Source organism: Malus domestica, chromosome 17, assembly GCF_042453785.1.
Source record: "Malus domestica chromosome 17, GDT2T_hap1".
Classification (NCBI taxonomy): domain Eukaryota; kingdom Viridiplantae; phylum Streptophyta; class Magnoliopsida; order Rosales; family Rosaceae; genus Malus; species Malus domestica.
The window spans coordinates 26,166,101-26,236,197 of NC_091677.1; the positions used below are offsets into that span (position 1 = coordinate 26,166,101).

General features: G+C 37.3%; 8 protein-coding genes across 9 annotated transcripts; 2 read left to right on the plus strand and 6 right to left on the minus strand.

Annotated features, from left to right (window-relative positions):
- Positions 1–24,459: 24,459 nt before the first annotated feature.
- Positions 24,460–27,369, minus strand: LOC139193433 (uncharacterized). Its single transcript, XM_070816454.1, has 2 exons — positions 27,057–27,369; positions 24,460–24,644 (listed from the first exon to the last, which is right to left on the minus strand). Exons 1-2 carry the CDS (start codon positions 27,367–27,369, stop codon positions 24,460–24,462), a joined length of 498 nt encoding a protein of 165 aa, XP_070672555.1.
- Positions 27,370–29,598: 2,229 nt separating this feature from the next.
- Positions 29,599–31,037, minus strand: LOC103437272 (pseudo histidine-containing phosphotransfer protein 6). The gene is made up of 6 exons (XM_070817097.1): positions 30,850–31,037; positions 30,596–30,726; positions 30,332–30,475; positions 30,009–30,081; positions 29,844–29,906; positions 29,599–29,757 (listed from the first exon to the last, which is right to left on the minus strand). The coding sequence occupies exons 1-5, from the start codon at positions 30,916–30,918 to the stop codon at positions 29,850–29,852; spliced, it is 474 nt and encodes a 157-aa protein (XP_070673198.1). The 5' UTR covers positions 30,919–31,037; the 3' UTR covers positions 29,599–29,757; positions 29,844–29,849.
- A 6,265-nt stretch (positions 31,038–37,302) lies between these two features.
- LOC103437270 (palmitoyl-monogalactosyldiacylglycerol delta-7 desaturase, chloroplastic) lies at positions 37,303–40,327 on the minus strand. Of its 2 annotated transcripts, none has more exons than XM_008375743.4 (5): positions 39,407–40,327; positions 39,016–39,156; positions 38,418–38,558; positions 38,203–38,309; positions 37,303–37,846 (listed from the first exon to the last, which is right to left on the minus strand). In XM_008375743.4, exons 1-5 carry the CDS (start codon positions 40,004–40,006, stop codon positions 37,651–37,653), a joined length of 1,185 nt encoding a protein of 394 aa, XP_008373965.1. In that variant the 5' UTR covers positions 40,007–40,327; the 3' UTR covers positions 37,303–37,650. The 2 variants fall into 2 exon arrangements, with proteins under 2 accessions (XP_008373965.1, XP_070673199.1); XM_070817098.1 differs by having other exon boundaries at positions 37,303–38,066; positions 38,139–38,309.
- LOC103437271 (protein POST-ILLUMINATION CHLOROPHYLL FLUORESCENCE INCREASE, chloroplastic) lies at positions 39,676–43,974 on the plus strand. The gene is made up of 9 exons (XM_008375744.4): positions 39,676–39,797; positions 40,369–40,628; positions 41,461–41,587; positions 41,859–41,943; positions 42,027–42,105; positions 43,003–43,116; positions 43,201–43,313; positions 43,488–43,598; positions 43,688–43,974. Exons 2-9 carry the CDS (start codon positions 40,520–40,522, stop codon positions 43,796–43,798), a joined length of 849 nt encoding a protein of 282 aa, XP_008373966.3. The 5' UTR covers positions 39,676–39,797; positions 40,369–40,519; the 3' UTR covers positions 43,799–43,974.
- Positions 43,975–47,042: 3,068 nt separating this feature from the next.
- Positions 47,043–49,023, minus strand: LOC103437269 (phosphatidylcholine:diacylglycerol cholinephosphotransferase 1-like). Its single transcript, XM_008375742.4, has 3 exons — positions 48,262–49,023; positions 47,640–47,777; positions 47,043–47,557 (listed from the first exon to the last, which is right to left on the minus strand). The coding sequence occupies exons 1-3, from the start codon at positions 48,646–48,648 to the stop codon at positions 47,255–47,257; spliced, it is 828 nt and encodes a 275-aa protein (XP_008373964.1). The 5' UTR covers positions 48,649–49,023; the 3' UTR covers positions 47,043–47,254.
- A 2,143-nt stretch (positions 49,024–51,166) lies between these two features.
- Positions 51,167–53,189, minus strand: LOC103437311 (SNF1-related protein kinase regulatory subunit gamma-like PV42a). Its single transcript, XM_008375787.4, has 3 exons — positions 52,678–53,189; positions 52,028–52,391; positions 51,167–51,757 (listed from the first exon to the last, which is right to left on the minus strand). The coding sequence occupies exons 1-3, from the start codon at positions 53,154–53,156 to the stop codon at positions 51,410–51,412; spliced, it is 1,191 nt and encodes a 396-aa protein (XP_008374009.1). The 5' UTR covers positions 53,157–53,189; the 3' UTR covers positions 51,167–51,409.
- A 6,163-nt stretch (positions 53,190–59,352) lies between these two features.
- Positions 59,353–60,879, plus strand: LOC103437275 (protein TOO MANY MOUTHS). The gene has a single exon (XM_008375749.4). The coding sequence runs from the start codon at positions 59,384–59,386 to the stop codon at positions 60,710–60,712; it is 1,329 nt and encodes a 442-aa protein (XP_008373971.1). The 5' UTR covers positions 59,353–59,383; the 3' UTR covers positions 60,713–60,879.
- A 7,152-nt stretch (positions 60,880–68,031) lies between these two features.
- LOC103437313 (histone deacetylase 19-like) lies at positions 68,032–69,004 on the minus strand. The gene is made up of 2 exons (XM_008375789.1): positions 68,945–69,004; positions 68,032–68,532 (listed from the first exon to the last, which is right to left on the minus strand). Exons 1-2 carry the CDS (start codon positions 69,002–69,004, stop codon positions 68,032–68,034), a joined length of 561 nt encoding a protein of 186 aa, XP_008374011.1.
- Between the last annotated feature and the right edge of the window lie 1,093 nt (positions 69,005–70,097).

A 70,097-nucleotide genomic window follows, 5' to 3' on the forward strand; every position in this document is an offset into this window, starting at 1 on the left:
GGTACCAAGTAGAAAATGCTTTGAATCGTTTTTATTCTTCTCAATGAGAGGTATTTATACAAGGTGTACAACCCTGATGTAATAGGAAGAAAACTATTTACACGAGATTACAGGAGATTACACGGAATTGATATCAATTAGGAATCCTATCTAAAATACAAAGTCAACAATAACATTTCCAAGTAAATTCATACTTAATTCGTTTAAAAATAAACAAAAATTTAAGCAAACAGGGCTAAAACACTGCAATTGCTCAAAGTTGAAAAAGTGGGGAAAAGGCAGTCACCTCAGCTTAACATACAAATGTTTAATAACTAATCACCCTAATGAAACCCACATAGGTTCAGGTTAAGTTAAACAATCTTACTAATCCACACAGAGCGTTAACCCTTATCAACCAAAACTAATTCGACATGATTCCATTCCATCGTCCCACAACGTCAAGTTTTTAGCTTACTATGATGAAATTTACAAAACGATAATGACCTTGATTTCCTAAATTAAAATGCATCTTCAATTCACTGAAAATTATAACATAGCTCACTCTCTAGAGTATAAAATTACAGAAACTAATTCAAAAATAAAGAAAATCTCTTGCTTAATGATAAGGAATGAACCAATACTACAAGGGGTGTGCTATCCACACACCTCATTTTACTTCTCACACACCCTTTGATAATTTCTATCCGTTGATCTTCTTCAATTCATCTGATCTGACGGTCGAAAATTAAAAAGGTATGTGAGAAGTAAAATGGGGTGTGTAGATATCACACCCCATACTACAATTCCCAAGCCTCACTGCATTACTCTTCCTATCATTTTGTTAGAACTTTTTTGTAAGAAAAATTACGTAGTACTTATCTAACAATTATTTTCTATTTCTACATAAACACAAACAAATTAATCACCCAATTACATTTCATTTCTTTGCAACTGCTACAGCAATATATAAAGTCTTCATTCAATTAGATTTCAAAATAAATAACTCTATTTACAGCAACTACTCTAGTTGAATCAAAACAACCCAAAAAGCCTTATACTTGACCATATTTCACCAAAAATCCCTCCCCCCCCCCCCGGCGAAAACAAATAGAATCCAGAAACCATTTTCCATTAAAACAACCAAAAACTGTAAATTCACATAAATTGAATGAGAGTCAAATGGTAAAGAAGAACCTTCCAAGAACAGAAGCGGGAGTGTTGAAACCACAACTTCCCTCTCTCCCTCTATCTGCCTCACCTATCAAACCAAACCAATAATCAATTTTGGAGTTATCAAATTTAATCAGCACAGAAAATTATTATCAAACCCAAACTATGATTTCAATAAAATCAAACAACAAAAAACCAAATTCAAGTCGAATATAATAAAAAAACCAAACAAAACTCTATATCAAAAGAATTTTGAAACTGCTCACCTTAAATACAGAGTGCTTTGTACAATGCAAAGAAAAGTCCCAAATCTGAAAAACCACGACCTCCTAAAGCTGAATACGAACCCACAAACAAAATCCTCAAAATCAAAACCAAAAAATTTAAACAAAAAACCCATTTATAAATCCAAATTTACACTCCCAAGCACTTAACAACAAACTAAAGAAAAACAAGTGCAAAACGCACCAGAACCACCATCGAAGCAAATAAAAAAAAAACTAACACTCTTTCTGGAAAAAAAAAAAACCAAAATATAAAACTGTTTTTGGAAAAGCATAACATTGTTTCTGGAAAAATCAAAACATAACGCTATTTTTGAAAACAAAAAAAAATAACATTGTTTCTGGAAAAAAAAATCAGATACAATGTTTGTGCAAAGACTAACACTGTTTCTGGAATACTAAAAATATTTATGGAAAAAAAATCAGAACCACTATTGGAACAAACCGGCAAAAAACTAACAGTTTCTGGAAAAAAAAAAAAAAAAAAAAAAAAAAAAAAAAAAAACCAACACTGTCTCTCGAAAAAAAAACCAAAATATAAAACTATTTCTAGAAAAACAAAAAAATAACACTGTTTCTGGTAAAAACTAACATTGTCTTTGAAAAAAAAAACCAAACTATAAAACTGCTTCTGGAAAAACAAAAAAATGACACTGCTTCTGGAAAAAACTAACAATCTCTAGAAAAAAACAAACCAAAACATAAAACTGTTTCTAGAAAAACCAAAACATAATATTGTTTCTGGAAAAATAATCTGATACAGAGTTTGTTTTGTTTGTGTACAAACAAACACTGTATCTGGAAAAAAAAACCAAAATATAATATTGTTTCTGGAAAACAAAAAAATAACACTGTTTCTAGAAAAAAAAATGTTGGCAAAACTGTATCTAGAAAAAAAAAATACAAAAAAAAACTGAACAAAAAGCTAACATATCTCAAATTTATTTTTTGGAGAAACAAACGATGAACTCCACTGAAGAAGAAAAATTGAAAAACAATATCTTGAATACATTATGAAAAATTGAAAGGTTAATAATCAGATGAATGAGGAGGGAAGGGCAGAAATTCACCTTTGGCTTTTTTGCTGATGTCGGTGAAAGTGCAAATCCCTTGCTCGTCTTTACAGAGAGAAAGAGAGAAATTTTGGGAGGGAAGGAGAGAGAGAGTGACAAAATCATACTGTTTTGCTCGTAAGATCGTTTTCGATTTTCACAGAGATTGAGAGACTGCTCAAAATTAGGTTTGGGGTCGAAGCTGTGGTTTTTACGTAGTGATAGAAATGGAGTTGCTATGCGAGATTAGAAAGAAAAATGGAAGGTTTTGAATGTCAAGAAAATGGGGGAGAGAATATGAGAGAGATCCATAATGAAGAGAGACTTACGGACAAAAGCTTGCCGTTAGGGATAAAATCATAAACTCAATATTTGGGCTATTTTAATTAGTCTGATTTAGTATTGGGCTTTATCCTAACTATTAAATAAAGTTATTACATGGTTTTTTGTTAAAACTCAAAGTTTTCAAGTCATTTTCATTAGTTTTCCTTAAAAAAAAATTCAACACAAAAAGGAAAGATCAGTACTTATGATTCGAGTTCACATTGCTCAAGGTCACCGACGCTGTTAAGGTTATTCATCATTGCTCGATCACTTTTGTTTATTTTATTTTTTTTCGTTTCGTTTTGTTTCAGCTTTTATTTAACAGCGTAGGCACACAAAATTCATTCACCTCTCTCTCTCTGTGAGCTTTCGAATTCTCTAGCTTTTGGTTTCTCTAGCCTTTCTTCTCTGCCTTATCTAGTTTGTCTTTGTGTACATGCATAGATTATCTATCTAGCTAGTTAGCACTTTCTGGTAATTTGGGAATATATAACTTTTTGACCCAAATGACTGAATCTGTGTGTGTCCGTCTCTCTCTTTCTGGGGAACAGAGAAGTTATCAAGTAAAAAGTTGAAATTGTTAACCTAGAGCACAGAGGGCTTCCTACGAACAATTGTTAAGATTTGTGTTTGATCTACATACATGTCAAGAATAAAATTAAAAAGTTTATCATAAAAATACATAAGCAACCAAGAATTGCAAAAATAATCTATCAATAGAGGAGCAAAACAATAACTAAAGCAGCCTTCTAACACCCTTATCACACAAATACAGAAGCAACAAAGTATGGAGAAACAATCTAGCAACAGAGAGATATTCAAAGGATGTGAAGCAGAAAAGGAACCTCAATTTGATTTGTTGAGAAGGAAACAGCAGCAAAGCATGAAGAAACGCATAAATGAGCACAGTACAACCTCCAAAGTTATAAAGACACAAACCTGACTCTAACCGTGTACGAAACAGTGCACTCAACAGACTAATCTTCCTAACACCCAACTAAACAGCCTATAAACATCCATTACAATTTTATTGAAACAACAAAATATCAATCACAGTTTTAACAAAGCAAATAGCAAACCAAACAAAAAACAATGATTTCCAAACAATGTTTTACCTGTTGAATCAGAGGACAAAACTGAAAACCCACTCTCTCCCATACCTCCCTCAGCCATCCTCTCCTCACCAACCCCGTTGGGTAACCCGTTAGCCCCAAAAAATCCTTTCTGCCCTCTCTCATTCTCCCTGTCCATCCTTCTCTCAAAAAGTGGACAAAACCGCTAAATATCTCTCCCACTCAGTCGAAACCATGCTTTCTGCCCTCTAAATATCTCTCCCATTTTAAGTTTGAAGGGGACTCTTTACCTTCTTGGGGGAATATCAGGATACCCACGCCCCTGTGAAGAAACACACCCATAAAAATAATAAAAGTTGTTGCAAGGATCCAAGAGAGTTAATATGGACAAAGCAAAAGGTGTATGCTTACAGTGCTAACGATGCAATGGTTTTTGTTGCAAACCTGGTCATTTGCCAATCGTTGAAAAACTGTACAAAATATATAAACAAATGATGGTTTGTTGATAGAAGCACGCATCAAAATCAAGCTCTATCATGCTAAAGCGTCAGAGCTACAAAAAAAAAATAGTATACCTGATTCTTTCTCCACAAGAAGTATGTACCCAGCTACACTGACAATATCTGCATGTTAGAATTAAAGGTTTGAGTTTTCTTTCTTTGGACACTTAGGGTTGGTCTATAAGGATTAGCAATGCGTTTATAACATTTACATTATCAAAATTGAATAACATTGTTTCTAAACACGGAAATTTAATTATTCTCTCTTAATCATCTGGATACCTTTGACCTCTTCAACATGAATAGGGACAGGGAAGGCCTGTGTGTGAACCAGATGCAAAGTTTTAAGTTCAGACACAGTAAGGTGACAATGAAGAAGATATCATCAAATCGTCTAAAAAAAATCAAATTAGATCCATTCTTACTGTGTTTGGCCTATTTATGCAATCAAATACATTTCCAGCTTCTGAGAACCTTAACCAGCCCATTACCAACCTATAAAGCAAGTCAATTAACATTCTGGTTTGACAATATGTGAATTGTTATCATTGTTATCAACGCAATGAAAATCTAATGCTACCACAGGGAGGAAGTTGATCAACTCAAGATTAACAAAGTATTCAATAAAACCAGGAATGCACGCATTTAAATGTGAATGGCATTAGTCATTTTCATACAAAATCAAACAGGAAAGTATACCATTATTTTGAGAAGATCACCTGCCTTGCCGGCAAGTAGTCGATCATCCTGATCTTGATCTTCTCCCTCGTCATTTTCTCCAATTCTTCCTACCCCCTTCAGAAACAATAATTCAAGTAAAATAAAATAAACCAACCACCTCGAATTTCCACATATATAAATGTCCACGAACTCAAAAACTACCTTGTATTCTCTAGGTTTCTGATAATTTTAAGAAGGGTAAATCTCAGTTTACTACCTCAAGTTTCGTGGTTTTCAACATTTAGTACATGAAGTTTTTTTCGTCTCAGAGTCATACCTAAAGTTAACTTTGGGACAGTCTCGTACATCCGTTAGTCTGGCTGTTAAGTCTTCCGTTAACTGATGACGTGGCACCCATGTGGACAATGACTGAGCACCAAATGTCATTAAGGGTCCACGTGGAAATTAAAATTTCAAAAAAAATTTGGGTTAAATCTCAATCCCGCCCCTCACCCACCCCACCTTCCCCTTCCCTGATACCCACCCGCTAACATCCAATTTCATATTTCCCACTCGTAGCTTCATGTGGTAATGGAGTCTGCAGCAGCTTGGGTGGACGCCCAAGAGTAGAAGGTCTGCAACGACGACAACTTCATCTTCAAGCGGAGGAAGCAGCGCAGAGTCGACCCAAATGTCAACTCGTTGGTCCCGACTCCACCGTCCTCGTTCATCGTGGATCTACAAGAGGATATCTTTCATCTTCCTTGTCTCTTCTTTTTCTGTTCTTTTTTTTTCTCGTACCATGTGCACCTACTTCCTCTAAAACAACACAATAAGAGTGAGATCGACTCCGGTGACACAGAGAACTACGATTAGGCGTACACATTGGTATTAACACCTACTGAAGAGCTCAAATCCACGATCTGAACTTGCTTCTGCACCATTTGTGGGCCGGCCGGGAACCTCTCGGTCACAATCGCAGCCAAACAACCCTTATTTCAAAATTTCAATTTTTATTTAAAAATACCAGAAGGTTGATGTGGTGTTGTTGTGATAGGATTTAGTTGTTATCCCCAGTACTTCTGGAGAGAGCGGAGGAGGAAGTTTCTTCTCAAACTCAGAGCTAAGTACCAGGCGGAGATCGAGTAGTGGGAACTTTTGTTGAGCACGAAAATGGGAGGATACGCGCAACGGAAGAAAGGGCGCAGCAGCTTCAGCGGAACCATAGAAGGAGCAGCAGCATAGAATGGAAGACCGAAAATGGGAGGATACGACGTTGTTGGATGCGTCTGGGTGTTAGAGATTCAGGGGACAAAGTCCTGTTGTGGGTCGTTGGTGGATGAGCTTCTGTTGCAGGTGAATTGGGGGTTTCTTTCTTTTTGTTTTGGGATTGTTTGGTTTGTGGAAATTTTTTTGAAAATTGAAAGATTTTGGGGATTAGGGTTTTTGCAAAGGTCGGAAATTTGAGAAACTCTGATCGAGAAATTGTGCTAGCTTTCATCCAGATCGAGAAACTCTGTCGTCTTCTCCAGAGATTCAACCCTTTTGTTCTATTTTTTGAATTTTTTTTCAATTTTTAATTTTCACGTGGACCCCTTAATTACACGTGGCGTCTAGTCATTATCCACATGGGCACCATGTCATCAATTAAAGAGAGACTTAATAGCCAGACTAACAGATGTATGAGACTATCCCAAAATTAATACTTTAGGTATGACTCTGGGACGAAAAGAACTTCATATACCAAATGTTGAAAACCACGAAACTTGAGGGTAATAAACTGAGACTTATGCTTTTAAGAATTATTGACCACAAACCCTAGCATTTCAAATCTAAATAAGTAAAACAAAACCTAGATCAACCCACCAACCACAATCAACTATCCAATATTTTGTATTTACCATAAGTAGAAGAAGAAAAAAAGGAAAATGGGGTGGTTTCAGGTCTGAAGTTTTGTTCCGACCAAGAAATTTGTAGAGTAGTGAAAGCTAGCAATTTTGGAAAGAGAGAGATAGAAAGTTGGGCGCTGCTGGTTGTTCGGAGAGCAAGGCAAGGAGAGGGTTTGAGAGAAACAAAAGGGTTTCTGAAACAGAAACACTGGAAATCAGCCTACCCCATACTTCTCCCTTACTATTTCTCCCTAAACCCATACCTCCCCGATAAAAAATCCTCTCCTCTCTCCCCTAAATCCCAGCGAACCTCTCCCTCCAACCCGTTAACCCTTCTATCCCCATTCCCTCTCTCTCCTCGACTCAAAGTCCAAATCTAGCCCAAACACTAAAACATCGTTCTTAAGCCCAGTGGCAATCTTGTAAATAAAGCAAAATTTGGGCTAAAATCAACCCGGTGGAAATTTTGTAAATAAATTGAAATTCACTTAAAATTGCACAGTGCCACCTCCCCTGACTTTTGACTAAAGTAATGATGATGGTTGGTAATGGGTTGTCTTCCATAAACCCATTCATTTACGTGTCAAAGACTTATACTGGTACAAATTTCGGGTCATGCCATGAATTATCACCCTACTCACCATATACTAAAACCAAATTGAATGATTTGGTCAATTTTCTATCTCCTCCCAATTAATCCATTTTATGCAATGCAACTTCTTGAAAAGTATTGTAGATATAACTAAAAACTAACTCATTTTAGGCCTTTTACTAAATCGTAAAACCTCGTTGCCCCCAGAAGATGCACTATCATTTGACAAAGTCTGCCAAGCCTTAGAAATTAGGTTCAACAAGTTTGCGTTACAATATTACCCATAAATTGCACAAGCTAGCAATTATTCATGCTAAAAACGAAGGGAAAAAAAAAAAATTTGTGGATACAAATTTCTGCATTCTTCTTCTTAGATGAAAATGCACTTGCAAAACAATTAACACCTAAGATCAAGGCTAAGAGCCTCACGCGCCCACGATGATTGGGAGGCTTTGGCCAAAGAATCTCTGCTCCCAAAGTTAGAATTTGAGGGAAAAGTGTTTAGAGAAATTTAGAGAATTTTAGAAAAGAATTGGACTTAGGTTTTGGAGAAAATGAGTGGCTATGTATAGGGGTGTGGCCGCTCCTATTAAAATTGCACAGTGCCACCTCCCCCGACTTTTGACTAAAGTAATGATGATGGTTGGTAATGGGTTGTCTTCCATAAACCCATTCATTTACGTGTCAAAGACTTATACTGGTACAAATTTCGGGTCATGCCATGAATTATCACCCTACTCACCATATACTAAAACCAAATTGAATGATTTGGTCAATTTTCTATCTCCTCCCAATTAATCCATTTTATGCGATGCAACTTCTTGAAAAGTATTGTAGATATAACTAAAAACTAACTCATTTTAGGCCTTTTACTAAATCGTAAAACCTCGTTGCCCCAAGAAGATGCACTATCATTTGACAAAGTCTGCCAAGCCTTAGAAATTAGGTTCAACAAGTTTGCGTTACAATATTACCCATAAATTGCACAAGCTAGCAATTATTCATGCTAAAAACGAAGGGAAAAAAAAAAGAAATTTGTGGATACAAATTTCCGCATTCTTCTTCTTAGACGAAAATGCACTTGCAAAACAATTAACACCTAAGATCAAGGCTAAGAGCCTCACGCGCCCACGATGATTGGGAGGCTTTGGCCAAAGAATCTCTGCTCCCAAAGTTAGAATTTGAGGGAAAAGTGTTTAGAGAAATTTAGAGAATTTTAGAAGAGAATTGGACTTAGGTTTTGGAGAAAATGAGTGGCTATGTATAGGGGTGTGGCCGCTCCTATTAGGAGAATTGGGACCAGCCACATTTGGTTGATTTATGGGGATTGATTGCAACGTATTATGTAAAATAATATCTTGCAATTAATTTGGAAATTAATCAATTAATTTTGGCAATTAATCCCAATTTGAAATGAATAATTGGGAGTTACCTTGTGGGTGAAGATTTAATGAGGAATGATGATAGAGTTTAAAAGAATACCATTTTGATCACCTTTGACCTCGATTGAGTCGTTATTGTCTATTGTATGTGCATAGGAGTCCCGGTGTGCCTGAAGGGTAATTTTTTTCTTTTTTACCCAAAAGTCCATGTGTCGCCTCCATAATTTTCTTGATTAGTTATGGCTCCATAAATGCCCTCACACCTGCTAGGCAGCTCACAGGAAAAGGCAGCAGGTGTAGAGATCTCCAACTTTGATGCAAATTCCCACTTGGACTTGTAATTAGATTCTTCTAGGAAAGGGAAACAAATCGCCTCCAAAGCCTATTTAAGTATACCTTAAGTATAGGGTTAAATCAACTTCGGAGGGTAATTATTTATCCCTACAAGAAAAAGAGAGGATACTTGTTCCTTTTCCCCTAGCACTCTTCTTTGCTTGCTCGTGCAAAGAATCGTCTTCTGTTGATTTCTTTGTCTTCTCCGCGCTACACCAATGTAAGAAAAACTTAATTTTCCTTGTCTTCTTCTTGGGTGGTGCTGCCATGAGGTAGCCGTCGGGATGGTGCAGTACGTCAGTTGGCAGGGGCCAAAAGTTGGCTTGGCATGGGCTGATAAGGTGGTGTGGCAAAAGCCACTGCTTGTGCTGCTCGACTTGACTAAAGCTAAGGGCTGGCTGGGCATGGGCTGAGGAAGTGGCATGGCATGGGCCACGGTTTGGACTGCCACGTCTAGGCTATTTGCTAAATATGATGAAACTACTTGAGTTTGATTTCTCCGTTGGCATAGATGAAGCAACCAAGGATGGAACTGCCAAGATCGGAGCTACTAAAGATGAAGTGTCGAATAAGAGAATTGTTGAGTGCAAAATGGCTGCTACCCCTTAACCATTTGCTGCTTAACTGATCTTTAAGTATTCGATCTTTTGAGCTGTGTGGCCTTCTCGTACTCGAGAGCCTACCCAGATGGGTGTCAAGGAATTGGTTTATCCTCTCACGCTAGAGAGCTTACGCAAATGGGTATCAGGGAATTAGTTTAGCGTCCTGCACTGGAGAGCAATTAGTTTAACCTTTCGCACTAACAAGTAGAACCATGTGAATGTCGGGGAATTAGTTTACCATCTAGCACTGAAAAGTAATAGTTTATCATCTCGCACTTGAAAGCAAACCCAGATGGGTGTCAGGGAATTAGTTTACCCTCTCGCATTAAAGAGAAATTAGTTTATCCTCTCGCACTGAAGAGCAAATCCATATAGGTGTCAGGGAATTGGTTTACCTTCTCGCACTGGTGACAATTAGTTTATCTTCTCGCACTAGAGAGCAGACCCATATAGGTGTCGAGGAATTGGTTTACCCTCTCGCACTAGAGATCAATTAGTTTACCCTCTCGCACTGGAAAGCTTGGAAGTCATTATCGTAAGTATAGCTGAAGAAAGCTGGATTGCTGGACAACTGAAATAATCATCAGCCTACGAGGTCTTGTTTGGCGATCTGCTTAAAACTTCGAACTATTTGTGGAACCCGCGTAAAGGTGTAAGTGGGAAACACATCAAGTTGCTCCCAAACTTTCTTCAAGTATTGTGCCTTCGTTAGATGTTTCATCATGTACCCTCCTAAGGCTTGGTTGGTGATCAGCTGAGAATCTGAATGGATTGTAAAGTTCTTCAATGTTGAGTTTTTCGCTAGCAGTGGCTGCTAATAAAGCCTTGTCTTTTGCTTCATCGTTGGATGCTTTGAAGTTTGAAGTGTCATGGGCTTGGTCGACGCAGATAGGAGCTGCAAGGTGGCATGACTGGGAGTCGTGGTACAAGATCGGCACAGCTGAAAGCCATGGTGACAAATCAAGGGCGGCCGGAAGCCGTGGAATAGGTAGTCACGACTTTAAGCTCAAAGTTGTGATGAAAACAAGACATGCCCCTAGTTCTTGGTGGTTAGGCTGATGTGTCCTTCTAGTACTCGTCTACCTTCGGCGTGCGATTAGGCTGAGTTACTGCTTCTATCGGAACAAGTGTAATCATTGTATCCTTTATTGTATGTGGGATGGTTATGTCTACTCGATATTGTCAATGAAAAGTTACATGTTTATGTCATGTCTCATCAGAGCGCTTTGTTACGTTGGAAATCACGCAATCGTGTTATCAAGACCCTCTCAACTTCTTCCTGAATTTTCCTCCAGTCATGACTTTAAGCTGCCCTTCTCTATGCTCGGCTCATCTATGATGCGGCTGCAGTGCATGTAGTACACTCCTAGCAGGTGAGCGAATTACTCGCAAACTGCCAGTTGAATTTGAGCCGGATTGAGTGACTACTTCTCTCCATCCGTCATGTTCCCTACTCCGATATGAGGTAGAGGATGCTCCTTGCAGGCTTAGTCGCGGATGAACACTTCGCTTGGAAGGTTGCTCATGTTGATTATTGGAGTGTGGCCCCAATCGTGAATGTATGCTTGTCTGTGGGCCTAACTGAGAGTGGACGCTTATCCACACGCTAAGACCAGAGTATACGTTATCTTGGGGGGCCAGTCGGGAATGTACACTGCCAGAACACTCAATTCGTGACTAGTCAAGTGGTTGCTTATTAGGACACTGCTAGAGAGGTTCCTCGTCTATCCTTGTCCTACTTCGGGACACCTAGTCAGGGGCACGTTGCATCTTGGTACGCTGCAAAAGCTGAATCACCAAGGTCGTCTGTTGTGCAAGGGCGCTTGTCAACTCTATGACTTGTCGAGACAAGTGTTATTCTTCATTTGGGTTGGAAGAGCTTAGATGAAATACGTCTCCTTGACTAGTGGAAGTGTGGTAGACTCCGAGCACGCAATTTGAGTTGGGAAATGTCAAATCTGAGGAGAAATGTGGTGAAAATGCTCCCGGTTCAATCGTTGGCCCAGAAATTTAGAGCCGGAATAGTTGAACCGATCTTGGACTAGTTTGGGACTCTACTGAAATGGGCTAGAGCGAGTCGGATCACTGGCATGGGCTAGGCCACGTGTGGTGAACGTGGGCGCTGAGCCTGCCCTCTCCTTGGTATGGCTTGGGTCAGCAGCTGTGCGTCGAGCCTGGCCTTGGCGTTGCTCCGTGGCATGGGTATGGGGGTGCCAGGCTTCTGTTGCTGTTATCTAGGCCTAGGCTCCCTCCTGGGCCTGGACTGCTGAAGTGGCAGCGAGTTAGGCTGCCTTCAAGGGTTATGCCTTTTGGGCCGTGGCCTGCTCGATCTAGGCTGGTTGCCTTATGACACGAGCTTAGGCATGTTGCTGCGAAGTGGCCTGCTTACCGTGGATGTGGATCTCGTCGTGGGTGGCCACGGTGGTTTCTGTCGTGGTGGCTGCTGCGATGGTGCCTCGTGGTGGTGCCACTTCATTTGTTGTCACGTCGAGCCTCGTGGATTGTCCTGGTCCCAATTCTTGAACGTTGGAATTTCCGTTTGTCGTGATTTCCAAATTTCTTGTCATTGTACTTTTCTTTTACATTGATTCAAAGAATTTTCATAAAAAATTCTAGGAATGAGAACGTACAAAAAATCTACAAATGAACAAGAAAACGAAAAACCTTAAATGCGAGAGTATTTTTTCGAGCATTTGAATCAAGGCTCTCAATGAAAGCACCCATTTGTGGATGCAAAATTCCGCCTTCTTCTTCTTGGATGAAAATGCACATGCAAAACAATTAACACATAAGATCAAGGCCATAAGGCTCATGCTCCCACGATGAATTGGGATGGGGGGCTTTGGTCGAAGAATCTCCGATGCCAAAGTTAGAATTTGAGGGAAAAGTGTTTAGAGAAATTTAGAGAATTTTAGAAGAGAATTGGACTAAGGTTTTGGAGAAAATGAGTGGCTATATATAGGAGTGTGGCCGACCCTATTAGGAGAATTGGGACCGGCCATATTTGGTTGATTTGTGGGATTGATTGCAAGATATTATGTAAAATAATATCTTACAATTAATTTGGAAATTAATCAATTAAATGGGTAATTAATCAATTAATTTTGGCAATTAATCCCAATTTGAAAAGAATAATTGGGAGTTACCTTATGGGTGAAGATTTGATAAGGAGTGATGAGAGGGTTTAAAAGAATACCATTTTGATCACCTTTGACCTCGATTGAGCCATTATTGTCCGTTGTATGTGCGTGGGAGTCCCCGTGTGCCTCAAGGGTAATTTTATCTTTTTAACCCAAAAGTCCACGTATCGCCTCAGTAATTTTCTTGATTATTTTTTGCCCCACAAAATGTGATTGATCATGTGCAGGATTAATCCAACTTCTAATATATCCATTGTTTGTTTAGGGTATTGAGAGACAATAAGGACATGATTCCATCTTTTTAAAGCCAAATTTCTTTAGTCCAAGAACTTCGACCTCTAGTCCTACAGCTTGGACCTATCACTTATGTAAACTTGCCTTGTTGCTTTTTATTTTCCTTAAATTTTTTGTTCATCGCCATGTGGCTTCTTGATCTAATCATACATTTTCATGTAGAAAAAAACTTGTACACAGTAATGCATTATTGGACAAAAACAGCAACGCGGCATTGAACCCGTTTCAAATACATTATTCTCCTTAATGGTTGGACAATATTTTTTAGAGAAAACATTGGTTGGGCTCAAATCCAAATAGTAGAAAGCTTCAAATAAATCGTTTTTGCAAATCAACCACCGGCCTTCCTCCTAACCAGATGGAAGGTGCACAAGCATGATCCTCGTAGGGTCTGGGTTCGAAGGCTAGTATCATGTGAATTTGATGTTCTTCATCATGCCCCCTCAGAGGAAACATATATATCAACAATATGAGGTATTACAAAATACCTCTGTTTTCTTAATATACATATTGTTTTTCACTCCTCTATTTTATTTTATTTTTCACTTAATACTATGATCTAGTGGTATTTCTCTTCACTTATAAGTAAGATGTTTTAGGTTCGATTCTCATCAAAAACAAATTTGAACCACAATATTGCTAGCCCATTGGGAGGTTAAGCACACCCCTCCCCCTTAGAGTATATAATATCATTTGTTCAAAAAAAATATAACGCCAACCATACCAAAATTCCATCGAGATAAAGGAATACAAAGCTTAGTTATATGCAATCTATATGAATTAGAAGAGACATCATTTTATAGGTATGATTAAAGGACTTTTGTGTTGAGGAAATCCATTTCTCTGTTTCCCGACCTATGTCCGTACAAATTACGAGTCGTGTAAAAATTGTCGCCCTACTCCCCATATACTAAAAACAATTTTAATGATTCGGTCAATTTTGGCCTACTCCTAAATAAACCATTTTATACTTATATTTTTATTCAATGGTATAACTTATTATTGTATTTAGTATCAACAACTTTACATTCTTATTTAATAACCATTTTATTTTTAATTTTACTCCTACTAGAGATAGAGAAGAAATATATTGAAGACAAAGATATATAAATGGTAGAAGAAGAAAGCTTGGAGGGATGTTGAGCAAATGTAGTGGAATGATATACAAATTCAAAAATACAAACAAAAATCTGGAAACAATTCTAAATTGCTTCACTTTCAACTTTTTATTTCATATATTTTCTTACTTCGCCCTCCTTCTCAAAACGATGGATAGATCCAAGTAGAAGCCACAAGAACCGATGTATGTTTCAGTGAGACATACAAAATAAGAGTAAAAAACATGACAACAAAAATAGTATCTCATTCCAAATAATTTAAAAAGTAGAATAAAAGCGTAAGAGTTTTTTTTTTTTTATTTCATCCCATATACGTACACAGGAAAACTTATTCACCAAATATGGCCACAAAGGTCAAATTAAAAATGGAATATAAATAGAGATAAAATTGGCTGGGCCCAAATGCCAATGGTAAGGACTAAGTTCATTTTTCGCATGTGTTTGCACCGGCCTTCTTCTTAGCCTAGTGGTTAATGGCACTGGCAATAATTCCTCAAGGTTATGGATTCGAAGGCAGGTACCGGCGATGTGAATGATCATGAACTGATGATTGGATTATTACTATCAAGAGAAATGTTAAGGGACTCTTTAGGACAGAAAGGAACTTAAATCAAATGAGGTATTCTAAAATACCTCTGTTTTTCTACATTTTCAAGCTCGTGAAGCATGAGCAGAAACCTAATACTCTATGTCTTATTTCTCATTATTTCATCAAGCTCAATGCCTAATCCCAAGTCCTAACAAGCCAATTGACTTGACCCTTCATTCAAACAATCCTATTGCCTCATTTACATATATCCACAAATTCGAGAAATGTTTATGTACGTCCGGAATACAAGTGTATCGCGTGTTATAATATAAGTAGTACACCGCCCCCATCACCCTCCCAAATCATCCACGATGGGCCGATGACTATCAAGTGCCCAATCATCCATCACCCCCCCTGCCACAAACACCACCCCATCTCTCTTTGAATTCTGGTACTACCACCTCGACCCTCATAGACGAACAGCGACGACAACCTATATTTCCAAATCGAAAAATACCCATTTCCAATTGGAATAGAAATCCATTTGGAGCAATTTGCCTTTGTATTAGATCAATCTCCCCCATATTTCTCTCTTTCTCCCCCTTCCGTTTCTCACTCTTTAAGGAGATGTCGCCAAGCAGGTGTCAAAGGTTTTGGTTTTTTATGGGTGGTGGGAGGAGATTCTACCATTCTGGTGTGGGATAGGGTAGGCAATTAAGGAAGCATGCTGGTTTTCTTTAAAAACATATTAATATTATTCTTTGAAAAAAAAAATACATTAGAGGTTATTTTAGGAATAATGATGGGTGGAGAAATAACATTTTAATTCTTTATTATTATTTTTTCTGGTGGGTGATATTATAATGTAGGTATAGAAATACGACAATGGGATTGGCCTATCAGCACTATTTTTATTCAATGGTATCTTATTATTGTATTTAGCGTCAAAATAACTTCACATTGTCATTTAATAGCCATTTTGTTTTTAGTTTTAGTATTACTAGAAATAGAAAAGAAATACATTGAAGACAGATATATAAATGGTAGAAGAAGGAAGCTTGAGAGATGTTGAGGAAGTGTAATGGAATGATATACAAATTCAAACTTGAAAATTAAAATCTAGAAACAGTTCTAAATTGTTTTCACTTTTAACTTTTTGGTTCGTATATTCTCCTTCAGTTTTCCTTCTTTTCCCCCACCACTCTCGCTTCATTCTTCTTCATGAACCAATGGACAAATCCAAGTAGAGGCCATAAAGATTGACGTATATTCTAGTGAGACATAAAATAGTATCTCATTCTAAATAATTTTAAAAAGCAGAACAATAGCGTATGAGCTTTTAGTTTTTTGATCTCGTATACATATACATAGGGAAACTTATTCACCAAATGTAGGTACAAATGCCAAATTGAAAATGACATATGTGGAGAGAAAAAATTGGCTGGGCGCAAACTCAAATGGTAGACTAAGTTCATTTTTTAGCACACGTTTGCGCCGGCTTTCTCCTTAGCCTAGTGGTTAATTGCGCTAACATGATTCCATAAGGTTCTAGCTTCGAAGGTAATGGCTTTGGTGATTATGATGAACCCGAGTAATACTCAGGTGACTAAATTTGTAGATAATTATTTATTAAGGGTGGTGCTACCTACACTATCATTATCAAACAGGTCCATAAACCAAATGAGGTATTCTCAAATACCTTTGTTTTTATTTAGTTTCCCGAAAACAATATGAAGACAAAGTGAAATCCATTGACAAGCGTAGCCCTTATTTCCCTTAGTTTTAAAATATTCATTATTAAGGGGAAGGGAAGTGGTCTAAACTTTATTTTAATTTTAAGGAGGAGAAATTTCAAACCCGGACCACTTGAGTGAAAACCTAATACCATATTCCTTATTTCTTCTTGTTTCATCAAGTTCAACGCCTAATCCTAATTCCTAACAAGTCAATTGACTTGATCCTTCATTGAACCAATCATATACCCTCATTCGCATATATCCACAAATTCAAGAAATTTTTATGTATACCTGAAATATATAATGGTACACCGCGTGTTATAATATAAATAAACATTAAAATTAATGTGTCCAATTTTAAGATATATTTTCAAATGATCCAAAAATTTAATGACCCAATAGATCTCTCAATAAATAAATAAAAATCAATTCACATGAAAAATTGTGATATTATTCCCCGATATTTACCCCAAATGGAACCATGCTTCCACAATCAATTCATAGATTGGCATGCCTCATTTTAAGATAGATTTTCATTTTTGTCTCACATTTTTTCTTGCATTTTTATCCTTGTGGTTTCAATCTGTTTTCACTTTAGAATTGATTCGTGCGGCTCTATTGTGTTTTTCGAGTGGTAACTTTTCCTCTTTGGTTTCCTATTTTCTCAATATTGGGTATCTCACCGTTTTATATTGTGGCTTCATCCTTTGTTCCAGTCATTTGGAGGTTGCTAATGGCTAGATGGCTCAAGGCTGATTGGTCTTGTGTCAACGAACGGACTAGATTTGGGGGGATTTTTCGCTCATCGAAGCATGGAGCATTTGGTGCTTTTGCATGAAACATAAAATTTGTAAGTTGAGTTGCGGCAAAAATTCTTGCTTTCATTGAGGTCATACGTATAGCTTAGGTTAGAGATTGGAAACATTTGTAGATTGAAACAAACCCCACGTTGGTTATTCACTATCTTTTTAAGGCTTCTAATGTGGTCATGTGATTTCTATTGGTGGATTGGAAGAATTGTCTCTGGCGACTTCGTCAAACGTGATTTATGTGTACCTCCATTCTTCCTTCCTCCACCACTATCATGAGCCTCTCTAGTCGACATCTCTCTCATCTCACCCCTTTCTTTTCTCTCTTCTCCTTAAGCCGAAGTCGCCTGCTGATTTTTCGAGATTTGAGAAAGATGAGAGTTAATCTGAAAGACAGTTAAGATTGGATGTACTGTGTTTGTCTTCCTTTTGGTGTGTTGGTTTATAGGTCTGCTTCAAATTGCCCAAATTGCCAATTGTACCGAAACTCTTTATATTGTACCGAAATCGAACTGGTACCGAAGGGTTCGGTACACCTTCAGTTCCAACATCATACTGACCCCCGCACGTGTGGCCGATTTTCAAGTTTACACGTGGACAACAAATGAGTGACGCGTGAGCACGTGTGGCCCTTAGGCTTTCACACGTAGGACAACATGCTCTGATATCATAATGAAATTGGGGTTCCACCATAAAACCAATTGGCAATATGGGAAGTAGCCCAAGACCATATAAGCACATAGCAAACCTTTTGTATTAAAACCTCAGACCTAACGGATTGAGCAGGTGGCCAAGTGGGGACAGTATTGGTGTTGTTGGAGTGGGCCCATAGCCCATCTACCTGAAATTTAAAATGGTATCAGAGCTAGGGGACGGGCTGCCATGTGATTGGGTGGGTCCCCTTTGGCCCCGCACGATGGGTGAGTCCCAACATGGCTCCACGTAGGCCAAAGATGCCATATGATTAGGTGGATCCCCGTTTGGCCCCATGCGATGGGTGACCCCCAACTTGGCTCCACGTGGTTGCCGATGTGTGGATCTCTACGTGTGACCCATAAAATGGGGTCTCATGTGCAGGGGAGTGTTGGAACTCATTGTCCCACATCGGCCAGAGGGCCAAAGAGAAAGCATTTTAAATAGAAATACCCCTCTCTAACTAACACCAAGGTCTTTTGTATTGAAACCCCACACCTGACGAATTGAGTAGGTGGCCAAGTGGGAACAGTATCAGTGTTGTTGGAGTGGGCCCATGGCCCGTCTACCTAAAATTTAAGATGGTATCAGAGCAGGTTGTCCCACGTGTGAAAGCCTAAGAGCCACACGTGCTCACACGTCACCCATTTGTTGTCCATATGTAGGCTTGAAAATCGGCCTTACGTGTGGGGACGTGTTGAGAGTTGAAATGTGAGAGATAATTTGTCCCACATCGATAAGTTGTCAACTTAGCTATGGGCTTATATGGTTTTGGGTAACTCCCCATATTGCCAATTAGTTTTATGGTGGAACCCCAATTTCATCATGGTACCAGAGCGGGTTGTCCTCGTGTGAAACCAAACGGCCACACGCGCTCCACATCACCCAGTTGTTGTCCATGTGTAGGCTTGAAAATCCGCCACACATGCGATGATGTGTTGAAAGTTGTCCCACATCGATGAAGGACAAGGTTTGTTATGTGCTTATATGGTCTTGGGCTACTCCTCATATTGTCAATTGGTTTTATGGTGGAACCTCAATTTCATCACATATTGTACCGTACCAGTACCAAAATTTTGTTTTAGGTTCAGTTTCAGTTCCACCCCTATCCCGAACAATACTGTGCCCACCCTTAGTTTCTGTGTTTGATGGTCCTCACCCCTTTGGTACCTCGTACGCGATCATAGTCGATGAGCTAATCTCACCTATTCTCCATTTAAAATTTAAAATTAAAAAAATCAACTTTTTTGTTTCATAAACTCTCTTTCGATTTACCTTCCCTTCCCCCACCACTATTGCTTCGCCCTTCTTCATGAATCGATGGATAGATAGAGACCACAAAGATCCATGTATGCTTTAATGAGACATACAAATGAGGTGAGATTTTTGAGTTCAGAATGCATGAGTAGAATCTCAACACCCTATCTTATTTCTCGTTGTATCAACAAACTCAATGCCTAATCCTAAATCCTAACAAGCCAATTGACTTGATCCTTCATTGAACCAATCCTATAGCCTCATTTGCGTACCACAAATTCAAGAAATTTTAATATATCTTCGGAACGCGATATGGTACACTACATATTATAATATAAGTGGACGATAAGGTTAATATGTTCCATTTTAAGATATATTCTTCAATGACTCTCCACATATTTAGTGACCCAGTAAATGTGTCAACAAATAAAATAAAATCAATCCACATGACAAATTATGCTACTGTTAATCTCCAATTTTCACTCGAAATGGAATCATGCTTCCACAATCAATCTATAAGTTGGTATGTCCCATTTTAATATATAGTTTCATTTTTGTCTTTGCCTTTTTTTCTTGTATTTTTATCCATGTAGTTTCAATCTGTTTTCACTTTAGTCTTGTCAACTAAGTTAATTTTTCCTTCTATTTTGTGCACATCTTTTCATTTGACGGCTTGGACTAACGATGTAGAATGAACGTTCGAGAACAGAAGTGCAACCAAACAAAAGTGAAAACATGAATAAACTACGAAAACAATTGTGAAGATAGTTGAATCACACGTAAAAATTAAGCATACTCTTTTTTTTTCTGAAAAATTAAGTAGTTGAATCACACGTAAAAAGCAAGCATTCTCTTTGTTTTGTTTGGTTGAAAAATTAAGCAAACTTTATTATATTAGTCATGGTCAGTGGCTGTATATAATACATTTATATACGTCATTAACATATTGAGTGGTATTTCTATTCATTTATAAGTGGAAAAAAAAATCATAATTGATTTTCATGAGTTGCAAGTTTGATACTCAATTATAACTGATTCATTGTGTAGTTTAGCTCAAAAAATTTAGTCTCTTGAAAGCTAAGTTCCTTTCTCTCTGCTTGAGAGTTTTTCTCATTGTTTGTATGAGTTATTCAATTTCGTTCAGAACTAGTGGCCCTAACCCTAGCTTTAGCTTGGGCTGGTGGCCGTTCTCCCCTTCCTCTCTTTGTCTCCTCTTTTCCTCCCTTCGATTGCTTTTTCCCTACTCTCTATACCGATTTGCCATTTTCTTCTTATCCAACTAGCGTCCCTCTTCCTTGTTCATCCATGCTCCGATCTACAGTCATGCTTGACTAAGATGGTCTGTAGAGCTTCGATGCTTGCACCAGCTCGGGTGTTCCCAACACCACCACATTTTCTCTGTCTACCTTTGCTGGCAGTGTTGCTCGTGGATTTCCACGAACTTCTTTCTTTTGGCAGAGTGGTACTTGAGGTTGGATGCTATGATCAACGAGTCAACATGAGGTTGGAGGCGTGGAATTGGGCAAATCGAGATGTATTGATGCGGCAACAGTTGCAGCCGACTTTTCAACTTTCTTTAGTTTCTTCCGTGTTGGGCCTAAGTTGTTGGTTGAGCTCTGGTTTAATTTGTTTGGCTAGTCCATTTTGCTTGTTTATATTTTTTTAGTCTATGGGCCTTTGGTTTGTACAGCTAGTAAGTTTGCTTGTTTCTGGTTCGTAATAATATTACCTTTATACCCACAAAATACTGCACCATAAAGGATTGATCGTGCTCAAATCCAAATGGTTGATGCCTTATATATATATATATATATGGTTCGTAATAATATTACCTTTATACCCACAAAATAATGGTTGGATAATATTTTCCAAACCATAAAAGATTGACTGGGCTCAAATCCAAATGGTTGATGCCTTATATATATATATATATATATATATATATATATATATATATATATATATATATATATATATATATATAAGGTAAAATTATCCAACCTTTTCTTTTATGGTCTGGAAAATATTATCCAATCATTATTTTGTGGTATAAAGGTAATATTATTACGAACCATATATATATATATATATATATATATATATATATATATATAATCCCTATTTTCTGAAAGCACTCACATTAAACATCAAAACTTCAGGATACCAAGTCCTCGAAGGAACATAGCCCTTGGCATTAATATATCAAGTTTACTACAAAGTCACTAGTACAAATATGAATTTCCAAGTTTTAACCAAAAGTCCTAGAGATCATACACTTTTAATCCAAACAAATCAAGAAAATGCAAACATCAAAGTTCCCAAAACCATTAGGTGGTCATATATCAGTCTACCTTCATATTGGTGTTTGATCAATGAAAGTAAACCAGTAGCCATCCAAAATAGTCTAGTCAATCTAGACAACATAGAATAATATTTTGACAGAACTGTTAAAATCAACTTTGACCGTCCAACCAAAAAATCTTATGAGTCCACTCAATCACATAGATCATTTGCTCCTAGCAAAAATTCTTTTTCTGGATCCATACCAATCGATAGGATAGGTCAAGATCAAGAGTTAATCAATTCATTAGCCAACAGGAAATTAAAAGCGGTAGACACTAGTTCATCCGTCAACCAACAAGAATTAATTACTGATTTAATTAATATCAAATTAAAATCAATATAAACAACCTCTCAAGTCACACATCTGAGATACCAATCTCATACCCAAGATCAAGGAGAACAAACTTCTCCAACAGAATCTGACTTCGAAGCAGGTCAGGTTTATCATCAACTTTTAGTTCTAAACAAACCTTTCAAATGGAACAAGAAAAGGCTCAATGCTGATATTGAAGCCACAGAGAATATTCCCAAAAAGAACATTTTCAGAAACAAATATACCAAAGAACAAAAATTGGAAATTTACAAAGAATGGACCAATTTTATGGAAACCCACATATTTGAATTTTATGGAAACCCACAGATTTGAAGTATTTTTCTTCGATTATGTTGAAAAGTACTATGAGTATGCAAATAAATTAAAGGTAATAACAAAATAAAATTGGCTTAAAGAAGACAAAATCATTGTCTCTTCTAGCCACCCCTCACAAGAAACAATCCTCATCACAACTGCCAATACACATATTCCAACTACTCCTTTTAACCTTCCCAAGGAAGAGGCAGGAGTTAAACCAATTATTAAACAAAATAATTTCACCAACCAGAGTCTTCATACCATGGGAAAACAGTTATATAAAATAAAATAGATAAACTTTCTCAACCAAAACCAATACACAAAGAAAAACTATTAATTAACTTCCCATAGTCTTCTTTCGGCACAATCGCTTTAAAGACAATGTCTACAAGTAAAAAAAATAAAACATATATATATATATATATATATATATATATATATATATATATATATATATATGGGCTCAAATCCAAATGGTTGATGCACCATAAAAGATTGATTGGGCTCAAATCCAAATAGTTGATGCCATATATATATATATATATATGGGCTCAAATCCAAATCGCTGTGTGTATATATATATATAAAACTTTTGCAAACGTTTTCACTGGCTTTCTTCCTAGCCTGGTGGATAATTGCATAAGCATGATTCCATCTGGTTTCAGGTTCGAATGCTAGTATCGACTGAGATGGCGAGTGGCTGAATGATGATGATCATCAAGCATGCATGCATCAGTATGCCCTGTGTGTCTCCGTGTGTGTGTGTGTGTGTACGTACATATATATGGAAATGGATCCTCTCCGGATCACCAAAATGAGGTATTTCAAAATACCTCTGTTTTTTCAATACATTAGGCATTTATGAACACATTTTTTTTAGAAAATGAGAAGAAAAGAGAGAACGTTTTTTGTTTTTTGGGGGGGGGGGGGGGGGTGGGCCGGGGGGAAGGTTTTTGTTTTTGATATTTTTTTGGGGGGCGGCAGGGGGGGCGATATGAGAGATATTTTAACATCACATGTAGGTGAGGCTTCAATAAAAAACATTAAAATTTAGACATATGAAATTACATTGTTGCCCATCACCTTTTTTGTGTGATAGAAGACTAAATTGTCTTTTCACCCTCTTTTGGTTGACAAAGAGGGTTTCATTAATTAATAGAGATTTTACTCCCTTTTTTATTTTATTTTATTTCATTTAATAGATTAACATCAATCATGTCACTTGTCGAATGATATTCTTCTCTACTTGTAACTTAATGTTTTAAGTAACTTAGTCCAAATCCTTCACCGCACCGTGTAAACATATCATTGTTTTCAAAACACCAATCATAAGATAAAACATTAAAAAAAGCTTAGCTATGTGCATTTTACATTTGTTGAAAATAGTTAATTGCAGTAATAGTTCCTGAATTTTAGTTTAATTGGAGCTTTGGTCCATGAGCTAAAACTATAAGGAAAACTAATAAAAATGACTGAAAACTTTGAGTTTTAACAACAAGGACAAAATAAAAGGTAAAGTGAATAATATCAGGATTGACTTTTTAGTGTAAAATTTTGGTTTTTCGTTAAAGTGAACAGTTCCGGGAATTTTTCGTTAAAGTTCCCAAAAATCTATGAGTCCCTTAACTTCCTACAGTACGTGATAATGGTCTCTTTGATAACTCCAGTAGAATTTTTAGTTCATATTTGCTCTTGAAATGCTTTATTTCGGATAAAATATCTACCAGCGTTAATCAAAAGGACTCTCCAATTTTTTTTCTAATGACAACAAAAACTAAACAATGTTAGATGCTCATTTTCAAATTTTCATATGCCTATTTTGTTATCTATAACCTCCTCTGCTATATCTTTTTTGGTCGAATTTCTCCTACTACTATATATTAAACATAGTAATAATACTTCTTTTTTAACTATTTAGGTTTTAGCTCGACTATACGGTACCATTTGGTACGTGGGACCGGACGGAACGGAGTGGGATGAGACGTTCAGTCCCACGTTTGGTGCCCTTAAAATGGATGGAACGTGCTGTTCCACGGGACGAATTTTGGGTGAATTTTCGTTCTGCCTCATCCCCCTGGAACAACTCGTTCCACATCGTGAAACACAAAATTATAACCTCTCATTCTTCTTCTTCTTCCTCCTTGTTTCCATCTGAGGGCATCTTTGCTCCCTCTCTGCTCCATCCCGTCCCGTCCTGTCCCGTCCCATCCCATTCCGTTTCGTCCCGTCCCGTATGCATACCAAACGATACCTACAAGAACATGAGTTCCAACCATAGTATTGGACTACTCTCTGTCATTTGTATTTACCAAAATATATAATGATGGGTGGTACTAGGTTGTGTTTAGAAAACTTATTTATCATCGTGTTGAGATTTATATTCATGCAGATTTCGAGTCGTTAGAAATTATCACCTAAATCAACGTATGCTAACACCAATTTGAATAATTTGGTCAATTTTGTGTCCACTCCTAATAAAACCATTGTATACTTATATTTTTATGCATTGCATACTTTAATTCTTTGAAATATAGCTCAACTCAAGATTTTCTTAGAATGCTGGTATGAGATGAAAACATATATATTGAGAACAATTGTGAGTCTAAAATTACTATCAAATCAATATCCATATATTGAGGACAATTGGACTACTGTGAAATCTTTTCTTTTCATCCTAATTTGTGTGTTTAGGGACTCAAATTGTCAAATTAAATATTTGTAGCCAAGATTTGACAAAATATATATAGTAGCCCAGATGAACTCAAACAAGAGGGGATATTTAAGGGGTCTTCCTGCGGGTGGGCCCACATCCAAATGGTTGAAATGGAAGTACAAATCGCACAAGTTAATTTCCTTTCACGGAAGTATTCACTGGTCTTCTTCCAGCCTTGTGGTAAAGTGCGTTAGCATTTGACCCTCATGGTTTCGGGTTCGAAGGCTGGTATAGCTGAGAAAGAAAATGATAATCCAACCAAAACCCTAGTTGCCACCAAATGAGGTATTCTGAAAAATACCTCTGTTTTTATGTCAAATTACGTTGTTAATAAACAAGCATATGCATTTTTTTTAATATCGAACGATATTGTAAGACCTCTATAAAGTTATAATTTTTTATAATTTTAAACTAATTATTACTTAATAGAGGTGTAGTTAAAAAATATTATTTATTAACTTATTTATCCTTTATGAATGTTGTATTTACTAAATAGGATTCATGAGGATGTCGTATGGAAATTTCAATTTCATGCCAAAAAGCTGTAAATATGTTTGAGAAGTTAAAAACATTTTAGCTTCAACAAGAAGATGTTCATGTAAACGAAATATTACGTACTCAAAAGCTCAAAGATGTGGAATAAATTCTAAAAGCTAAAGCACTGTCCCAAATAACAAAAGCATCTGAATTTCTAGTAATTATATTCTCATATGCATATAGATCGGCAAACTTATACATCAAATAAATGCCATGTTACAAAGGGTCAAATTAAAACAATGAATAAATAATATTGGTAATTGGTTACGCCCCCAAACCATTAAATTCTATTATTTGCATAAATTTGCACCGGCCTTCTTCCTGGCCTGGTGGATGAGAGCAGAAGATGGCTTTCGTTAGGTCTCGGGTTCGAAGGCTGGTATCAGTTGAGATGGCGAGTTTGATGATTTATGGTGCTAGAGAGTTTAAGGAGAGTCCACTTTTCAAAGAGTTTTCCTTAGCATTTCTCGTATATATCTATCCATTGAAACAAAATGAGGTATTTCAAAATACCTCTGTTTTTTTAATATTTTTTTTATATAGTTTTCTTCCCTCTGTTTTATTTTATTGGATTAATCTCAGTTTATTTCCTTGTAGTTTCTTGGATTTTAACATTTGATATATCAAGTTTTTTTCATCCCAATTTGGTACCTAAAATCATAATTTTAAAATACTTTCATACATTCGTTAAGTTTTCAGTTAGATCATCTGTTAACTAATGATGTGGTACCTATGTGGATAATAACTAAGTGTCACGTATCAATATGGCCCTACATGAATATTAATAATTAAAAATTGAAAAAAAAACCTATAAAGTCTCGAAGACTCCTCTCACCCCCAAGCCTCCACATTTTTCAAGGCCTCTCACCTCTCTGGGATTTCTTCTAACCCTCTCACCCTCTCTCTCGAAGCTCTTCTCTCTCTGTCTCCATTCTAAAAATCTCCCATCTTCGACTTCCATCCCCAAATCCAATCAATTTCAACCATCCAAACTTATTAAACCCACCCCAAGTTTTGAAAAAGTTTTAAAAAAAAAAACCCAAATTTAAAGGATAGGAGGAAGAAGAAGATGAAGAAATTTGGTGGGACATGTTAAATGTGACAAAAGCATCCAATTTCGGTTAATGTAAAGGTGATTGGTAAATTTTCAGCTGTGTGTATGCAAAGCATATTGCCATATCTTCACCAACCAAAGCTATTCTTAAACTGATATGTTATTATAGGATACAAAAAGTATCAATTTCAAACACGACACATGTTTCACGATGTGTATTTAATTAACACGTTTCAAAGCGATTAACACTGTTCAACTAATATATATTATTAAGATGATAACCTTTCACATTTATCATAAATATTTACCATAAGCACCTTGCTATGCACTTGGACAATTTTTCCAAGTCCAGTGCATACAGTCGATGCTTTCAATCATCCCAGGAAAACCTCGCATCTCGCCCTTTTTCAGAAGCCTTTGCAACTCCATCTCAGTAGGTCTCCGGAGGTACTCTGCAGTGTAGATAGATTCAATTGCTCCGCAAAACCTCATCAGGGACTCAAGAATGATTGATTTTCCCATCCTTGCTATCTCATCCACTTGGTCTGCAGATGCTCTATATACAAGCATTCGCAAGGCAGCAGTAATTTTTTGCTTAGGAAAGAGACTCATAACACCAAAAGCATCCTTCTTTTGCACAAAGTAAGAATCATGGTTGCAAACATCAATCATGATTTTGTTGAACAAATGTTGTTTCATTCTAAAACAACTTCTAAAGTACGTATCAAGGAATGCACTATTACAAACAAAATAATCATTCAAGAGATCCGTACCTCGTCTTTGATTGCTTCAATCAAGGTTTGCAGAACGGTTGGGCCTATAGATATGAGCCACAGCTTGGATGACTCGACGGGAATGTGAGGCTCTGGCCATTCTTGCTTCGTCATCTTTCCTTCTACGCTCCTCATCCTCTTCCATCTCATTTTGGGCCACCTGGAGATTGAACATTCCTTCTGATTGGTTAAACAATTATTCCTCTTGCTGATCGATTTCCCACATCATCCTTGAAGAAGAAGACATTGTAAGAAGGAAGCATAAACTATGAATAATGATAGAGATCTTGAGAAAATTGGTGTGAGATTTTTTAGGATAGATGGTGGATTATATGGATGATTCATAAAGGATTAGGTTGTAGATAATGTCACATGGCATGCCGTCATTCGTTAAAAATATGATCAAAATCTATCCTCAAATATTGTAAACAGATTGTGATATGTGGCGCAACGTGATTGGTTAAAAATCTTATCGGAAATCTATCCTCAACAATTCTAAAAAGGTAACAACACGTAGCACGACGACATTGGATAAAAATCTTATTGAAATCCATCACCAATAATTGTTTTTTCGGATAATGACACGTGGTACAACGAGAACGATTAAAAATCTTATCCGAAATTACAAACAAAATTATTTTGTATTATTTTATAAATAAATAAAATACTAATATTTTATTGTCTATTGTCAGGGCTATTCAATGTAAGAATTGAAGATATAAAATGCAGTTACTGTTTATTAAGAACAATTATTGTTCACTGTGTGGATTAAATAGTGAATAGCCCTAGAGGACCTTAGCAATGATGAAATTGCTCTAAAGATATGCAGTGGGCCTCGGGCACCCTTTTGATCGTCAAACATTCAAATAGTTAAATGAGAAAACTTCCCCTCGCAATAAGCTCCTCAGATTGATTGATTCACTGAGATATAGAGACTGAACAATCTAATCATATCATTTGACAAAAAATTAAAAATTAAAAAAAAAAAAACAATCTAATCAGATCATATTAAGTAGAGTCCTGATTCCTGGGATAATTTTTAGTTGTGACGGGAATACGAATGGTACACCACGTGTTTTTATGCAAGTAGTGGAAATTTTTAATTTTTAAGTTATTAACCTTTTAACACAGGGACACGTGGTGTACCACTTCGTATGACGGGAACATTGAAAAATCTCTCCTTACTGCTGATAGTTCTGAGCATATTTTTGGTACAAGAGAAATGCTAAGGATACTTAATATTATAAAATACTGTATCTTTTTTTTTTTTCTGAAAGAAAATATTGTATCTTTTTTTAGTATCTTTTTAGCATTTTACTTCGGTACAAAATTGTAGACTATAGCAATTGGGCAATGAATTACAATTAATCAAAATGGTTGTGAAACTTGACAGATCAAGATGAGAATTTGTATTATATTTCTTATATTAATGCGACGAGATATTCAAATTCAAGACAATCTATAATAAGTTAGGTTAGCGAGACCAAATTTGTAAATTAAATAATATAAAGGTTGATGATTGGATGACTCTTTAAATGTTAATTAACGTGCTTATTTTCTATTAGTTACACATCATTTGATTTAAAAACGTAGTCTTCCTGATATTATCCTTCTTAATACTTGGAAAAAAATTACTAGATTAAACCATTTGAAAACATTTTTGTAAGAAATAATTTGCTTATGAGTGTCTTTGTTAGAATCACTTTCAAGTGTTTTCATAAAAAAGCACTAACAAATGCTTTTATGTTTCAAAAATGTTTTTTTTACAAAGTGCAATCAGAAACGTCGTTGATTATCTAAAAATGCCTTTCAGCATTCAAAAATTACTTCAATAACAAGGAACCAGTTGTTGAGCATTCATAGATTACTTCAAAAACAAGGAACTAGTTGGTGGAGAGTCAATATTCAGAGAGATTTAATCTATAATTTATTTTCATTTATTTGATTTATGAGACTCAGAACAACTAGCCATGCATACGCATGGAATCATAAGTAGAATTCATTTTCATTTAAAGTTACAATTAGTTGGGGAGAAGAACTTATATGAAATGAGTTCACCGTTATATAGCATTCCTTATCCATTGATACATTTAACGTACAAGTTTTCCTCCACATGATCACAATGTACTTTTGGATTGAAACACCACGTGGCAGTGGACCATTCCATATATAAGCTGTTCTCCTATACAAAGGCAGGCAGGTAGATCGACTAACAGTGAAATAAAATCACAGCATTTTCTCGATGTCTAGTTTTCTTCTTCTCAAATGCACAACTAGCTACTCCCAACTGGTACAGTCGCAGTGGGTCAAATTAGCTTGGTTTTGAGTAAAACTTTGAAACACTAACAAGGTAGCCGTACACAAAGAACACACATTTCTTTAATTGTTTTGCATTGGGTACCTAACCCCAGCTGCCAAGACTCGTTGCTGCTGTATCTGCAGTGCCATACAGAAGAATAACCAATGGTTTGGCTCAAGATAGATACGGTATCATCAATATTAAAGGAGCAGTTAGGTGGTAGGTTTAATTATGATTACCTGGAATAATTCATGTAGTTTGTTCTTAAGGTAACAATATTCATGTTCCAGCAGCTCTAAGGCTCTCAAGCACCTGAATAATACATAGGCAATACGATTCATGTTTCTTTCCCAAAATGTGGAACATAATATAGCGAGAACATGACGAGTACTATTATTTGTACCGTTTCATAAAATGAATCCAATACAAATAAGGTCCACGTTTATTAGAGAAATTATAAGACGGTTGAGAGTTGAGACGGTGATTTATTGAAGAATAAATGAAATATGTGAACGCGCGACTACTGAGGAGAGAAAAATGAGGAAGAGAGTAACTGACTGACCCAGCACGGTTATTGTGTTCAGAAGCAGCGCGAAAAGCGACGCAGACGTTTCTGATTCTCTTGGCACCAATGCTTGAGCTGCTTCCCATAAACTGATTCAAATGTGTTCCCATTTTCTTGTAGTCCGAGAACTCCCTATCCATCCTGTTGTTTACATGTTCATTTCAGTTCAGTTCAATGTTTCACCAACCACCAAACCGACAACCAAAAATTAACCAATTAAATCGCTCAGTGAGAGAGAGAAATAGAGAGAGAGAGACTCACAACAATCCTCTGAGATTTCTCAACAGCTTCTCGGACTCATGAAAATATATGTTCACAACTTCAGAAACAAAGTTTGGGGAGCTCTCGTCCTGGAGTTGTTGAAGCTGCAAGAATTGCTCATCCAATACTCCCTATACATTTAACAACAACAAAATACCGATAAACACCAATTAACTGCGTTCATAAACATTAATCTTCAATAGTAATGAAGAACATTAAAATAAAGCGAAACAAGTTATTTTATCAGCAGTTACCTGGTGAAAGAGCATCGCGAGCAAACGATTCATGTCTGCTCGCAACTGATCGACACCCAACCCCAACATCCACACTGGCAGACCCGTCTTGGCTAAACACTTGGTTCACCCACAGAACAAGAATTTGATAATATTAATAGTGAGAGGTTTTACCTGCTTCACACCAGCACCTCTAGGGTTTAGGTTCTGTGTTTACAATTTTGTTGTGCTTCTGCTCTTTCACTTGTTCTATATATAGAAGCGGGAAGGCCACCTGGGATTCAAAGCAATGTACCGATTGAATTGGACCCCACTGTTTGCCTAAATTAATTAAATAAAGTTGTATTAATATAAATTAATTTTCAAACCCTAAACCTCGAGCATGCATTGTGTAACATATCGAGGCGAATGTGGGGTATCAACCGGACCAGCCTATACACCACAGGCCTCAGCTCTCAACATCCCAACCCTAATATTTGATAAAGGGTTATTTGATTGGCACCCCATATTTTGTTGATTACATCATATATCTACTTTTTAAATTAAAAAAATATCTTAATACATCCCATATTCTTTCTCAAGCTACCCTCACACCCTAAATTCTTCACATACACCCCACATCAAACCCGCGTATTCGTCTTCACAAACTTGTTTCCTCCAGATTTCTTTTCAATTTTCATATCAGTAACCTATATAATTCTTCAATCTTTCCTTTAGTCGAAATGAGTTTTCATTAAAGTAAAGATAAAAGGACACAAACCTCACCCAAACTGACTCGAGGGCAAAAGGGTTTAAGTCTTGCAGTTGTATGTATATATATTGAAGTGATGGAGTTTCACATTGAGTTTTCAAACTTCTACGGAAAACCTGTTCATTCTTTTCTGGAAAAATAGTCATATTGCTAATGTGAGAGCATAGAAGTAAATTTTAGGCATGCCTCAAAGAAAGAATTTGGGGTGTATTTAGAATCTTCTTTTTTATTTTTAGAACATTTTAGGGCTTAAATAGTCGTTTTATGAACAATTTAATATTAAGTTATTATATGGGATGTAATCGACAAAATATGAGGTGTTAATAAAAAAAACCCTTTGATAAAATAAATTAAGATTGAGTGACTGATGAATGAGTGAAAAAGTGAGGTGAGGGAGGTGGTGACCTGCTGTCCCCGTAGCCAGTGAGCTCGCGTGCTGTCTGTTATGGCAGGTTGGTGCGGCGGTGAAGCCTCATTTTCACCCGACAACTGCCTGCACCCGGTTACTTGTCAGTCACTCACTCCAATATTCCCCACACACAAACCCCCACAGTTTACTTAAACAAGAAAGAGAAGAAACTAAACCATATCATTTGAATGAACCTCCACTACACTTTAGAATTTTCAACATATTTTATGGTTTTGCTTCACTTTTTTCCCTACTTTTTCTTTGTCACTTTCTTGAAAAAATGTTGGCTGGTTGTTGTTACCTTCTTTTTTGGCTCACTGAGTTGCAGAGAATTGAAGCCTGCTGCTAAGAAAGAAATAAGCAGACACTTTTGGTTCTGGGAAACTGGGATCTGAGAAAGAGCTATCTTTCTAGCACCCCTGATAAACAAGGCTCGCAGAGCAAACACACCTGGACCTCACGGTGGTGACAAACACTGATCTAGGTGGTCACGTCACAAAATGGATTTTCATTGTTTAATCTATGTGTAGGTGTATGTATAAAGAAAAGGGGTTCGTTACAGGATGAGGATGAGGAGAAACATTTTATAATGTCCGGTATTTAAACAGATATTTAACGTGGTATAAAATAAGTAGAAAAATACAAAAACATATATCACATCATTCACTTATATTATATGTAGTGTATTACTTGAATACCGGCTATTTAAAAAAAAAGGTCTCACATAAACATATGAATATGATGAAGGGACTTTTCAAAAGGGCGTGATGGGCATTGGAACCTGCTCAGTCAGGTTAACATTTCAACAAAAACAAGCACACAATTTTATAGGCCATCATTTCAATTTATTCTTAGTTTCTTATCGTTTGAGAAAAAGAGAAAAGAGAAGCAAACATTTTCTATATTATTAGAGTGGTGACGTTCAACCTTGAAGTTGTTGCCCTTTCCCATTTCTCTTCTCTTCATTAGCTACTAATGAGTAATGAATTACATAACTTTGTAGCAAATTTTGGATCAAAAAGGTTTATATGATGGCTCTTTTCTTTTTTTGGACCCATATATACATAATGACTGCAAAAGTTTAGTAATAATTAATGTTAGATATGGTGGCTATTTTAATTTCAAAATTTTGGATCCCGCCCTAAGTATAATTTCATGAACTTCAAATTTTTTTTTCTTTCGAAACCTGTATTGCACCAGGAAAATTTTTACGAGGAGTTTATCATGATGTTTTTGGAGTGTTGATACCTTTTTATGTAAAGAAACTAAATAAACTCTCAAATTCCAGGTTGTAACGTTTGTAGCAACTCAAATTTTTTGTTTCCAGCTGAGAAGAGGTGGCCTCTCTTCTCTGCTGCTCCGGCATGAATTTCTGCCTAAGTAATTACTAAATTGATTGAATGAAAGAGGGTTTGTGAACTAAAACTAAATTAAAATTTTGAATTACAAATGAGTAACCAAGTAACAGAAAATTGCAGCAAAGCCATCTATGTTCATTGTTCACCCTTTTTCTTCCATTGTGCATTCTAAAGAGTGAAATTTTTTTAGTGTGTCTGAAACACAATCCGGTACCCCAAATGTCCTTATACAATTTATTGAAGAAAAAAAATCAATTTAAAACCAATTATATTATTACATTTAGTATACCGGACTATGTTACGAAAAGAGTCTCCTAAAAAGCTAATTGGTTCCGATCAAAGTTACCTTAACACAAGAGCTTTATTCATTCAATGAAAGAATTATCAAACTGAAATGCTTGAAAATGCAACTATCACAAGGTAGCTCAGTGGTTAGAGTCGAATTTTAGGCCCATATCCCACATGATATGTAGTGGACTCAAATTCTGACGTTAATAAGTCACATGATAATGACCACGGATAAGCTGAAAAGCCTAAGTTAGTCTTCATGATCTCCGAAAGGATGGACTGCTGCATCTACAATTTTTTTTTAATAAAAAAATTGCTTAAACATGCAGTGATAACATTACTTTATGTGGCATATGTGTCTCTGGAAATGGAAGACATATTTTTTACTTTGACAGTAGTACAAAGTGCGCACGAACCATCCTAGCCTATGTGATGGGTTTAAGTGTAGTAAAACTTAATTTTATATGTGAAGCATGTTACTTAATTAATTTGCTAATAACTACCTCGACTTGCATGCTCACATAAAAAGCGTGCCTTGACGTAAGCAAACTCTTATCAGTATTGTTTAATATGAGAAATTTTTCAATGTGACCAGTACACGGAGTAGTACATCACGTGTCATTATACAAATGGTGGGATATGTGTGTTAAAAAGTTAATAACTTAAAAAATAAAATTTTCCACCACTTATATAAAAACACGTGATGTACCTTTCGTATTCCGGTCACAATGAAAAATTTCTTATTTAATACAATGATTTTTCCTTTTGTTACATATAATACAAACGGAATTCAATAAGAAAACCACTTAGTACTACGATCTAGGACTCTAATGGTATTTTTTTCACTTGTAAATGAAAGGTCATAGATTCGATTCTCACCAAAAGCGAATTTGAACCACATTATTATAGCCCACTCATTATGAGGCTTAGTCCACTACCCAACCACCTATTTGTATTGATAATATCGTTTGTTCATAAAAAAAATGGGGGGCATCGAGTGGGTTGGTCTAGTAGGATTTCAATCCATTGGCCAACCCAACATGCTCGGGTTGGAATTGTTCAGACCCATTTCCGTCTAAGAAAATAGGCAAACCAACTCACCCAAACCATTCTTAAGAGGGTTGGATTGGGCGAGTTTCATTAGTTGTACTTAATTAATTTCTTTCTTATTTCTAATGAGTATGAGCGACAAAATAACCAATGCTTACGTCAAATTATGCCTAAATCATGAGGATTGTTTGATGTTGTTATATCACTACAAATTACTAATACATAAATTTCAGTATTCAAATCAATAATTAATAAACAAGTGCATAAATCATGTGCGTTAGGAACAAAAAATGTTTCTTTATAGAAATACTTTTTATGGCAATTATTTTGATGCTCCATGAAAACATGAGGTACTTTTGCATATATAAAATGCAAAATTATACCTAGACTTCCTAAATCATAACCATGCTTCTTGAGCTCCCGTGCTTATTCACTCTGAATTTTATCCATTCAAGACACGTTCTTCTTTTTTGTCCTACTACTAAAACTTTTCACACTCGCAGCTTTGAAGTTCCAAATTATGGTACAAAGATTCCTAATTCTTTAGAGATTAGACCCTAAAGTTAATACGAAGCAACATATAACCTAGTGTGTAAAGAGCACCCATGCACTCCATCAGAAAGCTATGGAATGTGATCATTAAGGGACATTTTTATACTACAGTAGAGTTGGAAACTCATTGCTCGAGATAGTAAAAAATTTCAATCCATTCAATCCATTTACTACCCAAAGTTGTGACAAATGACAAGAAAATATGGACAAAAAGACATCAATGTATGTATCACTTAAATATAAAAAGTAGGGAACATTTTTAAAATATCATATGAACTTAAGAAGCCTTTAAGGAAAGGGATTTCTATTTTTTTATTATATAAAAATAGGGATTAGTTGTAGGCAATAGCGGATCCATAATTTCAACCTTGGGTGGTTCTAGTATAAAATGTTCAACAATTTTGTAGATGGAAATAGTGCGAAATGCAAAAAAGATTCTTCTCTATTTTTTAAATGAAAGATTTTGTCGAGCATTTTTTGTATATATGAGCGGCCTTGTTTTATTCTTTGGAGATTAAAAGTCTTGTTAAAATTTTTAGTGTCAATTTTTCTTGATATCTAATAATTTGAAAAGTCTTTCTTGAGAACAGATAAATTAAAGGTTTTTTTTTTTTTTTAAGATACTCTCAACTTGAAAGGGGTTCTTTCTTTTGAGATATTAATAATTAAGAGGTGAAGTCATACTAGTAATTTAAAAGGTTAAAAAACATATTTAGCATTCAATACTTCTGCAGGGATAGAAAAAAAGGGTGACTGGCAAAATTGGGATAGAAAAAAAAAATATTTAAATAGAACATGGTGGGTTCAAATTAGAAAAAGGGGTGGAAATTACGCAAAACGACAACGTTCTTAAAAGTAAAAAAGCACATTCAAAAGCACCACCCTTCTTCTTCATATTGCGGGTTCTGCAACTCAAGCTTTTATACTCCGGCGAATAAAACCCAGCGACTGGTGGCTCTTATATATCTACTATGTTGTCCTATTAATTCACTATAATTTATCCTATCGATTCCTTCATAGAGCTCCGCCTAGGGTTTAGGGTGATCCTCCGAGGTTCTTCACAAGCGTTTCTTTGATATTTGGAGGGTCCCGGGACCATCCCGGTCCCTATATAGATCTACCCCTAATTGTGGGGTCCACACCACATCGAACTTTAATAATCTGAATAATCCGTTTTTCAAGTTGTACCTCATAGATCATCCTCACAAAATATTAGTCAAATCAGAAATATTTAAGACATCTTATTGGGTTCAAAGAAATGAACGAATACTTTGTTATGTAAGAAACAATGAAATTTGATCTTGATAATTAAATAGGCAAATAGTTTCGAATTGAATTGAATTTTTGCAAGGATGATCTATGAATCGAGACTAACAAAATAGACCGTCCGGATCGTTGAAATTAGATGTGGAGTGGGCCCCACACCTAATTCTCATTATTTAAAAAAAAAATAGGGATCCCTTTGCATAAAGGGCCTGATAAACTTATACACTTTATCAATTTGTCATATGAACAAAAATTTTAAGCAAATTGTCATATCAACTTTCTGAAAATATTAATTTGTGATTTCATCCTAACACCATTAGGTTTTCTATCCAAAATAAGTGATGTGTCTTGCACATGACTTGTGTTTAGGGCTATATAGAAAATTCTCCACTCCCCTTCTAAAAAGTTATCTTCGACAAAACAAAAATCCAAGATTTCCATAAACAAAAATGAAACTTAGTTCTCTTTAACAATATAGTCCTCAAAACATACATACACACATATATATATATATATAACATATTCTTTGAAGTATAGTTGTCCTCTAAAATAATAGTAAATATCAAATTTAACGGTGTTAGGATGAAATGACAAATGAATGATTTCGGAAAGTTGATATGACAAATCGTTTACAACTTTAGTTATATGACAAATTGAAAAAAGTGTGTAAGCTCATCTGACATTTCAAAACTTTCCTAAACCCTATACTATTACGTGACTAATGACGTTCACAATGGGTAGAAAAATTGAATGTGATACCCATAATATAGGAATCAAATTTCTACTGTGGACAAAAAATATGAGTAAAATGAGAGTGATTCTTATTTTTTTAGTTCAATACAATGAGCTTCGCATCCGTATTATACAAAATAAAGATTCCGGTACATATAGAAGTTATAAGGAACTCCTTTCTTTGTATGTATCATACATGGAGTTTACTTAACCAACACAAGTCTCTAGGAAAAAGACAACTCAATACTCAAAGCCCCTTTGACCATAGGAGAAAAAAAAACACTCAAAACGCCATCTTGTATTTTGAGAGGCAGTCAAAACACCATGTTTTACATGAAATTCGGGTGAGTAATAACTCTATATGCATGGTTATAACCAAAAGCACACCATTTGAAATAACGTGGTCAAAGCTTTCTTTAGTTCAAAGCCATCTTTTGTTTGTGGGCCTCAGTTGGTAGCTTCACATCAGTTGCCAATCCAATAGCTTGGAGAAATCTTACGACGTACCATGTCATGTCAAGCTGCCACCATTTCAGGCCATGCCTAGCCGAGTACTCAAATGCATGGTGATTGTTGTGCCAACCCTCTCCAAACGCTAGTATTGCCACCCACCTGAACAAATTCACATTTCCCTTTGAATTTTCCATCTAAAACTGAACAAGGCAATCAGCCCAATAGTGCTTTAACCCAGCCCACATTGTCATACAGAAGTTTCTAACCAATTTAGGTTGAGAAATGTAAAAGAACTACCAGAGAAAAACTTGGTGGGAACTTCCTTACCATGTGGCGTATGTTGAGTATGAGACATTGTCTAGTTAAAAGTTAACACGTTCTATAACTTTTATAAAATATTAGAATAAACGTGATGCTTCAACTGAATAGTGTCTAGCTCTCAATTTGTTACGTGACACGGAAGTTCCACCCAATTATTTTCTCTAGATGATGGGGTTGTGGAGAAATAGTAGTACCAATTGTTCCTAGACAAGTCACCAGTATTCCATGCTCTGTTTCCCCAAACGTGGCAAGCTGAGTTAACAAGCCAAGTAATGTGGTATACCCATATAGTCCTCACACCCTGCAATATTAAAATTGAAGCACATTTATGTCCAAGAAATGGGAATCGTCCCACTGCATTTAGTAGGAGTTCAAGAGCAAATAATGAAAGGCCCTCAATTCATCTTACCATTCCCCACACAAGGAATGGGAATCCTCCCATTGCATATAGTACAAGTCCAAGAGCAATAGGGTGAGCAATGTAAGTTTTATGCAGGAGCTGATAGAAGGGCTGCTTCTCTAGATCTCCAGCATTATTTGATCCCCCACACTGCAAATGTTAAAGGCATAAAATATATATTTTCATTAGAAGGAAGAAAAAACAATGAATAAGTTTTGATATGTATACAAAAGGCTTTTTAGCCACAATAGTCCTGAATGTTCACTTAACTCCTCATTTTAGTCATTGACAAAGAAAATCGATAAAAGTGGCCATGACTTTGTTCATCATAAACCATTTTGGTCCTTTCGGGAAAATCATTCAATATTCTCATTAAATTGTCATGTGACCACTTTTACAAGGGTATTTTTGTCAAACAAACCCCTCCACTTAACAAGAGTATTGACAGATTTTTTATGAAACAATCAAAATGATTTACGCTGAACAAACTCAAAGACCACTTCTATCGATTCTTAGTATCAATGATCAAAATAAAGAGTTATTATAATCTCAGAAATCATTTTAGTTAAAAAGTCCATGTAGAACTAAAGGAAAAAGAAACTCATACCCTTTCATTCACAGAATTGGTATCAAAGAGCCAACTCATGTGACTGTACCAGAAACCTTCAATTGGGCTATGTGGGTCTTTCTCAGAATCACAGAACTGGTGGTGGTACCTATGCACACTCACCCAATCAATTGGGCTCCCCTACAAACCCAAAAAAACACAATCAATTGAACGCACAAAAGAAAAAAAGAACCATTAAAAATAGGTAAAAATATTTGGAGGTAGGCATTCCAAAAAATCTAACTTTCCTGCTAATAACAGTTTGACACATATAATAAAAAAAAAATGTTATGGGTTAATAGTGCAACCGTGTCAAACTGTAAATTGTAGAAAAAAAGTGACCACCGAAAATGTTTTGAAACACAACCAAATTCAAATTAGAAATCCTCACCTGAAGTGCTTGGGATCCACAATAAGCAAATAAGTACTCAAGAAACTTGGGGAGCTTGAAACTCTTGTGTGAGAGATTCCTATGAAAAGAAAGAGTGATTCCAAATAGACCAGTCACAACATAAAGTGCCATTGCCACCCAAAAAGCTCCCCAATTGAATTGAAAAGGTGCAAAAAGGCTGAGCAAATGCATTGCCACTACCACACCAGCTGTGGCCACGTCCATTGGAATCCACTTTCTCCCCATAAACACATTCTTCGGCCTCTTCACAATCACATCAGAAAGTAGAATTCTCTTAAACTTGTACTCTCCTGTCTCTGTTAGTTCTGGTTCCAGGGCTTCAGACAATTCTGCATTGGTGCTTATTGCTGATGCTTTTCTATTAGAATTGGTAAGAAAAAGGCTGAAAAGCTTTCTGCTTGTTAAAAACTTATTGGGTTGCGATTGTTTTGAGTTGCAATGATCAAAAGTGAGGAGCTTGGAGCTCTGGGGCAATGGCCTGAGACCCAAAACTGGTCTTCCCGGCCGGAGAAACGTGCGGCGGAGATGAAAACAATGGTGGGTTTTGGGATTGGACTGTGGTGATGTGATCAAATCCATGGAAGAGGAGGAGGGAGGAGGGTGGAGGATGAGGGCGTCTTAGAGTTTGATACAAAATTGGGTTTTTCACAAAACCATAAAAAAGTTTAAATAATCCGCCGAATTAGTTGGAGTGTTTTGGTGGGGCAGAGTGTTTGTGACTTTGTGGTGGAGTACTCATTGCAAGATTTGTTAGATTTTTTTCAAGTTGTGGACTGAAAGGGAGAGAAGGAGACAAGAAAGATGGAGATAAGGCGGCGTTTGGGTTTTTGGGCCGTTTGGGTTGTAGAAACTAGAATGTATAGGATCCAGTTATATTTTATCCTAATTTTTCATTTTTTCTTAAAATAATTTTTGTGACATTTGTTCTTATTGGTTAAAAGGGCAGAGAGATATTTGTGTAAAATTTGTGTCTGTGATTGCTCGTCTGCTTATTTGTCATCATCTCCCTCAAAGAAGTATCTATTTCTGGTCTTCTTCATAGTACACTTGCCCCATCTGATGAGCTAGAAAGAAAGAAGGAAAGAGTCGTAAATGGCTGCAGCAACAAAATCTTCGATCTTTGCGGCGTCCACACAACATCTTCCTACCATACCGTCCATTTTTGGTAGCAAAGCAAGCCCACCTGTTTCAAACACTCTTGGTATGCTTCTCCTTAATCGGTTTCCTTTACTTGCAACCTGTGTGGGATTCGAGATTGAAATATAAGGAACTGGCTATTGTACTTGCAAGTACCATCACCGATAGATAGCACCTTGGAATCTTGGATGTCATTACGGTATATCTAACCGTCAGATGGTGATAATACTAAGTACTTGCAAGTATTGTAGCCAAATCCGAAATATAGATGCAGATGTGGATTTTTTTCAGTTGGCCAGTGAGTCCGGCCCTTGCACTCAAGTTCGAATCTCCAACCCTGTCTATTAGAGGAATTTAGAATATCTTGTTGTGAAAAGAGAAAACAAATATGGATATTATAGTTACCATAATTGTTCATTGGTTAGTTATAAAAGCTTTTAATATGCCACAAAAAAAAGGGAATTTTGGAAGATTGTTTCTACTTCAGTTGGAAATTTGGAACTCATACCTTAAAGGGCTGGCAATTAGAACGGTTCTATGAAGTGTGTCCATGTCTATGCTGTTTACGTGGCTTTTAAATGATATTATCTTAATCACTTAGTTAGATACCACTATAAATGTATCCAACATCAGCTAAAGCAGGCAAGGTGTAATTCAATATGCTAAAATGCTAAAGCCATCAGAGAGTATGGCTAAATTTGAGCAGGTTTGATTATGCATTCATTTTTTTGGTGTTTGTGAAGAAATATTTTCATAATTTTGAAAGTGTTTCTGTGATTACATGTTCGATTTTAACTTCCATAGTTCGCCGCAAAGTATCTATGTTTTCTGCTCATAACATCGGATCATAAGACTTTTTAAGACCAAATGGATAACACTTGAGCAATGTAATGCAGCTAGCAGTTTTCGGGGTTCATCGTTGGCGAGGTGTCCTTCGATAAGGAAGAAAGTTGTGAAGGGCAATGCGAAAGTCAGTGCTGCTGCAACGACTTTTGCACCAACTCCTGTAGAGGAACCCAAAGAGTATGAGCGTTCAACTCCCTCTTACTGCAATTGCATTAATACATTTACTTACTATCGCTAAATCTTTACTTTAGTATCATTTTTCGGGATTTCTAGTCGTTCTTTGAGCAAAAAATAAAAAAAACTAATGAAATTAAACATCACCTCCATGAAAGTGTCGTACAAGCAGAATTCTTTCATTGAAATAAGATTTGTCAACACTTATTTTCTCCTCTTTGAAAAGCTAAAATTAACCTTGGTAAAGTTAAAATTGTAAATTTCGTCTTTTCAGGTTCTCACTACCCTCATGGGCTATGTTTGAACTTGGGAGAGCTCCTGTGTATTGGAAAACCATGAACGGTCTTCCTCCTACCGCTGTAAGTATGGCATTGTGGTAAAACTAGTCGGGTTTTCTTAATCGTCGTTTTCTTAAAATAAACTCATTCGCAAAATCTGGCAGGGAGAAAAGCTAAGGATTTTCTACAACCCAGCTGCAAATAAAATTGTCCCAAATGAAGAATATGGGATTGCATTTAATGGTACTTGAACAAAATGTCCTATTATTTATTGTTAACCTTGTGCGTTGTTGGCCTCTTCATGTGCTATGTGATGCTACTTCGAATGAGGGTGTTGGCTTGACATACATTGTTGTCGGGATTCCTAACAACTTGATTTTTTTTTTTGGTTAACCGCAACGGTAGTCTAAACTACTAACCCCTTCATAAGTTTTTCTCCCCGACTTCCAGCATTGACAATCCTCTTGACTTTACTTAATAGCCATGAGGAATTTGTAACAATGCTCAAATGAATGATCTGGAGATTGTCTTGGTTCCTTGTGCTGCATCTACCGGCTTTGGAGCTTCGAAATTCTCCCCACATTTTATCTACTGAATTCGTATTTTCTCTAGATTACTTATAAGCATGTGCAAGGTCCCTCCTCCCATCAATGTAGGATTCATTCTCAAAATTACTCCTCCCAGATTCCTTGAGAGCTAAAATTTTTATGTGCAATGGTAGTTTCATAACATTTACATAAGTCCCATTATATTTCTAACAGCATTGTTGTTTGCCTCTTGACTTCGCATATAAGCCATTAGGGATATGGAACAATGCTGAAACGAACAGTTTGGAGTATGTCTTGGCTCCTTGTGCTACTTCTATGCCATTGGAGCTTCGAAATCCTCCCACATTTCATTTACCTCATTCATTTTTCTCTTCTAGTTCCTCTCCCCTTCCCTTCATATATTTCGTTTCGTAAATCCAAATTCCAGGATTGCATGCCTATCCAAATTCCAGGATTGCATGCCTATGTTATAACTCATTGATCGGAAATGTCCTACTTTTGTGGCTGAAAAATCAGCTGAATATGCCTTTGCCTTTTCAATTCTTGGTCACGGTTGCATTTTATTTACTTGGTTGTATTCTTGTCTTCACAGGAGGTTTTAATCAGCCTATAATGTGTGGCGCTGAGCCAAGGGCAATGCTTAGTATTAGCCGAGGCAAAGCCGATTCCCCAATGTATTCCATCCAAATATGTATTCCCCGGCACGGTTAGTATCATTCAGTTAAGTTCATCTTTCATTTCTTGGCCATATAACGTTGTTTTTCCTAACCAAATGTTCTAAATTCTCCAGCCCTGAACTTAATCTTTTCGTTTACAAACGGAGTTGATTGGGATGGTCCTTACCGACTACAATTTCAAGTTCCCAACGGTTTGAAGAACAAACCGATTGAATTCTTTAACGAGGTAAAACTCATCTTGTCAAAGTTCAAATCGGGACTATATATGGTGCTCAAAGAATCTATGAAATACTAATGATATCAGCTATCAGAATTGTTGAATCAGTTCTAACAAGTTTATTCTGTACACCTGTAACCGAAAATTTTGCATCGTTGTATTTGGATGATGCGTTCATGGCAGGGACTAGCAGAAGAGTTGAGTAAAGACGGTGCGTGTGAGAGAGCAATCTTTCCTGATACGTTTGTTGTGGTAACAAGATGCAATATAATTGGGAATTTGACGGTTGAAGGAGTAAGAAAATTGTTCAAATTCATAACTTCATTCTTTCTCAAGTGAAAGTGCCAAAATGACTTGTAAATCTAATTGTCCCGCCCTTGCAGGGCGATCGTTGCAACCTTAATCTCGTACCAGGATGCACAGATCCCAGTTCACCCTCCTACGACCCGCTTGCCAATGTGGATGATGGATCATGCCCAATTGAGCTAGAGTAGCATCGTGCAGTCAGTAATACCTGCCCATCTTACTCGTAAATATGTCACGGTGTGTAGTACATACATGGTATCGGTCTAGAAAATGCCTGTCGTATTGAGGAAACTACACTGAGATTGTTGGTTTCATAGAGTTTATACAAGTCATAGTTGCAATCTCATCCAAAGTATTCAAGCCACTTTTGCTGATTTCCTTAAGAAATTCGGGTAGTCGGTGCTTCCGAACATTTTCTAGCTGCATAGCTTAGACATTTTTTGTGTCCTTTGAAAAAGGAAACTTAAACAGATTCATGCAAATCACATTGAACATGTGGATTTGATGCCTTCCGTTTTTCATGATGGATTCTTTGAAGACGGAAGAATTCTTTACGAAAGGCCAACCGACGCGGATTTTGATCGCTTTACGGCAAGGAATTAGGCATGTGAATGTCGTGGGGCCATTTGTTTTGCGTTTTTGTTCCGAAAGGTATGGGTGGGAAGGTAAAATTCACAGGAGGAGATTTGAATGGGAATAGGTCGGGGTGGGTTCGGTTCGGAACCTAACCGAAATGCGCGGTCCAAAAACCAAATCAGACCAAACAGTTGGAGAAGGTCAAATCAACTTTCTTACATGAGTAAAAAACCGAAACCGAATTGATTATTTTGGTTTTCCGATATTCGGTAATACTGAAATGGTTTTTGTTTTTTCAATTGTTGGGGCATAGATTACGGATTGAAGTGAGAACAATTACAATTAAAAGACGTAAAATCTATATTATATGTAGGGGTGCAATTTTGGTTGGGTCAATCCAAATTCGTCCGAACCTAATCTAACTTTGACCCCGAACAAGCGGGTATTTTTTTTAGTTATAACCAGTCCTAATCCAACCCGATTTGAACCCGTTTATTAATTGTGTTGAATTGAGTTGATTATTTACCCGCCCGAACCCAACCCGAACCAAAACCCATATCCTTTCTAATATACATTTTTTTTAATAAATTACCCCTCTAAACGGAGGCATATGCTTCTCAATTGCCTCATACCACCGCTCCGTTCCAGATTGACATGATGTGGGTTCATCTATTGTATTTTCTGAGTTCTCGGGTTCATACAATGGCGCCGATGAAACTTTCTTCATCCTTACGCAGTCCGAAATAAATGGAGCATCAAGTAATTTATCATCTAAAGGGTCTTGAGTTGGGTGTTAGCTTTGGACAATGAAGTGTTCCTTTTTTTTTTTTTTTTTTTTTCTTTTTTGGTACTAGCTTTGGTATTGTTTGTATTTTAATTCAAACTTTGCATGAACCCGATTAAATCTTGAAAAAGTTGGGCAACCCAAATCCAACCTAAGTAAATTCGAACCTGATTAAACCTAAGCCCGAATGAACCCAATCAAAACTCAACCCAAACTCGAACCCGAATTGTAAAAGTTGGGTTAGGGTTGGGTTGACCTTCCAACCCGCCCGAGTTGCATCCCTAATTATATGTACAGATTTGGATTCATTTTTTATGTAGGAAAGTTGACCAGGCCTTAACGATCCCCGCAATTAATCCTTAATTTTATAAAAAAAAATGAGGATTCATTCCCTTAACTGCTTCCTATGTATATATATATACACACACACTACGGTCTAGTGGTATTCCTCTTAACTTGAAAGTGAGAGGTCTTAGGTTCGAATCTCGTAGATAGTGAATTCGATACCAAATTAGGCTACTCATTATATGGCTTAGCCAAACTCCGAATTGCCCCTCCCCTTAGTGTAAAAATATTGATGTACTAAAAAAAATTTCCATTCAGTTCAGTCTTACCAAAGTAACCTATGTGTTGATAACCAAATCAAATGTGTAGGAGAAATCACAGATGTATGAAGAAAATCGCAATGATGATGAACAAAGGAAGCAAGAAACTAAGAACTCTGGAGAGAGAAACGAGCGGAATATGAAAGAGTAATTGTATTGAATGAATCCAAATGTAACAGATTACATCAGTTATATCCCAACAGTTCTAACTAACTTGCTTATGTGGCAATCCTCTACATCTCTCCTTATTTATCCTTATCATGCTCTAACCATTCAATGATTGCCACTTGAACATTTCAGTTATTTCCCCTCCCCCCCCCTTCAATCTCAGCTAGGATGTCCAAGATTGAGATTGATACAATGCTATACAAATGTTCGACTGTGTAATCCTTTACTAACTTGCTTATGTGGCAATCCTCTACATCTCTCCTTATTTCTCCTTATCATGCTCTAACCATTCAATGATTGCCACTTGTACATTTCAATTATTATGTGTCATACCAATACCTGACTAAAATTTTCAATTTCAATTACCGAGTTTTTCAGTATTTTCGGTTCAGTATTGATATGGATTAGGTCCGGTTTAATTTTTTCGATTTTTCTTTTCCACAGGGGGAATGGGTTTTGAAGGGAATTAGGTTAACCCTCCACTATGGATTTGTTCACGATATCAATAAGAATTCATGAGGCACCAAATTATTTAGAATGCCCCAACCATCATATCACTGCCAAGTACCTACTAATTGACCACAAATTGTTTTTAAACAAAAATACTATGAAACTATTAAAAAACATTGATTGGAAGTGGTTAGTAGCCAAACCCCATCATCCCTTTTCCCAAATCCTCACTTTGTTAGGTCTAAAACTCGTTTTCTCCTTTATTCATTGGCAATTAGTCATTATATTTTAACCAAATCAAGGATTTAGGAGTGTTATTAATTACCATTTTATTTCCTTTTGTGGTTGGAAGTCAACAAGAAGAATCATATAAACTCACTTTTTGAAAAGAAAACAAATTAATTGTGAAAAAATTACTTCTAATTCTAACCCCAAAAAACACTCTTCGATATCTAACCTCAGACAAAATTATGGACCCGGCTTCTCTGCCCTATACACTCTCATCCCCTCTTATTTTGTGCGGTCACGGTTAAGCCACGTCAACATTTTATATTGATTTTTTATAGAGATAATAAGACAAAAAACAATAATGATGTAAAATGTTGACGTGGCTTAACCGTGACCGCACAAATATAAGAGGATGAGAGTGTATGAGAACTGGGAGGGCAGAGAAGCCAAGTCTCAAAATTATACCCACCCCCTATCAGTTTTAAGTATGTTAAATACTTGCTCATTTCTTTGGAAAAGGCAGAACTTTCTCCATGTTTATGATGGATTATTTCTGCTTATGCGTCAAACTGCGTTTTATGGTGAAGAGCAATGTGTTAATGATGGTTACGTTTGCACATATATCAAACTGCGGTTTAAAATTGGAGAGTTTTGTTAGAACCCAAAAAGAAATACATTCTAGAAGAAATTAAACAACAAATGGTCCCCAAACAATTGAGCTCGTTAAGCTCTGTTTCTGACTCTATACAAGTTCATACACCTACTTTCATTTTCTTACCCAAAAACATACTCAAATTCCTACCCCAAAACTACCTGCCTACATTCCCATCTGTTCAAGGAAACAGAGCCTCTTTGGTAGAAGTTGATCTCTTGCTTTCCTCGTACTTTCCGGCCAGAGAATCAAACAGAAAACCAGCTCCAACCCCCACGGCCAAGTCTATCGTGTAGTGCCCTCTTGTCCCCAGCAGTCTCACCGATTGCAGGACATTGAGTGCATCGAATGTCCACGCCATTTCCCACCTCTGCATTCTTCTCATATCCAAGGATGCAATCACAGACCCGGCTACATGCCCCGAGAAGAAGAGGAAAAACGACACATTCCCGACTGGGAAGTCCGCTCCTGACCCCAAAAACCCCTGTCAAAACATGGATTATTACACAATGCGCAAAATGTGAGGTTTATTTATGCGCGATGCATAACGATTGTGTGGCTATTACCTGAGGCAATGGAAGTTGGGTGGCGTAGCCGAGGATGCCCCGGCACGTGAACATGAAGACGGCCGCGATTGTGGGTCTTGGGCGGCCCTCTACTAGCCATGCCCATAGTATATACGTGGTCTGCATTGCCACAAACACCTGGAGTACCAGGAACCAATTCAACACTAAACAAGACATAAAAATGCCTTTCAATTTTGAACTACTTGGTAGCACATCAAATGTCCCCAAAAACCCAAAACTTCAATCACATCAATGACGGATAAATAAATAAATAAATAAACAGAAATATTTTTTTGTCAGACTGTCAATCTGGTCCACCGACGAAGTAAGATTTTTCATTTTCCCTAAATGTGGTGTCTAAATTCAAAAGGTGATAAGCTTACCCAAAACATAAGTGGAAATGCACGCTCTGTCAGAAATGCCATTTTGTTCTTAATATGACAAAATACCCCAATTGCCCAAAAAATGCCAAATTTATTCGATTAAATTCACAAAAATATACAACTGTAAACATATCAGGACAAAATTAACCAAACCCAGAACAAAAAAACGACGGAGAAAAATACAGACTACAACACAAACCCAGAAAATTAAAACGCAATTAGAGTTAGCAATTTAGTACCGTGTTAAGACCAGCGAGCAAGGTGTTAAGCTTGGGCTTGGAAGCCAGGAGGAGGTGGAGGGAGCGGGTGGTGACGAACCCGATATCGAACGGCGGCGACGACGACGGCACCATCCGGAGCGTGTACTCCACGCCCATGAAGAAGAGGACCCCCATTGCGAAGAGGCAGGGTATCCAATGGTGTTTGGCCACGTGGACGGCGTCATGCAGCCTCCACGTCATGAAGGAGGCCTTGCCACCGCCGTTGAGGTTGATCTTCTTGGCCTTGGAAGAAGAATACATCGCCTCCTCCTTGTGGTCTGCGGGCGAAGGGGAAACGACGCGAATGGGCTTGCCGTTTGGGACCCTTTTGCGCCTAGGCTTGAGGGATGAAACGGCGCCGTTCATTGTGAGTGGGGTTGGGGTTAAAGAGGCTTTTGGGGCAAGCGAGATTGCGGGATGTGGTGATCTATATATAACTAGAGGTTTAGATATTTCTCTAAACAGGATTAGAATTGTTAATTGGAAATTAGATTAATTTAAATGGATTGTTAAGTGACGGGGAGAGCGGAGCATCCAATGTGGAAAAGGGTTGGAACTTGGAAGTTGAGAGAAGGTGAGATCTGAAAATCTGTAGGTGGCAGACTAAAGGAAAGGGTACGAGCGTGTTGGTGAAGGGGACACGTGGTCATCAAGCGTTGTAATATGCGACTCGTGACTTGTGAAATAGGGAGACTAACATGGTCCAGAACATCGTCACCATGATATTATATGTCAATAAAGAAGTATGTATAAGTTTTTGTTCTTATGTTTTTATTTTATTAGCATGTACTATCACGTGGTGGTATATTTGTAATAAGCAAATTGTTTTTGTGAAAAAAAAAAAATTGTTTTTGTGAAATAAGGAATCAATTTATGTGAGACGAGTTAATTATCATTGGACCTGAAAATTTTACTCATTGAACCTGAAAATTTTACTCATAAGGAATCAATTTATTTGTCTCATCTCTTTAATAGATATGAGACCCTACATGCATTGACGAACCCTACCTTTATTAGAGAGATGATATAAATTATAATAAAGTAGGTGGTAAGTGTAACATTACTCCTTGAAAAATGTATTTTTCCTGTTGATAAGCGTTGTGGCATTGTTAAGGTGTTTTAGACTTTAGCATTTAGGGATGATGATGGTGTGTCATGTGTTTTAGCCTTTTGTAATAGTAATTTAAAAATATTTTTGCGCACCATTCTAAAGTGACGGTGATGCTCATCAATTTAGTAATTACTGTTAGATAAATTTGATTTATCAAATCTACTAAACAAATCTCGAAACTTAAACTTATCAACTGGAAAATTCATCATTGGTAAAGTCACCAATCCAACCGAGTCCATTATGATGAAAGAAATACGGTTTCGGAATATGCGTGGAGAAAAGAATATGAAACCTTAAGTCTTTCATCCCAATTAATACCACCTACCGTGGAGAAAAGAATATGAAACCTTAATCCTTTCATCCCAATTAATACCACTTGATCCTTTCATCCCAATTAATACCACCTACCGTGGAGAAAAGAATATGAAACCTGAATTCTTTCATCCCAATTAATACCACCTACCTATCACCATCCACCAGACCTTAGAGAAAAAGACTTTCCTTCAAAAGCATTCGTCTAAAACAACAAAGCACTAACTACAGTTTAACAACGAAAACAAAATAGAACACTGAAACACATGCAATCAATTTCTTACGATAAAGTCTCGCTGATGAAGATTACGGACTTAGTAGGTACGTATAGCTTTCCCCGTCGTACTCTTCGGGCCGTTTAGTGGGTTGGAAAGGATAAGCTCGCATTTAAGATTGGTTAGGCTAAGGTTGGAAACTGTTGTTTGGTGTAAAGTAACAACCCATTGCTCCAACGGACCTACGACGCCCTTCCGATGACCCCACGAGGCAAGGGCTTTTGACGACGAATCTGGAGAAAGACGAGATCGCTGCTCATGACGAGTGAGGTCTGGAGATCGCTGCTCGCGCATATGGGATTTGCATCCCGTGTGTGAAGTTGAATTAGATAATCCACTTTATTTTAGATTCATAACCTATCATGTCTCTTCCTGTTCAAAATATATTTTGACAGAGCAAATTACAGAGGCGTGGGGACGTAGTGTTTCTTAGCATCTCAATTTACCAGATTTGTGCATGGCGGTTTCACAAAGATTGGTAATTGAAAAACGTAGTGTTATACCTGGGAAAGCTAATTAAAGTACAGTAGCTAATCAAAGCATGTTAGTTTTGCAGGGACGGTGTATGCTCTCACCATATTATGAAGAAATGAACACGCATAACACTAAGTAATGATTAATTAGTAAAGAGAACTGCACACAATTCTAATATTGATCAATTAATAAGTAAATAATAAAAAACTTCACACATGATGGGTTCCATGCAGTGCATGCACATAAGAAATTAAACTGAAACTGAAGACGACCAATCCTGTATGTTTTACAGCTGCCTCTCCTCTCGGTGAAACAATTCACAGTTTACACAAATTATCAGGCTAATAGTAATTCATATACGGGAAAGCGTAGCGGAATATTCTAAAACCAACTTTGGTTGCCGTCAATAAAAGTCGAAGCAGATCAAGTTGTTTGACAAGCAAAGTATTTGGAAATAATACCTCTAGCAATCTTTTTCAAAAGAAATATTATAGTGTCTTAATCGCTAGAAATGAGAAATAGGGCAATGATTTCACCATTGCTTTCTTCTTCTTATTTCGCCTTAAATTCCTTTGTGTCGTTTGGGTTCTTCTCCATGTCGATTGGATTCAATAAATCAAACAAAATTATGAACAGAGTCTTAAATTTGTTTCATAAAAAATAAAAGAAATTTTTCCTAAGAAATAAATGAAAATCAGAATACACAAAGATATAAAGATATAAAAACTACAGACTGGTCATTCACAAAGTACTTGAAATTAACATATATTCTTACAGGCAGACGTAAAGGAAAAGACATTTGGAGCACGGACTGTATAGGATTGAAAGTTAACAGGAACAACTTGAAAACCATGTAAATAAGCACAACCTATTTATACCCCAACATATACAAAAACTCCAAAATATTACACAAAATATTAACCTCTCCAAATGGCTATAGAATTAGTTAATTCTTTCAGGGGTTTGGTTCAGCTACTATTGCAAACCTCGTCACTCGGATTATGTCCGTAAGAGAAATGAGGCCCTTGAGCAAGCCTTGTTGATCCACAACCCAAACTCGGTGCACTTGTTTGGTGACCACCTTGTCAATCACTTGACCTAAGGGCGTATCGGATTGACATACCACCAGTTCCCTCGACGTTGGACCCGCTGTGTTCGATGCTATTGATGCCAATAGAGGGTTTGCAAAGACAGTCTCCGTATAGTCCAGGGCACTCATCGGCAGCCATGTTTTCAGTGTCGCAAAGTGGCAACCCCTCAAATCCGTTGCCGAAAATGTTCCTATAACCTCCCTACCAAAGCCCTGCGGTCAAAGGCATAAGAAAAATCATTGCCACTAAACTTATACTCCCACGTGTTAGTTGTAGACATTTAATGACCACGTTATTGACAACTTCTCTAATAGTGGTGACCCCAAGTATTAGAGTATACGTGGTCAAATATCCTCGACAAAACATCATTCGTACTTGTATTACACCAAAGTAGGATTAGCCACTTGCAATATGAACCAATCATTTCAAATAGTACATGTCGCAAACAGAAAAAGAGAAAATTAAAGTTCAATGAGACGTACATTTACAAGCTGCTTGTGATCTTCTTCATTGTCGGCGTCTGAGGATCTGACAATCGGAACAGCATTCAGCAAAGCTATCCGCATGCACTTGATGGCATCTATAACCTTTGTGCGGTCAGTAATGGCGAAAACTCGTTCAGTTACCACTCCCAAATCAGACACCGTCCGTGATAGAATGCCATCGAGTTCGGATCCGGAGCTGGCATGTTCCTTGAGGAACTTCAACACATCCATTTGGGTGAGCATCCGGTAGCTGGAAGCGGATTCCACAAGTTCAACTCCAGCGACGTTGTCCATGTGGCTGTCTACGGGTACCAAAGCACGGTGTATTCCCTTGCTAAACACTTCCATACAGTCTACGATGCTAAAGATGGAAAGTGGTTATAGTTATAATTCAGAGATTGTGAGCAATATCCCACAATTGCATTAACCCCAATTTTTTGTCATTTCAAAAATAACTCATTGTGGCTGACCTAGTAGAACTGACTGTAAATCTAATCCACACAACTCTGAGCCTAGGAGAGATGGTAACATAACATGTTTTACAAGAGAAAAATTGATGTATAATAACATGCATGCTCTTAATGAAATGGGTACAAAAGGATCATGTGACATTTGCTAAAATTCAAAATTAAAAAGAAATTAGTCACCTTGTGTTGGGGTTTAGTGTCCACAAGCTTAAACCCTCAAGGCATTGCCCTATGATCGTAGACACCGGAACTGACATCTTCTGATCAAGATCAAACCCATCATTAACTCCTTCATCCATCAGCTGATCTTCAGTCCCTGCAATATGAGCCAAGATATCAAGCATGGTCGCCAATCCTATATAGTGCTTCCGCACAGTCCCGGTCTGCTTGTCAGCTTCCACGATCATAGAACCACCGGCTCCAATCCACTGGCCCGGCGGTGCCGCCACAGGCACGGCCAGCACCTTGTTCGCCACCAAAGCGTTCATGGTATGGGCAAGAGTCGCCGTGTACGGCACCTCCACGAGCCTCCGCTTGTTAACCATCAGGTCCCCGACCTTCTTGTCTCTTAGCCGCTGAGTTTTACTCTGATCAGCCTCATGAGAAGGTTGCTTGGCGGTGGCGGTGCCGGTGTTGTACTGCTCCTTTGTTTGCTGCATTTTGTTTATTTTTTGTACTGAATTTTGTGCAAGGAAAGTGGAAGATAAGGAGGTGGTGTTATTGATATTTATCTGTAAGATGGGTGCTTCGGACATGGTGGTACGTGTCGAAGTCAGAGCTGCGGCTGTTGCATGGCTGTGTTTGTGTAGCCACGTTAAGGGAAAGTATAGGACTCAGTGGCATAACACCTGTCACGGTCACAAATTATATATGATGCTAGAAAAGTGTAGAACAAGATTATACCTATATTTGGAAGCTCAATGGTTGTCGGAGATGGCCGGAAAATAATCTGAAAAGTGACTGGCTTGCGGGAAAACTAGAAAACTTGCCGAAAACTGGGTAAAATTTAAACGTTCATAACTTCTTCAATACTCAAAGATATCGAGTGATTCAAAAACGAAAATCATACTTCTTACCGAGACGAAGAGAATGGTACATTTCTAGATGGCTAATTCGCCGTGGTTTGGCCGGAAAACTGTTTGAAAGTGGCTAACTCGAGACCAAGATAGCCACTTTCGAGCCGTTTTCCGGCCAAACCACGGCAATTTAGCCATCGAGAAAGATACCATTCTCTTTGTCTCGTCGAGAAGTATGATTTTCGTTTTGAATCAATCTATTTCGTTGAGTATTGAAGAAGTTATGAACGTTTAAAGTTTACCCAGTTTCCAACGAGTTTTCCAGTTTTCCCGTGAACCAGTCACCTTTTAGGCTATTTTCCGACCATCTCTAGAAACCATTGGGCTTCCGAATAGGTATAATCTTGTTCTACATTTTCCTATCTTCATTTTGATATATTATGGGTCAAATTTGATTAAGAAATGATTGAGTTACGAAGCTTTGAAAATTGTCCAAACTTTCAGCTAAGAGCTCAAGGACACTTGAGTTTTTAATAGAAGTACCAAAATAATGGATGGTGGACAATCTCAGGGACCATTTATATTGATTTTCAATCTCAAGGACCAAAATGATGTGTTATGCAAATTTCAAGACCATTTTGGCTAAAAAGCCTTTTATTTTTACATTATGTATCATCTTAATTTCTTGTTGTGGATTACAAGTTGTATTTTATCATCTTAGCTTCTGATTCCGAGACAAAATGTTTCAAAATATTCTGCCCAATTTAAATCCGAAATCGAAATTCGAAAACTTGCCTAACTCTATATAAGAATTGGAAAATGTCAAATCCGATATGAAAATTTTCCAAAACTTGCCTATTACATACACTCACTCATGCATTATAGGATATGTTTCAATTGTTATTGCTATACAACGTCCTTAAATATGATTTTATTTTCTCATTTACAATTCTCATGAGTATATAACATACCTGAAATGAGAACAACAAAAAAGTATATTATCATATGTAAAGAGAGTCATGGAAATGAAATACTTTTGAGCTTGATATATAGATAAAGAGTAATGCTAGAGAGATTATTTGTAAACAAAATTTTGAAAACTAAAGGACGTGGAAGTTGATGGTGGGTTGGATAGGTTTTACTCCTCCTAGGATAATGGGCTACAAGTTTCAGGTGGTGGAGTCAGTCGCTACTAAGCAATCTGCTGAGAAAAAAAAATAGGGCCGCTAAAACCTAAGAATTTTGCGTCCTTGCACCACTACATGTGGTGGTTTATTAAGGAGGTTCTTGGGTGAGTTTTGTAGATAGAAGTAAGGAATTTAATTCTAGGTAAATGGTGTCTATCGATTCCGCCAGACATGGCTGGAATTCAAGTCGAAAGTCCTGAAGGAAATGGGCTAGTGAGAAATTTAACCCTAAACCTTAAACACTCAATTTTGACGCTCGAAACTTCTTCGTTCTAACTCGGAATCAAGCACCGTTTATGCCTATGCACTCGTGGAATCTATCTATTCATTTTAAACCACTTCCAAAATAATAAAATAAATAATAAATTTCGGGAGGGGATATTTAGTTTCAAGTAGCTATATGTAGCATGAATATGCATGGACTTTGTTATTATCCTAGGGGCCATTTGATAACCCTTTTTTTTTTTTTTAATTTTTGGTTTTCATTTTTCACTTTTTTTGAAAATTGAAATCTTGTTTGATAATTACTTTCACTTTTCAAAAAATATGAAAAATGACAATAAAAAGGTGAAAACTCAAGGCCAATTTTGAAAACTTAAGAAAACAGTTTTCAATTTGTGGTTTTCAGTGATAACCTTTTTTTTTTTTTTGAAAACTGAAAGTAGTTACCAAACAAGATTTCAGTTTTCAAAAAAGTTTAAACAAAAACTAAAAATATAATGGTTATCAAACGCCTCCTTAGTTAACGTAGAGTAGAATCTAGTGTAATCAAACAGATAGACTAATTTATCTGAACTTTCCCACAAACACATATAAGAAAAAGGAAAAAAAGGCCATAGGGATCAACTTAAAACTACAACTTGAGGATACTACAAATTCGGAGAAGAAAATTGAGGGATGCCTCAACAATGTTTGACGAGTGGTTGGCCACTGAAGTGCCAATTGCCCATTCTTCAAACGTGTCTCAGATGGCGTAACTGGGGTTGGCAAGGGCTATATAATAGCTTGTTTGTGTGGCCCTGTGGTGCATAACAAGTGCAAAAGAGAATGCCCCAAGTGAAGTGTTTCGACAACACGACACTTTGGAATGCCCGAAGTTGATAGCATGAGCAAAAGAGAATGCGAAAGCGGAGTTGATCTTGTTTATCTAATGACACAATCCTGCTGAGCTGAGGATTGGGATGTATGAATGTTGCAACTGCTGTGTTGTTTAAGGATGTCATTTAATGGCGGTTGTTTAATTTCCTCTTTATTTTCTTGATTTTGACCACATATGTCATGTCTGTCTTGGAATAAGCTAGCAAGCTCCGTCGTCATTCATGGCTAGCGGTGGTGGATAGATACAAATATCCGAAGAGTTTATAGTGGGGATTTCTAAGCATGTTGGGTTCACAATTATGTAAAATATATGCCAAAGGTTGTTTGCATATATCAGCTAGTGTTTAGTTAATGGGGAATAAGTAAATGTCGCAATGATGTAATTGTTTTGCAAAAATCAATGTTTTAAAGTATGTTGAGGCAAAACTGACGACTGGGAAGAGATGATTGCTCCTGCTAAGTGGGGTAAGCCGGCGATGGGATTTGTGAAGCACTGAAGGACGGAGGTGAATTGTGACGGCGCATGGATTTCTTCTTTATATCACAGGGAGGATTTGGTTAGGTTGCACGATCGCTGGTTAGCTGCTTCGTTGCTGTTGGTGGGCTAGAGGTTTCCCATGTTGTTCTAGCATTATGGCGGAGATGGACGCTATTAGGGCTGGTCTTACAGAGTAGAGTGTGTGGAACAAGGATGGCTAAAACTGGAGACAAAGACGAACGCGAAAGTAACTATGGACGTTTACCAAATAAAAAAAAATGTAACTATGGACATGCCAATGATGGATGAAATCTTGGATACGTCAATGGAAGGAATGGTCCATAACATCAAATTCTTGGCTTCACATTTATATACTATAGTTTTTAAGTTTGCTTTTCAGCTGCGTTTGCTGTTTGAGAAAACGGTGGCATTTCATGCAATAGGTCTAACCCTATATGGATCTTTGCACTACCAGGAAAAAGGTCTACAGATATGGAATAGGTCTACAGATGTGGAAACGTCTCTACTTGTGTTTATAGAGACTGTCTCCTTAATCGATAGAGAAATGCAGATACAATTTGGTGAGACAACGTACGTTACCGCTGGGCTGGTAGCTAACTAGGTATAAAGAACGTGCATGTATGAACTGTAAACCACGTACTACGAATCCCTTCCTCTCAATTCCGGCCTCTTCTCCCTCCCTCCCTCTCTCCCTCCCTCTCCTATTGGAGTTCTCACTAATTTTCTCTAATATTATTGGTTGTCAAGTCAAATATATTGATCTTGAAACTGAGAAAATAAATAAATAAATAAAAAGAAGGCTACTTGCTAGACCAAAAACTTGAAAGATAAAATGAAAACAAGGTCATCTTATTAACTAGGCTTTTTAGCCAAAATGGTCCCTGAGATTTGCATAACATATCACTTTGGTCCCTGAGATTGAAAATCAATAGAAATGGTCTCTGAGATTGTCCACCATCTATTATTTTGGTCCTTCCATTAAAAACTATGTTAAGTGTCCAGAGCTCTTGGTCGGAAGTTTAGGCAATTTTTAAAACTTCGTAACTCAATCGTTTCTTAACCAAATTCGACCCATAATATATCAAAATGAAGATAGGAAGGTGTAAAACAATATTATACCTATTTGGAAGCCCAATGGTTTCTAGAGATGGCTAGAAAATAGCCTGAAAGGAGACTGTTCCGCAGGAAAACTGGAAAACTCGCCGGAAACTGGGTAAACTTTAAACTTTCATAACTTCTTCAATACTCAACGAAATTGAGTGATTCAAAAATAAAAATCATACTTCTCGACGAGAAAAAGATAATGGTGCCCTTATCGATGGCTAACTCGACGTGATTTGGCCGGAAAACGGCTCGAAAGTGGCTAACTCAACGACCAAGACAGCCCCTTTCGAGCAGTTTTCTGGACAAATCACAGCGAGTTAGCCTTCTAGAAATGTACCATTCTCTTTTTCTCATCAAGAAGTATGATTTTTGTTTTTGAATCACTCGATTTTGTTGAGTATTGAAGAAGTTATGAACGTTTAAAGTTTACCTAGTTTCCGGCGAGTTTTCCAGTTTTACTGCTGACCAGTTACCTTTCAGGCTATTTTCCGGCCATCTCCGGCAACCATTGGGCTTCCAAATGGGCATAATATTGTTCTACACTTTTCTATCTTCATTTTGATAAATTATGGGTCGAATTTGGTTTATAAACGATTGAGTTACGAAATTTTGAAAATTGTCCAAACTTCCGGCCAAGAGCTTTGGGAACTTAACGGAGTTTTTAACGGAATGACCAAAATAATAGATGGTGGACAATCTCATGGCCCATTTCTATTGATTTTCAATCTCAGGGACCAAAGTAATCTGTTATGCAAATTTCAAAGACCATTTTAGATAAAAAGCCTATTAAATTACTCGCTGCAAATCCTCTTTGGTCTTATTTGGTATAAAGGTTGGATTAAAATGGAAAACTTTCTAAATTCAAGGCACAATAGGTAGAAAAAAAATGACTTTTCTTTTTGAGATGATTAGAAAGGATTAAACATGAAGGAAACTTCTCAATTTTTGTCCTACCATTTTGAAAATGATTCGAACCAATAAGTTTTATTCATAGTAATCATTCTTCTACCCCTAAGTTGGTCAAACATTTTCATTTCTTCTTCAAACATATCTTGATTAAATAGTCTCTTGTCGTTACAATCTAGTGCTATATCCCAAACTTTGTCTTTGTTTGGTTCTCCGAAGCTCTTTTCCTTTTTAATCTCCTGGTATATCTTCGTCTAATCGCCTTCTCCGGCTTACACTATGCAACAAGCTAGTGAGAGAGAGAGAGCTTGAAAATTTTGGAGAATAAGACCATCTCTAAAGGAAATGTCAAATCCTAAGTGGAATATTATGTAATCAAATTTGAAGGTAAAAGCAAGCTCCAATAGATATGTCAATTTTATGTGGATTGACATATGAGTTTTCATATGTCAAATTTGACATATGAAAAAAGGTGATGTTAAATAATTTTTAATTATTTTATTATGCATGTCTCATTAATGCACCAATTATAGATATTGAAAATATAGTTTAATTGATTTCTTCTTAAAATGGGTCCTATAAATATAATTTATAATAAAAAAAACATATCAGTTAGAAAAAGAAAAAATCTAACATTACCATGACAGCCATCAAATTAACATTTTAAAATTTATCTTTTGACATCTCCTTTATAAATATTCTAAAAAAAATGGAGCTGATTGGGCATTTCTTTCTTTGCAACATTGCTCTGCTCTGTGTGTCAGTATACAAAGTGAAGCATTTCCACAACAATTAATGTAACAAATTTCAGTGTCTCCGCAACCCCAAAAAAATACAAATAAAAATTTGGTATAAATCCCGTGAAGCACATTAATGCACAAAATTTCATGTATTTATTTCCACTTTGTCACACTAGATCAGTAGAGCCCCATTTCCCGTGAACCCATAAATACCTCATTCACCAACCCGACCCAAATAACATTAACTCCCCCCAACGTACTCAAACCTTTATATATACCTCCCGACTGCCACTCACACTCATCCACTCCCAGACTTAGTCCAAACTTCTTCTTACAATGGCTCCCATCTTCTCACCCCTACTCCTATTTCTATCTTTCTTGTGTTTTTTCACATTAGGGGCCATGCCTTTCACCGTCATCATGTCGGATTCCGGCGTGCCGTCCGACCTTGTGGACGGACCACAAAACGGGTTCTCCATGAACAAAGACGGAGCCCGAACCGATGCCCGTGAGCAAGAAGCGGTCTATGACATCATGCGGGCAACAGGAAATGATTGGGCCACTGAAATTCCTGACGTGTGTCGTGGCCGGTGGCACGGCATTGAGTGCAAGCCCGACAAGGACAACGTCTACCACGTCGTTTCACTCTCTTTCGGGGCCCTATCCGACGACACCGCATTCCCGACATGCGACCCGACCCGGTCTCATATTTCACCCTCCATCACTAAACTTCCTTACCTCCGGACCTTATTTTTCTACCGTTGTTTAACCTACAATCCTCAGCCCATCCCATCGTTTTTGGGGCATTTGGGTCCCACACTTCAGACATTAGTTCTTAGAGAAAACGGGCATATGGGTCCTATTCCTATTGAGTTGGGCAATCTCACCCGTTTAAGTGTCCTTGACCTCCACAAAAACAATCTCAACGGTTCAATTCCAGTGTCCTTGGGCCGGATCACCGGTCTGAGGTCGTTAGACCTAAGTGGAAATACGCTAACCGGTTCAATACCCAATTTTACCTTCCCAATTTTGAGCATCCTTGATCTGAACCAAAATCTTCTAATGGGTTCAATCCCATCCAGCATTGGAGCCTGTCATGCCCTAATCAAAATGGATTTGGGCCACAACCGCCTCGCAGGCCCACTTCCCGACTCCGTGGGCGGCCTGAAAAGCCTTATGCTGATGGATTTAAGCTACAATCGACTCAAGGGTCCACTTCCAATGTGGATTCGAAGCTTAATCTCCCTTCAAACCTTGATCCTCAAGGGAAACCAAATGGGGCCCACCCCAATTCCAAGTGACTTGTTTGATGGTATGAAGGGGCTAATGACACTAATTTTGTCAAACATGAATTTGCATGGTCCTCTACCAGCATCATTAGGTCGGTTGCCGAGCCTCCGCGTGCTTCATCTCGACGGGAACAACTTCAACGGCTCAATCCCAGCTAGTTTTAGGGAGCTGAAAAATGTGAGTGAATTGAGATTGAATGACAATGTGCTAATGGGTCCAATCCCATTTGGAAGAGAAATGGTTTGGAGGATGAGGAGGAAGCTAAGGCTCTATAACAATTCTGGGCTATGCTACAAGTCTAATAGTGGGTTGGAAGACAATTTAGACTCGTCATTCAATTCTGGCATTGGTACATGTGGTACACCGAGACCGTAAAAACTCTCTGCCTCGTTTGTTACATCGAAGTGTTCTGACTCAACGTTTCATTTAATATAGTTTAAAGATCTTGAGCTCTAATTTTATCGTTGTAGTTAATAATATATATTGTATAGTTTAAGTGTGTAGTACTATTTTTGTTTATCCCAATAAATAAGTTTAATTAATATTTTGGTTGGTGAATTACCTACTTTTAATTATATTTCAAGGTCTTTGCCTCTTTTGTGGTATTAGCTGGGTTTGGTTGCGAAAGGATCATCTGATATGTAGTATCTTTCTCCTTCATCTCCCTTTATTCTGTGTACATTGGTAGGAAGATGTCTAATAAAGAGTCAAAAATAACCTTTTACTCTAAATTTTTCGGTGCATTGAAAATAACTTAGCATATTTTTTTTTAGAATACATCCATATTTTTACATTAAGGGAAGATAGGGTTTCGCTAAGCTATACAATGAACAACTTAATTTGGTACCGAATTCACCATTCATGAAATTCAAACATAAGACCTCTCACTTCCAAGTGAAGAGGAATATCACCAAACCGTAGTACTAAGTGGCAACTTATCATATGTTACTAGGAAATACAATCTTTTTTTATACAAGTGTATTCTAATTTAAATTTATTTGCATTGTGAGGAGGGAAATTCGAACTTAAGTGCATAGAAAGAGCACATTTGTTTTAACCAACATGACTACGCCCACATGTGCTATGTTACATGGAATACAATAAAAAACGAAAATAGAAAATAGAAAAGAAGGAGAAGGCGAAGAAAGTTGAGATACGTTCTGACATAAAACTAATTGACAATATAAACACTTTATTTGATGTGGAATTAATACTCCCAAACAGAATATATTCCAATCAACGACAAGTTGATCTACAAACTACCAAACAAATGAAGAAGAAATAATGCATTACATATAATCCAAGAATAGCAGTGCATCCTTCTAGAACTGTCACTCCATATAAACCTTGATCGACAACTGCCAAATTTTATGAAAGCTCCAATCAGACAAAGGTTTGTCTTCTAGGACTAACAAAAAACACCGCCACTTTGGTACGGCATCGACTTGTAGGTTACCATTTTTGACTTTTAGTTTAGTAAATTTTAAGTTAGATTTGGATAAGAGATTTTTCAGTGTGCTCAGAACAAGAGACGATATATCACATTTAATTATATAATTTGAGAGATACTTGAAATAAAAAAAAAAAAAAATTCCACCACTTATATAATAATATGTGACATATTGCCCCGTATTCTGAATACATCGAAAATCTCTCAACTTAAGTAAGGCTATTGTCCTCAACGTGTTAAGACTTAGAGCAGTTCCACCGGGGAACTGATAGGCCAACACCCAGCCAAAAAACCAGTCCGGCACCCAGGCTATCCACTCCAGCTTAGCATTTTGACCAGCACCCATCCCAAGCCAGGCAAGAGACCGGCCTAAAATCGACAGACCCACATGCCGGGCCATCTGATGTCAGCTGGGCCATCAACCTCCTGCACGATCAACGCGTCGCATAGACATCTTGGTGCAGAGCTCCTCGAGGCTGAGGTTGAAGAAGACCCATTTGCAGGCGAAGCAAAGGGCGGCGAGGATGGGGGTTTGGGGGCCTTCGACGCCTTCCTCGAGGCTAAGGTTCAGAGAGAGAGAGAGATAGATCCCTTCCACTGTGTTCTTCCCATATCCCTTCATCTTGTTAATGGGTTTCTTTCTTCTGCACATTGGAGGGGAGCGGTGGGGGAGCTTCTGAGGCAAAGACAGGGGAGGGGAGTGGAGATGCTTTTGTTAAAAATTAAATTATTATTTTATAATAAAAATTAATAATATTTTAATAAAATTGAGTAGGGTATTTGGTTTTAGGGGTAGAGATGCTTTGGCCTATTACTGTTTACTGGAGTCTATTACTGTTCGCTTAAGTGGATAAATGAACTGAATGTTGACACAAAATCTTTAGAAATGAAATTACTCTTACGTTTCACCTTACAAAAAAACATATTGCTTTTTGCACCGTAAGCGTAATCACATCACCATGTTCATAGTATTTAAATTTTTGTCGCTTTCTCGAAGAGATTTTATATAATTTTGGCTAATTATTATTGTCATCACTTGGGTTGTGGTACTTTTTAAAGTTTTTTTATCAATTATTTATAGGTAGAGATGGAGAATCAACTCGTTCCAGCCACTTTGGCATATCCTATTACTTATTTGATGCTTCTTCTTGCATTAGTATTGTAGGGGAATTTCGCAAACAACAAGAGTCAATGAAGTAGTTCAATTTTAAAATGCAGCGTAATATGAACAATTAAAAGTTAAAAATCACTTTGAAAAATAATTACAGAAAAGTTAAAACCTTCTGGGGGCAGATGAAATGGTTGATTCGTATTGGTAAATCAATAATTATTCACCAACGATCATTTGGTTTAGTGAAAGTTGTTTTCACTTGGTTCAAGAAAGTTTTGACTTTTGAGATCGACTGAACAATATTTCCACAAAATAAGGTGTTAGCTGTTAGTATTATTTTGTCATTAGTATGTGATATTTCTCTTTATTTATAAATGAAAAATTTTAAATTCGATTCTCGTCAAAGACGAATTTGAATCACAAATATTGCTATTTCATTACTCACCCCATTCCTTTTAGTGTAAATAGTATTATTTGTTTTTTTTAAAGAAAAAAGGGTGTTAGTATTATTCCACTAGGGCAAGTAAAAGGTTTTGAACCAATTCACCATCTATCATATAGTTTGAAGGAGAATGTGAAATCTCTTGCTTTTTGGATATTCTTCCTTCTTATTGCAATCATGCAATGTTATCACATCTTTTTTTTCTAGATCAATGACACAAATGACACATTCTTTATATACCAGTGAACTTGATAATTTCTTATTTCTTGTGGATGAATAAGGTCAGAAGAGGATCATACAGAGAACAAATAAAACATTAGCACGTCATTAACATCTTAAAATTTGTTGTCTCTAATATTACTCTTATGAGATAGCACCATCTTTTTTGAATTTATCTATAGATAGTGAAAATGAGACTATTTCAAAACATTTTGTACAACTTTTGGTTGATTTTACATACTAAACTAGATACTAACTTTTGTAGACGTCAAAACAAATCAAATATTTGGGTGAGTATAGATTAGCATTCTAAAATAGTTAACATGTATTCTCGTGAAAGAATTTAAAAGAAAAATAAAAATAGAGAAAAGCTACACTTACCACATTTTGTAATGTAGGTTATTTTTTTCCTTAAAAAAAAAGTAAATCAGCTGGTGACTTTCTTACGTCAATCCACCATTGCCGATGTCAGGAAGACTCACAGAGACATCAGAGAAAAATACAAAGTGCATAATGACATTTTAATCTTTTAAATGTTAAATTATGACATGTATGCAAAACTAATAGGCAATGGAGTCATCACTTGCAAATAACATCTACTTGTATACTGTAGAGAATGAATCCTACGTTGATGGGACGATGGACTTTGCATGAATTTATAAGTAAGTTGGGTTACTCCCCATATTGCCAATTGGCTTTATGATAGAATCTCAACTTTCTTCATGGTATCAAAGTAGGTTGCCTCACGTGTGAAGCCCAACGGCCACACGTGCTCCATGTCATCCTGTTTGTGTTGTCCACGTGTTAGGTTTGAAATTTTTTCACACATAAGGGGCATGGTGAAAATGAATCTTACATTGATGGGAGGCATGAATTTATAAATAAGTTGAGTTACTCTTCATATTGCCAATTAATTTTATGGTGCAACCTCAACCTTCTTTGTATATATTTAATTAGGCTTTTTAGCCAAAATGGTTCCTGAAATTTGAATAACTCCTCATTTTGATCCCTAAGATTTGAAATAGATAAAATTGGTCCACGAGTTTATCCACAATCAATCATTTTGGCCATTCCGTGAAAAATCTCTATAAAATAATAATAAAATGACAAAAATACCCTTAATTTTGGTCAAATCATTTGGCCTATTGTTTATTAACTTGAGGATATTTTTGTCATTTTAATCCTTATTTAACATAATTTTTCACTTAAGGACCAAAATAATTGATAGTGGATAATCTCAAGAACCACTTCTATTGATTTTAATTCTCAATGATCAAAGTGAGGAATTATGCAAATTTCAACGACTATTTTAACTAGAAATTCCATTTAAATATTTTAGCATTGTGATTCATTGCCCTTCTTTTATAAAGTTTTCTGTCTTTTGTCACCATTTGGAACAAAGGAAACCCACCGAGGACGTGGACGGTTTAAAGCCAAATTCATACCAATAATATCATATTTTAATGCAATTAATTGTAACACTCATGCATGTGTAACTACTTTCTTTTATTCCAAAGAAACCTTAATTATGAGTTGGATGTTGGAACAGTAATGTATCGGCCCCAAATTCAATTATTTCCAAGAAAGTTCACCCTTTGAGTCAAAGTAACGTGGTGTAAAGTTTCCTTTCACGCTCCAAGATTAGTTCTTGTAGTGAATGACAGAGTGAAAGAGTGTTCGTTTAAGAAATAAGTCGAGATAAATCTTGAGTGTGATAGCTTTGTCAATTCCCATATTATAATATAAGTAAAATATATTATTGATTTATCATAAATTCGAGACATAATATGAATATAAATAGATAGACATATTTTAACTGAATTCTTATTTTATATCAACCTTATTTATTTTGAATTTTCACTAGCCAAAAAATACATAAATAATCCGTAATTGAAATTTAACTACTTATTTTGATCTCGATTACAAAACTAGTAACCACTGCTAAACAAAAGAAGTAAATAGGGAGCATTTTTGCTACCACTATAAACCATGGTGTATACTTTTATCATAAATTCGAGACATAAATAATCAAGTATCTTTTCACTTAACTCTAGTAATTTTCACATTAAATGTTACTTTTTCAATTTTGAAAAAAAATTAACTAGAATTAAGTGAAATGATACTTGGCAAATAATTATGTTGATGCACAAAACCGGAGGGGTCTTGGAACAACGTAAATCCGACCGTAAATCTGCAAGAAAGTAAATAACACAAGATGTATCGTGGTTCACCCTAATGTTTGGGTTATGTCCACACTGATATTGTATTTCTCTGTTTGTGAGCCTTGTGGCTTTGTATGTGAGGAAGAGAGCTTCTACGGGTAAGAGAGCTCTCTCCCATGGCCTAAGAATTGGCATCTCTTGATGAGGAGAGTGAGGAGTCCTTTTATAGAGAATAAGGGCTAATCACTTATTACATATTTGTCCCTTCATCTATTACATAATTACATTTGAGTCCCCCGAGTATTTATACGAGATCTAAATACGGAGGCCATAAGTATGGTACAAACAGTAGTCCCTCAAGTCTTCAGTCAAGAGAGTCTTTTGGTTGGAGACTTGAAATTCAGTCCATGTGTGGGCCAAAGTAAGTAGATGTCGTCTAAAACTGATACTTGATATGAGTTGGTGCCCAATCTGAAATGATGCTCAACCAGAAGTAGCACATGTTGCGAGGCTGCTCTGTTTGTGGCTTATGTTGCCTTGGTTGGCTCGGCTTATAGCGTTGAAGGTGAGGAAGTCCCTTTTATAGAATAAGGGCTTGCTCCTCAATACATAAATGATGGGCTAGAGTTGATGCTCGCAGCGAGGCGGTTGCTCAGCTGGCGGCAATACTCTCTAATGATGGTGAGGGAGTCCTAGAATAAGGGTTCGCTCCTCAATACATAAGTGATGGGCTAAGAGTGATGCTCGCAGCGAGACAGTTGCTTAGCTGGCGGTGATGTTCTCTAATGATGGTGAGGGAATCTCTTTTATAAAATAAGGGCTCGCTCTTCAGTACATGAATAATGGGTTAGGAGTGATGCTTGCGGTGAGGCGGTTGCTCAGCTGGCGGCGATGCTCTCTAATGATGGTGAGGGAGTCCCTTTTATAAAATAAGGGCTTGCTCCTCGTACATGGATAATGGGTTAGGAGTAATGCTTGAGGCGAGGCGGTTGCTCAGCTGGTGGTGATGCTCTCTAATGAAGGTGAGGGAGTCCCTTTTATAGAATAAGAGCTCGCTCCTCAGTACATAAATAATGGGCTAAGTCCCCCAAGTATTTTTCATGAGGCCCAGTTGAGGCCCAATATATGGTACATAATGTAGTCCCCCAAGTCTTTAGTCAATAGGGCCTGTTGGCTGGAGACTTCAAATTGAATCCATGTATGGGCCGAAGTGGCTGTTGTTCGGAGGCGGTACTTGTATACCATGTACTGAAGCTTTGTATGTGAAGCTCTGCAAGTGAAGCTTTGAAGCTGGAGCTTTTGTAAATGAAGCTTTTTGAAGCTGGAGCTCTCGAAGCTAGAGCTATGTAAATGAAGCTTTCGAAGCTGATTGGCATGAGTGATGCTCATGCATGTTTATGTTTGATTGGCATGAGTGATGCTCATGAAAATTGACATGAGTGATTCTCATGAATGTTGACATGAATGTTTATGTATGATTGTCATGAGTGATGCTCATGAATGCTTATGTATGATTGACATGAGTGATGCTCAAGTATAATTTTAGAGTACTTGACGTACTTTTGATCACCTGGTTAGTGATAATAGTGGCAGGTTACCGAATAATTTTGGAGTCTGGGCGTACTTTTGATCACCTGGTTGGTGATAATAGCGGCAGGGTGCCGAATAATTTTGGAGTACTGGGCGTACTTTTGATCACCTTTTAATCACCTGGTTGGTGATAATAGTAGTAGGTTGCCGAATAATTTTGGAGTACTGACTGTACGTTTGATCAACCTGGTTGGTGATAATAGAGGCAGGCTGCCGAAAAATTTTGGAGTATTGGGCGTACTTTTGATCACCTGGTTGGTGATAATAGAGGGCCTGACTCTTTTGGGCATATGGCCTTTGCCCTCCACATAACATTCTAGCCCATTATTTTGTGCTTGCCTTTTTTTTTGTACTATTACCCTCTGATGGGTTTATACAAATGTCTCCAAAAAATAAATAAATCACATCATTCAAAAATAAATCCGATCATTTGTTCAATGGGTCACGCCTATAATTCCATTTTTTGCATGTCATCACCACCGTAATTATGTCTGCTTCTTTTTATCTTATTTTGCTTTCTGCTTTGCTTTTGCTTTTGTTTCTGTTTTTTCTTTTCTCTTTTCTTTTCTCTTTTCTTTTCTACTTTGCTTTTGCTTTCTCAGAAAATGGGAACATGCATGATGAAAGTGTGGGCATCTTCATTGTTGTTTTTCCTCTTCCGCTTGTTGGTTGTAATGGTCAGTTGGCAGATGGCAGACAAGAGGAATAATTATAGTATTGTTATTGAGAAAGTTTATCTTCTTCCCGTTTTCCACTAGTGCTCGTGGTATTCGCAGGAGATGGGATCGCCGCTAAGGTGAGCCATGTCACATGAGATGGGATCTGAGCATCAATAAGGGCGCTAATGTCCTTTATGCCAGGGAAATAATCCCCAAACTTATGAAATAAAACGGTCATGACCCTGTCTGTCGTGTAAAACGTCTCCTCAACACCATCTCCCTGGTGAATATCAATCTCTACATACAAAACGCGCTCGTGCTGCTTAAGAAGCTCCAAAATTGCAAGAACAATGTCATTCACATAGCAAAACCTAGAAGCCTCACACTTTTCAGCGTGGTGCAAACCGCCAGCCCAATTAATCGAAATATCGCAAATCCCATGGTTGAGCTTCACAGCGCCGCTGACCGACCCGCCGGCGTAGGTCTGGCAAAAAGAGTACAACCTATCAAAGGCAAGGCAGTCCTTGTCGACATTGAACCGCTTGAGCTGCCGCAGCTGGTCCTGGAATTTTGTTAGAGCCTTACTTAAATAAGGCCATGGTTGTGTGCCATCCTGTTTTGCAGTCCTCTAAGAATCATCAAAATTTTTCTGATATTCATCTAGCACCTAGTTAAGCAGAGAAAATGCACTTCGAATGGGATAATGATCATCCATAAAGCCCAGCGCATAGAGGTCATTTGCTGTTGTAAACATGTACTTTATACTCTTTGTGCTTGACGAACTGGTGTTGGTTCGGCGGGTGAGTGGGGTGACGGTGCGACCGACGAAGACGACGAACTCCTTGATGCTGGACCTCTGAAAGTAGCCGAAGTGACTGGTATCAGAGGCATTGACCAAGATGACTGGTATCGTACTTTTCCTTCAATCTCCGATTCTTCATCTCTCCTTCACCAGTGCCTTTCGCCTTTTGTACCATGGAGCTCGTGTCTTCCGGCTTGAAAAACAACCTTTCAGATCTTGCCCCTCGGACCATCACCGTATCCAAGAACCACCTCCTTCCTCAATCCCTCTCATCTTCCCCCCAGTTTTCTCTAAATATACACAATCCTCACCTCGGCTACTGCAGCTCATGATGATATTGTGTTGATCATGTCCTGATCTACCACCTCCCTTTGTGGAAAACGTGACAACAGTTCGTGAGCCGTCGTATCTCGTCCTTGCTCTCGAACTTGTACAAGCACACAACGCACGACTCGGGCGGGTTAACTAGGTCTGAGAACTTCGCTAAGGGAAGAATTTCCCTGATCAGAACGGCAGAGATAGAGTGGAACCCCGGGAATCAGATTGGCGGGTCAGACCAGGCATTGTCGGGCTCGATGAAATCTTGGAGACCCAGCAGGGAGAAGAAGGTGAAGATGAGCTTTCGGATTTGACCCAGCAGAGTGAGTGTGTGGATGAAGAGCTTTGGGAGCAGAAGCTCTGTGTACCTAACTGGAAACCCCATTGGAAAGCTTCGAGCTTTGATGTTTTGGGTTGTGATTTGGCTGTGGAGTTTCGAGATACGAATTGGGTTTTTTGTTTAAATCTGTGTATTTTGTAGAGAGAGAGAAATGAGAGAGAAAGAGGGAGGGGAATAGTAAGATTGGATCTTTGAGGTTGCAGCTACCGTAGGATTGTGCTGTCACTTGAATCACCGAGTCTTGGCTTGGTGGGTATAAGAACAAAAAAGAATCTCCAAGCTCAAATTGGTGGTATTTTGACCATTTGGTGTAGACTTGTGGATTTGCATAAGTTGGTATTCCCCAAGCATCTAGATCTCCTACTTTATACTAGTAGCAGAGCATCTGAGACTATATTAGCATGAGGAACTGCAGAGCCAATAAGAACTGGAATCTTGGAGTTCTGAGATTCACGGTGACATTGTGGTGAGATGAAAAAATGAAAGAGAACCGACATAACTTTTTGTGTCGTTTTCCACAAACGGCGCCAAATGTTGATGCACAAAGCCGGAGGGGTCTTGGAACAACGTAAATCCGACCGTGAATCTGCAAGAAAGTAAATAACACAATATGTATCGTGGTTCATCCCAATGTTTGGGCTACGTCCACATTGATATTGTATTTCTC

Excerpts from the sequence above, each read along its gene's own strand:
- LOC103437313 (XM_008375789.1), bottom strand. The coding sequence starts at position 69,004 with ATGGTCCGAGGGGCAAGATCTGAAAGGTTGTTTTTCAAGCCGGAAGAC. Across the intron at positions 68,533-68,944 it reads CGGAAGACACGAGCTCCATG|GACCAGCTGCGGCAGCTCAA; the intron begins GTACAAAAGGCG and ends ACAAAATTCCAG.
- LOC139193433 (XM_070816454.1), bottom strand. The coding sequence starts at position 27,369 with ATGATTGATGTTTGCAACCATGATTCTTACTTTGTGCAAAAGAAGGAT. Across the intron at positions 24,645-27,056 it reads GATGATTGAAAGCATCGACT|GTATCGTTTGGTATGCATAC; the intron begins GTATGCACTGGA and ends ATGTTCTTGTAG.
- LOC103437271 (XM_008375744.4), top strand. The coding sequence starts at position 40,520 with ATGGCTGCAGCAACAAAATCTTCGATCTTTGCGGCGTCCACACAACAT. Across the intron at positions 40,629-41,460 it reads ACCTGTTTCAAACACTCTTG|CTAGCAGTTTTCGGGGTTCA; the intron begins GTATGCTTCTCC and ends AATGTAATGCAG. Across the intron at positions 42,106-43,002 it reads ATATGGGATTGCATTTAATG|GAGGTTTTAATCAGCCTATA; the intron begins GTACTTGAACAA and ends TTGTCTTCACAG.
- LOC103437270 (XM_008375743.4), bottom strand. The coding sequence starts at position 40,006 with ATGGATTTGATCACATCACCACAGTCCAATCCCAAAACCCACCATTGT. Across the intron at positions 39,157-39,406 it reads GTGGATCCCAAGCACTTCAG|GGGAGCCCAATTGATTGGGT; the intron begins GTGAGGATTTCT and ends TTGGGTTTGTAG. Across the intron at positions 37,847-38,202 it reads GACTTGTCTAGGAACAATTG|GTGGGTGGCAATACTAGCGT; the intron begins GTACTACTATTT and ends GAATTTGTTCAG.
- LOC103437311 (XM_008375787.4), bottom strand. The coding sequence starts at position 53,156 with ATGCAGCAAACAAAGGAGCAGTACAACACCGGCACCGCCACCGCCAAG. Across the intron at positions 52,392-52,677 it reads ACACTAAACCCCAACACAAG|CATCGTAGACTGTATGGAAG; the intron begins GTGACTAATTTC and ends TTCCATCTTTAG. Across the intron at positions 51,758-52,027 it reads ATCACAAGCAGCTTGTAAAT|GGCTTTGGTAGGGAGGTTAT; the intron begins GTACGTCTCATT and ends CTTTGACCGCAG.
- LOC103437275 (XM_008375749.4), top strand. The coding sequence starts at position 59,384 with ATGGCTCCCATCTTCTCACCCCTACTCCTATTTCTATCTTTCTTGTGT.
- LOC103437272 (XM_070817097.1), bottom strand. The coding sequence starts at position 30,918 with ATGTTGGGGTTGGGTGTCGATCAGTTGCGAGCAGACATGAATCGTTTG. Across the intron at positions 30,476-30,595 it reads AGAAATCTCAGAGGATTGTT|GATGGATAGGGAGTTCTCGG; the intron begins GTGAGTCTCTCT and ends TGTAAACAACAG. Across the intron at positions 30,082-30,331 it reads GAACACAATAACCGTGCTGG|GTGCTTGAGAGCCTTAGAGC; the intron begins GTCAGTCAGTTA and ends TGTATTATTCAG.
- LOC103437269 (XM_008375742.4), bottom strand. The coding sequence starts at position 48,648 with ATGAACGGCGCCGTTTCATCCCTCAAGCCTAGGCGCAAAAGGGTCCCA. Across the intron at positions 47,778-48,261 it reads TGCTCGCTGGTCTTAACACG|GTGTTTGTGGCAATGCAGAC; the intron begins GTACTAAATTGC and ends CTGGTACTCCAG. Across the intron at positions 47,558-47,639 it reads CCCAACTTCCATTGCCTCAG|GGGTTTTTGGGGTCAGGAGC; the intron begins GTAATAGCCACA and ends ATGTTTTGACAG.